Below are 65,029 nucleotides of genomic sequence, written 5' to 3'. Positions count from 1 at the left end.
CTATGAATGCCAGTTGCTATGGTCAATAGCAAATCTCTAGAAACTAAAATATTATGGATATGAACACAGTGTTTGTTACACATTTCTGCTGCGCATTTATGGTGTCACATTTACATGGGTTACACAGCAGATACTGCACCATGAAGCCTCAGAACATCCATAGGGTGAAATGAAGAGAAACTTAATGCAAAAATGGAGGTAAGAAGGCACTGGTGGCTGCAGCAAGATGAGTCTAGTTTCTATCATGGTACTTTGCCAGTTCACAGGAAAGAGATCCATCCCCAATTCTGTGCATTCTTCACAACATTCAGTAAACAGAGGCTTTCTCGTGTTCCTTCTAAGCTTCCACTGCCTTTTCCACCATTTGTGTTGATGTTGGCAGATATTTGTGATGCCCTTGAGCTCAGCCGTCACTTCCATCAGTCTCAGAATGAATCATAGAATCATGGTTAGGGTTGGAAAGGACCTTAAGATCATCCAGTTCCAGCCCCCTGCCATGGGCAGGGACACCTCACATTAAACCATGTCACCCAAGGCTCTGTTCAACCTGGCCTTGAACACTGCCAGGGATGGAGCATTCACAACCTCCTTGGGCAACACATTCCAGTGCCTCAGCACCTTCACAGTAAAGAACTTCTTCCTTATATCTAAGCCAAACTTCCCTGTTTAAGTTCGGATCCATCAGCCCTTGTCCTATCATTACAGTCCCTGAAAACCTTACTGGATGCTTTCTTCCCAGGACTTTTCATCAGTGTTGACAAAAATCCTTTGTTCACTTAAGTTTCTGCTCCCAAATACCTCCTGTCTTCATGTTCACCTCCATACCTCAGGATCCATTGCGGGAACAGGCAATGCAGGCAGAGCTGTCTAAAGAACCTGGGAGCCTCTGAGCCAGCAGGACATTTAAATTAAATAATGTTTCTAGGCTACTTTTATGATCAATATTTTATTCCAAATCAAAAAGCACATTTTCTAGTTGATGTTTCAGCCAGTCATCCTACATACTGTGTTGCAAGAAGAGCAATGAAGATGGGGAAGGGTCTGAAAAGCAAGTCTCTGAGGAGTGGCTGAGAGAACTGGGGCTGTTTAGCCTGCAGAGGAGGCTCAGGAGGGGACCTTATTGCTGTCTAAAAGTACCTGACAGAAGGATGGAGAGAGGAGGTGTCCGGTTTTCCTCCTAAGTAGCAAGTGGTAGGATAAGAGGCAATGGCCCCAAGTAGTGCCAGGGGAGTGTTAGATTGGCTATTAGGAAAAATTCCTTCACCAAAAGGGTTGTCAAGCATTGGAAGCGCTACACCCAGGGAAGTGCTGAAATCAGCATCCCTGGAGGTATTTATGACCTGTAGATGCGGTGCTTAGGGACATGGTTCAGTGGTGGACTTTGCAGTGTTAGCTTAACAGGTGGACTTCATAATCTTAAAGGTCTTCTCCAACCTAAATAATTCCATGATTATAGCAGCATAGCTTGTTAATTGCCAGACTTAGGAAGAGAGCTCCCTAGGTTTTTGAGCAAGGAAATCACCAATCTGAAAACTATGTTTAGAAGAATGTCCAATCCGACTCCCCTCAGAGATCGAGACTGCAGCCTTCTGTTTGACACAGCATTTGCTTCCCTATATTGTTCTGTCATCACTGACAAAAAGGAGAACACCATAGAGCAAATTCACAGCTACTGCAATGAGAAATACAGTTTTGAATAACGGCTGGATCTAAACATTGCCTTTTCTTTCCATCAGTTTCACTGATGGTGTCTTTGAAATACTTAGCTACTTGTCAATTCCTGTTTCTATTCCCTTATTGCAGGATTAAAACCAGTGGATTCAGTTTCTGAATCTTCTGTCTCATGTATATGACTCTTTAGCAGTTTTATGAACAGGTAATAACAGTTTTCTGGACCTCATCTTCTTCTTATGAGGTCTTGAGAGAAATAAGAATTTAATTCTGAAGCTGAACCAAAATACATTCTAACCTATTGATTTCCCTTCTGGAGACATGAAGCTTTACCTTGCATCTCTTGTCCAAAGAGTCAGAGCTGCTATAATCAATCAAAACCCCCAGGGACAGTCTTGATCACATGGTGATGAGCCAGCACAAGTTGTAGGCGCAGGCAGAATAAGCACGTAATTAGGGCAACAAATTGCTGGGACAGCAGAAAAAGGCAGCCCTTTGTCTGTTCTGCTGTGGCCAAGCTTTTGAAAGCCAGACTGCAGCAGGAGAGGGTGTGGGCCAGCCCTGTTACACTGCTGGAAGAGAGGAGCTTCCCAGGAATAACAGTGACTCTTCCATCCCTCTTGCTCCCTGCCCTTAAGCTGCAAGCCAAGCTCCAAGAGCTTTATGGCAAACTCATTCACCTCTATCCATCCCTGCAAACATGTTACGTCCTGATGTCCAGTATCTGAAGGGGGCCTATAGGGATGCTGGGGAGGGACACTTCATTAGGGACTGTAGTGATAGGACAAGGGGTAATGGGTTAAAACTTAAACAGGGGAAGTTTAGATTGGATATAAGGAGGAAATTCTTTCCTGTGAGGGTGGTGAGGCACTGGAACGGGTTGCCCAGGGAAGTTGTGAATGCTCCATCCCTGGCAGTGTTCAAGGCCAGGTTGGATGAGGCCTTGGGTAATATGGTTTAGAGCGAGGTGTCCCTGCCCACGGCAGGGGGGTTGGAACTTGATGACCTTAAGGTCCTTTCAAACCTTAACTATTCTGTGATTCTATGACATATCCATTCCATTGTTCATAAGGCTGACCACAGGAACCTGATAAAGAAACACCATTCTCTTACAAGAAATTCACTGTTGTACTCAAGGAAATGCATCATCTCTAGTGAATGGGGATAAATGCCAGAAACTATTGATCCTTTAAAGATGCCCTGTGGAAAACCATTCAATGGGGAGCAATGAGGTTGTGAATAATGTTTCACTCGGCATGGCTCAGGAGGAATTGCTGGAAACTGCAAGTTCAGGAGAAGAGATTCATCCTCTGGTTTAGCAAGAAAGTATGAAGTTGTCCTCATAGCAGCGTTTCTGTCACCTTCTTGTGGTCTTCCAGGACTGGATGAAGTTGGCTGAATTACTCTAAAAGTCTGAGATAACATCCTAGTCCTAGATAAAATAATTAAGGGTTAATAATTAAGCATTCATTTAATAATTAATTTTAATATTTAATTAATTTAATAGATAAATTTAATTTCCTAGTTGATTAATTTAATAATTATGTTAACTTATTTTTAATTAATTTAATTAATGCAATAATTGATTTGATTTTAATAAAATATTGAAATCATTTACCTAGTCCTAGTACTGGTCCTAGTCGTAGATAAAATAATTAAGAGGGTTACAGGAAGCTGCTGTTCCATGACAAATGATTTTCCTGAGAAAACCCAGTAAGTGAAACATAATCACATAAGGAAATTGGTCTTGAAATATTGCTAGCTCCAGGGTTTGGAAACTGTCAGCCCCCTGTGACCTTGTATTTAACATCTTTATTCATGATTTAGGAAAAGAAAAGGTAAAAAGCATAAAGGATAAACCAGCAGACATGAAGGGGCTTCAACTGACGCAGAAACTGTTTAGTGCATGGGGAACCCAAATGAAAAGAGATCTGATTGGAGAAGTCAAGTGGGATGGTGCAGGCTACATCAAAAACCAAGTCCAATGAGTCATTAAAGGGCAGGACAGAATGGAGGGGTGCAGAACGGGAGAGCAAGGCAGGCAGAAGCAGAGGCAAAACTGAGCTTACTGATGTGATTTAGGGCCACATGAGAAGTAGACGTGGTGCCCACACGGTGCTAAGAGGTCTGGAAGCCCTTTGGTTCCCAAACACCGCTGCACGCAAGCATCAGCCCAGATCACCAAGAGCAGCAAGCCAGGAGTGGAAGCGCAGGCGGTGCCTTCCCAACCCCTCCTGCTTGACATGGAAGCAGCTACAGAACATCACAAGGCACCTCCTAGAGCCACTGGGAACAGCAGTCAGCCTCCAGGGCAGCTCTCACAGTGGCAGGCAGGCAGGAAAGCCTCGGGTGGAACTGGGTGATTTTAAGGTCCCTTCAATCCAAACCAGTCTGTGATTCTATTATTTCATTCACAAGCAAATGCCAGGTCCCTGTTCCCTGGGACACAGAAAACTGTGCCCAGAAGATGAGCAAAACCAGGGAGGCTGCACTGTGGAAACCTCAGGCTTGAATTCCATGGCCAAAACAGAAGGGGTAACTCTCTCACTGAAAGCAACTACAAACTGTTCCGTACTGAATAACACCATAAGGTGCCGGAGGGGACATGGGCTGGAGGCAGCACCACCTCTTCCCATGTACAGCAGAATGAGGAGATGGTGAAAGCGGCCACAGCCTTCTCAGGCAGCAACTTCCCATCCACAGCTCCCTTCCGAAGCAGAAACACTGCCGGCAAAGCTGAAACTTAGCCCCGGGCTGAGTGGTACCCACGGGTTTCCAGCGTCGGGAGCTTCCCAGTGTCCCCCTGTGGGAATACCCAGGGATGGACAAAACCTCTCCGCTTTTCCTGCGATCTCTGCCCGTCCCTGCAGCCTCCCCGTATTCCCCGTGGAGCGAGAGTGGCACCTGGTGGTCACATCCCCCCGCACCAGCCGCAACCTGGTTTTAGGGCTGCTGGTTTGAACGCTGCGGGCAGTGGCAATGACGGGGGAGCCCTTTGGGTACCGCAGTCCTGGTTAACCAGGCCCGTGAGAGCTGCTCCCTGCAGTGAGCCCTGAACCTCACTGCTCTTGGTGCCCCTGGGCGAGCAGGCAGCTCCAGTTCACAGTCTGTGCTCACAGCACGAACGCTGCCCTTGCCTTGATGTCAGAACTAGAGGGTGGATGCATACACCCAGGCATTGGAAACAGTTAAATGTGGTTTTCTTACAGCTTTTCATTGCTCACTAACCAAGCGGTGGAAGCGAGAGCCCTGTCAGAGAAGACGGAACATGAAGCCTTGTAGAAAGAACGAGTAAGATCTGATGTGCTCCTTAAAACAGCACATGGAGCTGCTGAGGGGGCTGAGCTCTGCATTTCCCAGCTGACTCTGCTTGAGGACAGCTGCGGTGGAAGACAAGAGCATTAGGCAGGAGCCTACAGAGGTATCGCACACTGCACACCTCTAATGGATCTGTTCTCCTTGACACAAAGACATCATAGCTCTGGAATATCCCCATTGCTTCACTTGGGGAAGGTGCAACATAAGCCTGGGGGCTGAGTATGGACAGACTTGGACTGGGGCAAGAGCTATGTGCAAGGCAAAGTGCTCCCAGCTGCAGCCACCCCCTTGTGTAGGAGCTCAGCACCACAGCAGGGCAGCTTGTCCCGGGGCTGAGGTGTGCAACAGCAGAGAGCTGCCCTCTAAACTGCTTAAGTTCACTTGACCTTCTGCAGGAAGAAGTTCATCCAGCAGGCCTGAGAGGCCAGTGGGCTCCAGATAGCCGAACACGTGCTGGGACCATCGCTTCTTCCATAAAGAGCGGCTGTACCTGTAACCAGAGCCTCATTGGCACAGTGCCTTCCACCATATGCAAAGCTCTGCTGGACCATCCAGTCCATCCATCCCCACAATTGTGGGGCTTGTGTTGCCAGGACTGTGCACCAACACAAGGAAGACAGTCTTGGCAGGCACTCCACCAGCTGCAGGAATGGCTTTATAGGCAGTGCTGAGGGTTCTGGACACACCACAGGGCATGTAATTGGCATGCTCCTACTCAGCACTCGTGCCCTGGGAAGTGCCAATAATACAGTAAGTTAAAGCACTTGCTCTTCCACGGGCTGGAAGACATTCTTCAATCCACAGAGGCTCGTGACAAAAGGTAATGACTGACAGTGTTCCTTCAACGAAGTCAGGGTGAGAACATGTCAAAGCAGCAATTAAAAGTGCAGTGTTTAAAGAAAAGAGACAAATGAATTGAACAGAACCACCAATTTTCATTTCAGCATCATTACATGCCTCTTAATTAGAACAGATGTCTCCCTAATCTGTGCAAACATAGAATAGGGCCTGGCAGGGCTGAAATAACAGCTCACCCACAAATATTACCACCAGTTCCCATCTTCTGACAGCAAGTCCACCGCCTCAGACTGCACTAAACCAAATCACCTGGCAGTTCTGGGTCCTGTCCTGCAAAGCAGGGTTTACTCCGCAATACCCAAAGCTCAGATGAAATAGTGCTTGCGCTTGCAAACACCATGCACCAAGTGTCCAGGAAATGCAGTCTTCTCATTCCCTTTGCCACACGTATTGTAGTTACTCTTTAACCTCCGTTTGGTTGACCTTGCTCACAAAGAAAAGACTCCATCAATCATCAGAGTTTGGTAAGCTCTTTAATGGCAAGCTCATGGTGGAACAACACCGCTGGATTTGATGCCTTGGTGATAGGAGAGGAAGGAAGATCAGAGGAAAGGTAGGGCTCCACTGAAGGCTTATGCCTTTTAAAGCATTGAACAAAATGACATCTTTTGGTGTTTTACAGCTTTGTAGTCCCAACGACAGGTCAGTCTTTCAGCCAGGAGAAATGGTGGAAGCACACCAAAACCAGCCTTTGCACAGCGTGCCACAGCGTGATTTCTGCTCAGTATGCCGAGGGCTCACTGGTCCCTGTGTTAGCAAAGGAAAACTTGACAACAAAGAAAATATGCATTGACCAAAAACCAGAGCTGATGTTTCCACCACTGCTCCCAAAGGAGACATCCTTTACACGCAGCGTTGCCTACATGAGCAACAGCATGTTGGTGCAGAAAGGGAGTTTCAGTGTATTTTACATGAAACCAGTGACCTTTTCTGTAGCCAGCAGTAATTAGTTCAAGGAGTTCTTTTCTTCAGACACACAAACACCCTTTTTGTTAGTCTCTGTATTTCTGACCAAGTTCATACTGACTGAGCAGCGCTCTGTAGCTCTGTGGAAACTGGGGTTTGCAATAGCACAATTACCCTATCACAGGTAAGGACCAAAGTTAAGGAATCCATTCTAGTACCTGCCTTGGAAGTGATGTCCCTGAGCCATCAGCTCCATGGTGACCCTGCAGGGACCACCTCAAGGGTCCCAGAGGTGCTGCCCTGGATCACTCCTGCCTAGCTGTCACACCACAGCTTCAGAGACAGGCTGCTAAGGAGGAGCTGCCGGAACTAAACAGCTAAAACAAAGCATTTCCCACCTCTCAGTGATTTACAGGATGGGGCATGCAGCTCGAGGCCCTGAAGGGATCCATCCCAGCTCCCCACATCCCATGGCCAGACCAAAACCAGCCAGTGCTGAGAAAGCAAACTGCAGGCTGGGCCAGGCTCCCCAGCGACCTGCAGCCAGAGAGGTCTTGTTTTCTGGATGCCCATCCTGGAAAGCCTCTATGGGTCATGATTTTCAGAGACTGGAGTATTTAGCCAGGCATCACTCCTTGCGGAAACATCTTGGGTTTGGCACCTAAAATCACTGCTCTCTTCCGCATAACCCTGTCTGGCATGGACAGCTCATGGGTCTCAAAGGATAACACCTCTCCCATGTCCCCTCATGCAGAAAGGATGGTGTGGCTCACTGTGCTAAACTGGAGCTCTCACTGATGTACCTGGCTGCAAATTGTGCCAGGTAAGAGGGTGTTCTCTTCCTGTTTCTTTGCTTTGACTCTTCTGGGAAGGGGAATTTCTGAGAAGAACAGAGTGGTAAGCATGGACAGAGGGTAAGGATGGACATGAGGTAATGGTTGACGAAGTAATCTCACCTCCTGCTACACCTAAAGCTGACTATGAGTAAAATAGCTATGGCCTTCAGCCCTGGTCCCAGTGAAAGATCAGTAAAGATGCTTGAATAGGCTGGGAATCTGTTCTGTACGGCAGCTTTCCAAAGCAACATCTGTAATGCTACTGCCACCACTTTTACTGTCACAGTCTCACATCCCACTTGCAGAGGGGGAAAGGGCAGCTACCTACTCAGCAATGCTGTAGCAGCAGCTCCTCCCCATTGCCTCCAGTCAACAACTCACACAGGGGATACAGTGTCGAGACACAGCAGCTAGTGTGCAGGTCACTGCTGCAGGAAAACTCTGCCCATTCCCTTTGGCAGCAGCATTCTGACAAACATGCGATGTTCAAAAGCACAGCGCTATGGGAACTGCCTGGAAAACAGCCCAGAGCAGGGCAGGAGGTGGAGCTGAAGCCCAGAGGGGTGCAGGTCACCATGCTCAGGGGTGTGCTATTCACTGGCTGGCAAGCCCTCATGAGCAAGTCCTTTACAAGATGCTGCTGTGCACCTAATGAAGCAGCTTCCTGCGCCCTGACTGCTGCTCCTGCCTACTCACACTGTATCCCAAATAACAGCGTTGGGGAAGGCCTTTTAGTTTGCCTTTTCTCCATCCCTTCCTCTCAACCACCTCAGTAACACATTCATCAGGCAGGACACTAACAGGAAAACAGAACCAAGCTCAGGGCCCCAGTAAAGTGCAGAGGTTTTTTACACGCTGCTGAAGTTCCATAAGCAGATACTTGTAAGTAGATGTAAGTAGTTCAATAAGCAGATACACATGCATTGTAAGGCAGGATGGTTTGGGCTGTCTCAGAAATCCCAGCATCTCTCTAAAAGGAGCCTTCCTCCCTCTTGCCCCTGCTACCCAAACCAGTTGTTGCATTTCTGACATCTGCTCTTTCCTCTGGCATCCCTTGCATTTCTCATCGCCCAAGCAGCACTCTGCTCACTGCATTCAAGCAACTCATATTCCAAGGCACCAGTTGCCCTGGTATATTTATATTTAGCTAGAGAAGGAAATGCCTTTGAGAGAGAAGTGAGGGAAAATGGAGATCCTTCTGTGTCCTTTCACTAATGGTTTACTTTGAGGATAGGCAATGATTATGCACACCTCTTTTCACCCACAGATCTAAAAGTGGGCAAATAACACTAATGGCCCCTTTTACAAAAGGCTTAAAGTGGCACTTCCAAAGGAGTTACCCTGCTCCCACTGAATTCCATGAAGGTCTGGATGCATAACTGGAGGCCTGCCTTGAATTCCCAGCCACTGACATCCACCTGAAGCTCAGTATAAGTCAGTGGCAGAGCTCTGAACTCCCATCTTCTCACCGAGCCCCCAGGCTTGCAAGTATTTATGCATGTGTTCTCAAACCCCAGTCTCAGTCTGGTTAACTACTGAATAGCTACTAACCTTAGTACGTGGTGGGAGTGAGGGGAAAATAACATACAAATACCTTGTAATAGAACTGTTCTGCATCTCTTGCATTGTTTGGCAAATACGGAGCAAGTAACAGGCAATGCAGGAATGTATTTAGTCAAAGTAAGCAATCCATATCTTTTGTTAAAATACATTCTATATTAATGCTCATTCACCTTTAATACACATGAAAATCCAATTTTCTATGTAGAAAATTCTTTATTCTCATTGCTGCCTGCTCACGCTTTGGTTCAGCAGCAGGGCTCCACACATTCAGTTCCCAGCAAAGCGAGAGGGACAAGAAGGCTCAGCTTCCTGCAGGACCAAGCCTCATGCATCCCCTGGTGCATCTGATCCCACAGATCCCATTTGAACACAATCCCGCTGGCTTCAGTGGGAATTTTGCAGGGGTGAGCGCTGCAGAAGGGCCCCCCGGCTGCCCAGCACTTGCAGTCTGGTGTGGAAGTCACCCCCATGACATATGGCATTCCAACACAATAGGTGAGTTAGGGAATACAGAAAATAATAGATCTACATAAATCACAGTATTGTGTTTTTGCAACCATATTAACGCTGAACTCCTCACGAACAATCCAACTGAGATGCACAGAAAGGCAGCAGAGTGCAGCGAATAGTTCAACATCCTTTACGCAATTGCAAGCACTGGATCTTTGTCTTTCCTCATTTCAGGACTTCCTGCCTATCCTGCTGCCACCCAGAGCCCAATTCTCCACCGGGCCATCTGAAGTCAATCCTCAGCACTTCGGCTGGTTCAGGTCACATCTGCACCTCTGCCATGGGCCCCTCACACCATGCAAGGGGTGCAAGAAGGCACCTTCAGCTGCAGGTCCTCCCTCAACTCCCATTCATGTCCACCTCTGTCCCCTCCCCTCTGTTGTGCCAGCACTCATCTGTGAAGCCACTCAATAACCATAGGGGACCTGCAGCTGGAAAACCACCTGTCCATAGGAATGCATGGGGTTATTTCCCAACCAGACCAACCCCACAGCACAGCTCACGATACAGCCGTGCCCAGCGCTGGTGTCGGTGTGTGTGCATGCAACGGGTGCAAGCAGCCAGCAAACCTGAACAGCAGGACTTTGCCTCCAGCTTGCACTACTGTAAACTATGTCTTGCATCACATTAGAGCAGAGGAAAGTCAGCCCTTACTTGAATGAGCCACAACCAAAGGGCTGGATGCTGTGAAGGGAAAGGTTCTCCAGAACCTCCAGAACCTAAGAAAAACTTAGGGACTTAAAGCATGGATGGAAACCACTGGTCTTTCTCACACTTTATTTTAGTAAGCAAAAAGCCTATTGCTGCTGTACAGTGTTATACAATGAACTGCTATAGTCCTCATGTCACTAGTCCATAGAAAATGTGCTGTGACTACCGTGTTTATGCCTGCATGCCAAAAGAATGTACAAAGTTGAACTAAGCTCTGTTTCTCTTCCACTTCTTTTTGATAGTCTTAAACTCGTGACTTTTACAGTGTTGCAGACACTTCTGTGCACACTTCCATACCACCCTGGTTACGGAAGGTCTTTGCCCCAGATTGAAAGACTCAGGTGCTGTGCATCTCTCAAGCCACCATCAGAAATGTAAACCACCAAGAAAACCGGCTCTCTTCAGTAATCTTAAAAAGAAAAGTCTTTAACAAACCTACTGAAAAGGAGACATTGCCAACAATAAGGTTTTCAGAACGCTCCAAGTTGTTTCTACAAGTTGTCCAAGGATTTTCTCTTTGCTCACGTGTTGCTTTATAAAGCTAATACTGTATAAAAGGGCTCTTTGAAACACGTGACCTTCATTTCCTTAGTTTTTAAAAGTCAGAAAAAGGAGTAAATTTAGAAACATTTTGCTCAATTGTGGAAAACGTCTGTATTACAACAGGATCTCCTCCGCTTCTCGTATGCGCAGTACAAAAGGCAAGGAAATAAAGAGACCCTGCATCTTCACAGTCTGGTACTCATCCAAGTCACTAAAATCTATGCAAAGTAGGTACAAAATACAAGAGGTCTTCTTCTCCTGTAGACCAAGACCCCACCAAACCCCTCTGAGGAAAAAGGTCCCAGCTAAATAAAACCTCACTAAGTTTTAAATCAGCCAAGGTAGTAGCAGTGTTTTAGCTCCCCTCCAATGAGATGTAAATGCCTGGACCAGCTCAAAGGCCCAGGGAGAAGAACAGGTCTGGCATCTTAAGAGCCAGGTGCTGGTTTATACCCTTATGGCTTCCAAGTTAAGTTGCACTTCAGTTCATGATGCCACGAGGTTGGAGATATAATTTAGCAGTGCATTAAAAAAGCGCAAAGCTTGAAGTTGGTTGTCATGCAGAGGTGGGATAGGCGATGGCTGGTTTTAGATTGATTTGCATGAAAGCAGCATTTGGCTTTGGATCATATGGACCAGGATTGGTTACAAGTGCTGATGTTTATTACTCCCAGTCAGTAATTCAGCACTTGCAAACTCAGGTGTCAGTAAACCAACATCCCTATGTCTGACACCAATACTCCCCTGGGTTTCCCGCTTCCCACTGGTTTTGTTAAGCCTTCATGTGCACTTCTGCAGTGCCGGCCATTAAACTAGCGTTTTTCAGGAGAAATCTCTCCAAGTTTGGTTACTTTGCCAAAAACCCTGTTTAACTAAAAAGAAAAGCGCAGGTGGTGTTTGCTTCGCTGCGCTGGTGCCTCCAAAAGGTCACTGGTGAGGACTCAGCCCTCTCACCACATGCTTCCTCCATCCTCGGTACTCTACATTCATGTCAGTGAACGCTACTCTCGGACACAAATCGAAGAGACAAGTCAGCGACAAAACTACTTCTAGGCTGATAACGGCAGGATGCTACCAAGACAACTCCATAGAAAACCCACTGAAGCAGGAGCAAAATTCAGGTCACTTCTTAGCAGAGCTCATCACAGATTATTATTATGATTATTATTATTAAATTCTTTTAAACCATTTAGTAAAACCTTTATCCTGGGAGCCAGATATCTCCATGTGATGTGCTAGTTCGAACACGCTAACGTGGGACCACCTGACCCCACCTGGTACCAAAGGCTTCTGAATGTTCTTTAGCTTCTTAGACAATCACTGCTGACTGACACCCATCTGTTGGTGATCGGCTTCTGGTTCCTCTTCTTCCACATCTGCGTTATACTCTTCAAATGCATCATCGTCAACATCTGGAAGCCCAAGTAGCTACAAAGAAGAGAAAACACTGTGTAACAGTGAATGACACACTCATGCAGCTTCACTGGGAATCTTCATACAACACCTAGGTGCCACTTCTTGAAAGCCTCAAACCCCAGAATGTTCACATTGTATAACTGTGACTCAAATCTTTCTTTCCCTCCTGTGGTATAGAAAGATTGGAAAATGCATCCTCACACCAAATTAAGTGCTCAGAGACTGGAAGATAAATAAAACTAAAGCAAAGCACTTGCAAAAAGCTCTGCCTTCTTCCCTGAGGTCATATCACCAGTTGTTGAGTGTTTAGACTTGGCAGTGGTTTCACTTCAGAGAGAACCATGGTAATACTGTAGCAGTAATTACCTTGGTTTAAGATTGTGCTTGGCAACCATATAGAAGTCAAAGAAGAAAGCATCCTCATGCAGAGCTTGCTAGCATGGAGTAGGCAGTGTGTCTAAAATCCAAGATCCCACCATGTTAAGCGCATCTCTTAAACCCTTCATTCCATCACACCAAAGCCCAGCATGATGGGTGAAGCCCTCACAGTGAAAAATACTGTCATTTGTACCCAAAATTGTCCCTGTCCCTTCAGATTTCTGCAAATCAGATTTGGGCTTGGGAAGAGCTGCCAGCCTATCTTCCTCAGATAATGTTTGGACGCATCCACCTGATGGACCTGATCACTGCAATGGCACTTGTTCGCTAATAGGAAAAAGAGCAAATAGTGGTATGGGAACTTCTCACCCTCCTCTAAAGGGCTGCCAAGCCAAAAGAAGTCAGAAAGATAGATAAACTAAATAGCAGTCAAAATAACCCACCTGTTGTGTAAATCTCATGTTAGAATCCTACACTAGCAGCTACTAACAGCCACAAAGCAAAAGCATGTGCCAGGCATTACTGGGAATACCGTGCATTTAGCTTGCCAGGGCTGGAAGAGCATCACATGCATGCAGCTCCCTGTCTGGAGAGTGACACCTCTGTTAGCCCTCAAAAGAGGCAAAGCCCAGGAAAGAGTGATACTTGCAAGGTTGGTAGCATGAAAATGAGCAGGCTGTGGAAGGCAGGTATTTAGGGACCTTAACTAATTTAGTCTGTGATCAGCATCCAGAATTATTTAGTGGACACAAACAGAATTAGCCTCTGGGTCCAATGAAGCCTGTATTCTTCATTGTCACCGTGAGAAAAGCAGGCTGTTTTAGTTGCAGGGTTTCTTTGGCAGGGAAATGGAAGGAGAATTTGCTGACTAAACCCCCTCCTTCCCAGTTTAAAAATACCCATGGAGAGACCCCAAGCTGAAACCGTTCCTGTTTTCTGAGCAGAACAAAGAGTAAATACTCCTATGCATGCATATTCTTCAAATCAGCTGCTTAACTGAACGTGAAACTCCTTGGTTCATTTTCAGCATGCGGGGGTTTTGCTTCATGCTGAAGCTAAAATTACTCTGCTTTCAAAAAGCAAAAGCAAGGCCCCTAGGCTTTCTTATCCCCCAGTATTAGTTTTGCTAAACTGACTCAGTGTATTCTAATTCAATGTGAGTGTTGGACTGCTCTGGTTTTATCACCTGGCAGAAAGAGATTTGATCACATTTGGTTTTGCCCAGCCTTGGTTGTAATTCCTCCTTGATTTCCAAGGAAACGAGCCACGGGGTCTTCATTTTATGGAATACCATAAGCCTTTCCCATGCAAAATTAGTACAGAAACCACAAAATACACAAGAACCATCAAGAAGACGCACGAGATCCCAAAGGCAGGAGAGCACATCCTGCTTTTCACATACCCCATCGCCCTTTGCCCTCATGAAACACAGCTCTCCTCTCCCTAGCACAGCATAAATCAGAGTGATGCTGCAGACATCAGTGGTTTTATGGAGCATAGAAAGCATGGAAATGGGATGGGATGAAATGGGATGGGATGCTCCTCAGAGGGAGGTGCAGTTTTGTTCTCTCACAGACACTTTAGGACCTTCCAAGCCACCAAGGACCTCAACCATGCAGGTCACATCTCATCACTTCCCACACCATTGCAGACCCCTTACTGCTCTCTGGACTGCAGTGATAGATCAGTCCACACCTTGACCCCAAGAAGGGAGGATCAGATCAAGGTCCAAAGTACAGGGAGCTCTACAAACACTGGGCCAAAGCAGAAGGGTATCTAAAAGATGAGGACAAATAAGATTATTAAGGTGGCTTGAGTTGATCCTAAACCAACTCCCACCTTGTCTTCCTTCAAACACAGGTTTCTGCTTCTAGCCCATATCTACTTCATCTATAAAGCCCACAACTAGTTCATCTATTGAAGTATCAGCTGTGTGGCAGACTTGAAAGGACTTAAATGGAGAGCGAAAACAAGGAAGAAAGAGGTAAATCAGAAAAGGGATGTAGAAGAAGAGAGCTGATCCATCAGCCAAAGGGAACAAAACTGCCAGGTGGGGACGCATGGGAGGAGGAGGACAAGAGGGTGGTGAGGAGGTAGAAAGGACAACCACCAGTGGCAGCACCACCAGAACTACGTGTATTTATTCCTGTTGGCCACACTGCCCATCTGAAGGTAAATGAGAGATCACTGGGATGTGTATGAACTGTATGAGGGCCACAAGGATGATCAGGAGCACCTCCCGTATGAAGGTAAGTTGGGGCTGTTCATCAGCTTTCAGTGTCTGAAGGGGGGTTATGGGGATGATGGAGACGGACTCTTCATTGGGGACTGTAGTGATAGAACAAGGGGTAACGGGTTCAAACTTAAACAGGAGAAGTTTAGATTGGATATAAGGAAGAAGTTCTTTCCTGTTAGGGTGGTGAGGTACTGGAATGGGTTGCCCAAGGAAGCTGTGAATGCTCCATCCCTGGCGGTGTTTGCTCAAGGCCAGGTTGGACAGAGCCTTGGGTGCCATGATTTAGTGTGAGGTGTCCCTGCCCATAGCAGGAGGTTGGAACTGGATGATCTTAGGGTCCCTTCCAACCTTAACTATTCTATGATTCTATGAATTCAGTGCATATGCCATAAACAGCTTTTACACTGCAGATCCCCCAGTTCAGACGTAGGCTTTTGAGACTGAAGGTGAGTTCAATGCCCTTGCAATTTGCTGCTGAATTGCACAACTCCTGTTGTGGTTCTCTGCGAGCTCTGCCGGTTGGTGTGACGTCCCTCAGGCATTTGTCATTTCTGGTTTGTCTTTCTTGCTTAACTCTTTCAAAGTGCCCTCACTTTACCAAATAACCCAGGAGGTTTTAAGCCGTGAAGGCAGCGATGCTGCCTCCCACCAAAAGCTGATGCACAAGCACACTGAAAATTAAACCAAGTACAAGAGTGAGCTTTAACGGTCTACATGATGCTACACTAAATATAGCGTGGTTCTGCTGAATCCTGATGTGAAGGGCTTAGTCTCCAGGCAGATGTGCTTACAAGCACCAGCATGGGCACCTCTGGCACCAGAGAGACAAGAGGTCAGAGAAGCTGGGATGCTCTGAGGCAAGTAATGATATTTGAGCCCACTGCTATTGATAACACATGCACGTACCTGTGTGGTATCTGGTACTTTTGGATGCTCCCAGAGTAAATAGAGTTTTGTAGAAATCAACCCAGGAAGGCAGTAATGGGTAAAGAAAACATACCCCCCCATCAGTAAAGAAACAGCTTGACCCTGTCTACAGCAGGATTTAGAAGCTGTTGCAGGTTAACCAACCTTTTTAAAGGCATCGTCCAAATAAATATCCTGCCCTGGCACTGTGTTTATACCCATAAAACATAAGGGAGAGATGTCTGAGAGCAGTGAGGGCTGATAAGCAGCCCCCAGACCACCCTCTGCCTCCTGCAAGCAGGGAACAGCAGGGAGCAGAGGGAAATCTCTGTCTCTCACTGAGAGGGATGCCAATTGCTGGGCATCCCTGATCTCACCTTCTCCAAAACACTGGGGCCAGCAGCATGAGCAGCCAATCCTTTCCCACACTGTAGCCCCGGAAGAGATGGGTCTCGCCTTCAGCTGCAGTTTTACCTAAACTATCATTTTTCAACCTGCAATTTGCCAGACTGGTCTCTGACAGCAGACTTGGTTGTGGCAGCGGAGAAGAAATGCCCTGCAATTGCTCTGTTACCTCCATGCTGACAATAAGGTGGTTTCATTAGCCCAGCAGAGAAAGGATGGGGGACAACACAAAGTAATGCTAAGGAAATCATTTTCCAGCACTGAAGAAAAGTGGGTTTGTTATGGCAAAGGCCCAAGTGTGCAAAATAACTGGTTTTATACCTCCATTGGAACATCCTTCACTTTAAAAATGTCACTACATTCCTTACTAGGCTTGCCTGCACACACCCATTCCTCAAATGACCTGGCTCTGTTATGCTGATGCAAACCTCTCAATACTGGGTCAAAGGAGAACCTGAGAAACTTCATCTCTTGTGCTGTATCCAAGAAAAAGCAAAGAGAAGTACTCAGCTACAGACTGAAAGAGGACTCTGACACTTGAGGATGCAGGTTTTGAGCAGACAAAAGCATAATGAAATGCAACAGCCTGGAAGCAAAAACCAAAAGATGCAGCTTCTAAATGAAGGGGTTTTTCACAGAAGAATAACTAATGATGAGGAGAAAATGTGCCCAGTGGTGCTGTATCCTTTAAAGTCACCTGAAGACTTTACATCAAGACCGAGTGTCTGGAAAAGACACAATACAGCTCAACTAAAATCTATGCGCTTGGCTGTGGGAATCGTGATGGATTAACGAAGGGCCCAGACTATATTGAGCATATTGGTTCCCCTTCCTTTGAACCTTTTTATTCCGAGGAGTAGCTTAACTTGGTTTGACTGAAGCAAATTTCTCAGGAACTTGAGCTACGCCAAAATAACCGTGGTTCAAATGAAATAAGTGATCTGCACTGATTTAATTAAGTCTTTTTGAAGTCCTCTTTAGTTAAACCAATGGAAGTTTCTCCTCAAAGACACAGCGTTTCTGAGCAGGAGAAAACAGCTCTGAAGATCCAAGAGCCGAATACTGTTCTGGGAAACATATTTATACTTTTGTATGTTTTCACAATTAAAAGCAGCTGTCCTGACAGATCAGATTTCCAGTCCCTTCTAAGAAAAGTGTGCATCTGTTCCATTTATTTCCAGTCTCTCAAAGGATTCTTTAAAACGATGCTTTTTTATGTTAACCAGCTGCGGTGGTCTGTGGCAAGGCAAGGCAAGGGATTAACACAGGGAGGGCCAGTGTTTTCATATCGGAGCTCCAGGCCCTCCCTTTTGCTCTGAATACTTGGGAGTATAAATACGTCCCTCGGTCAGCCTTCCTATGGACATCGTGGGAGCATGGTTCTGGCAACAAACCTCCACGCTGCTTTGCACCAGCCCCAGGCCCTCAAAAGGGGAGGCTGTGCAAACACGAAGGACAACAGCCAGCCAAATTCACCTCCTGAGAAAACGCAGGCTTTGACCCAAATCTTGGTGTTAAACGAGGACACAGAAAGCTGAATAGCAGCGAACCAGACAAATACAAGCCCACTCCCCACAAAACCCAGCTTCTGCTCTAAATTCCTCTCAAGCAGTGACCACACTGGTGTTTGTGAATACCAAGTGGTAACCATCCCAACAGCAAAATCTGGACCACCTGGGAGAAGCCCTAAAACGAAAGAAACTGCTGAGGAGGGACCATACTTCCAGCTTCCCAGGGGTTTACTCTCGCTACTCAGATCCTTGCAGAACTGAGCAATTCCAGTGCCAGGAAACAACTGCCACAAAGTCCCAGGGCTCTGAGTCGCATCCTGCTCCTCAGAGTCAGCACTGCACCAGCAGGATGTGACTGCCACCAGCTGCCACACCAGTTGGCCTCCCACCCCATGCGGGAATCTCAGCCTCAGAAACATGGAGATGGAAATAAAAGGGCACCTGGCTTCCAAGAAACAACTTCCAATTGCCTCGTAGTAGCTTATATGCTAACACCCCTGCACCCTGACAGCCGACTGGAGATGTGGACGACAGGGTGACCATGAGCCGAGAAGGCCAATGGCATCCTGGGGTGTATTAGAAGGGGGGTGGTTAGTAGGTCGAGAGAGGGCTTCCTTCCCCTCTACTCTGCCCTGGTGAGACCTCATCTGGAATATTGTGTCCAGTTCTGGGCCCCTCAGTTTAAGAAGGACAGGGACCTGCTGGAGAGAGCCCAGCGCAGGGCAACTAAGATGATTAAGGGAGTGGAGCATCTCCCTTATGAGGAAAGACTGAGGGAGCTGGGTCTCTATAGCTTGGAGAAGAGGAGATTGAGGGGTGACCTTATTAGTGTATATAAATATATAAAAGGGGAGCGTCACGAGGATGGAGCCAGGCTCTTCTCAGTGGCAAACAATGAAAGGACAAGGGGTAATGGGTATAAACTGGAACACAAGAGGTTCCACTTAAACCTGAGAAGAAACTTCTTCTCAGTGAGGGTGACGGAACACTGGAACAGGCTGCCCAGGGAGGTTGTGGATCTCCTTCTTTGGAGACATTCAAAACCCGCCTGGACACGTTCCTGTGTAACCTTATCTAGGTGTTCCTGCTCCGGCAGGGGGATTGGACTAGATGATCTTTTGAGGTCCCTTCCAATCTCTAACATACTGTGTGATACTGTGATACTGTGATGTAAGCCCTGCAGAATAAAACCACCTTGCTCCAACTAGTGCTACCCTATTAAACATCACAGGTACATGTCAGTGTTTAGAAGTAAAAAAGAAGCACTTACAGGCCTGAAGGATTTGAAGACCTTTTCCAGTATTTCATGGAGCGTCTTCTTCCCACAGGAAGAGATGTAATCCTGGGCGAGCTGCAGGAAAGGTAAGCAGTCCTCACTTTCGCTCCACACGTGCTGAAAGCCAACAGCAACACAAGAAAGAAAAGGCATTAACAGGAATCCCACATGATTTTATAAGGTGATATGTTGTGAACATCTGCCACAGCACACTGGGCCTCCCCGCAGTTCAGACCTGTGCTGGGGACCGGACCTGCAGGCTGCTTCAGAAGCTGTGCTTCTAAAAAGGAACCTTGATTTTATTAACATGGAAACATCAGAAAGCAGGGAAATTGATCCAGAAGAGAAAAAGGTCTTATGACTGCACCAGTAATGGAGGGTACAGACACCTTGTGCACATGCATTTTATTAGTAAAGGTGTTCTTGTTTCACATCAGCCCTACTCAGACGTGGAAGTCACTTTGGGTTTTCTCTTCTTCTGCATCATCATCTACAATAAAGCCCTCTGGAAGAGCTAAAGCATCTCTTTGTCTTCATGGAATTAGTGGAACTGTGATGTGACCCTGGAGGTGCAGCTCAATGTGTAACTCTCTCGATGATGCAGGAGAAAACATGCAAAATATACCCACAGGTTACACACAGAGCTGAGGAAGAGATGTTCGGGCACGCACAACATCCAACACCTCATGCCTTCCTCCCTGTTTTGAAGTTTACTTCTCCTAGGCTTGAATCTTCTGTTCCTGGGCAAGCACATTTAAACTCACTTAGGATATTCCTCTCATCTTGCTCTTGCTTTGGAGATGCTGGTTCCCCAGTGCGGCTCTGCAGAGCCTCTACCAAAATTGATGCTTATTCTCCTGCTATGAGGTTGTTTGAAACACAGCTGGTGAGCCATGGTGGGAGCCACAGGCAACAATGCTTCTTGCACAGAAGGGCAGCACACAGCTCAGGCTAATGCATACTTTTAAAGACCTTCCTTTTGAAGGCTTCATGCACAGGACTGTCTTAGCCTGCTACACAGAGAAAGCATAATACTGCAAATTCCATTTGAGACTCATACCTCTGTTTCTGCACAGCACCTCTTTTCCCAAAAGTGATGTGCTGCTTTTTAGGGTCCTATAAACAGTAGATTACGCTTAAACAAGGAATGAGCAGGGTCTCTCTGAAGCTTAACTAACATTCAGGGGAAGAGACAGAATGACAGATGTTTCAACCCCTAACACAAGGCTTACGTGTCACCTTCCTGTTCAGCAGTGAATACCTGCCTGGGATGCAGCTTTACACTTCTCGAAGGGAAACACTACTTAACATCACCTAAGCTCCATCTTTAAGCCGAAAACTGCAACTGCTCTGCTATGAGCCTCACCTGACCTACATTTTCTGTGCTGTTTGTTGCATTTTACAAGCATAAACATAGTGAAATGTTTGGTTATGAATAGAGCCCTCTGCCTTACTGAGTAGGTTCTGCTCTTTCCATACAAGCAGAGTCATCTCTTAACCCGTCTGGAAATAAAAAGAAGTTCTTTACAGTCTTGCCAACTCTCAAAGGCACATACCACAAGTCTCATGATACTTCATGCCATCTTAGAGTCATGGGCCTTGGACTCCTATAAATACACAACCAAATCTCAGCTTCTGTTCAAACAAACAAACAAACAAAGTCTGCACTTTGAGACGTCTATGGCCTAAAAAGGCAGGCAGTCCACGACGTGAACTCAAACGAACCCTCTTTAAAACATCAAATGAACTCTTTCAAACAACAACATTTTAAGAGCAGCCTGAAGATTCTGGCGGTCTGACCCATGATTCCTTAATGCTTGTGTCAGCAATAACCATTTAGCTACTTCTGATCTTTGAGTCCAACAAGAGCTGGATGCTGCAGCTCCGCTATACCTGTTGCAATTGTTTGTATGTGTAAAATGATTATGACTGCTAAGATCCTGATTCTTCTTTAAATTAGGGCTTCTTTTGACTACCGGAGCCATACACAGCATCTTCCACACAAATGAAAATCAAGCCATGCCCTTTTATAAATAACAGCTAATTCCTTCCCCAAGGAAAGTTAACTCCATGTTGTCCTACTCATGTTTTTAGTCTCTCAAGCTGCACCATGATTTAGACTCCGGTGTGAATTTCTCAGCAGTAGTGCAGAACAATGTGATCTAGCACAAGTGGAAAACCTAAGGGAGTAACTTGATCATTGAGCCTCTGAAGAGAGTTTGGTTTTGCATAGCAAGTCAGCAGCAAGTAAGGCTTCCAACAACTTCCACATCTGCAGAAGGTTTAGGACTTCGTCTGTAGCAATGAATGCACTATGAAGGGTCTCTCATGCCGTAAGTGCATGCACCTCATTCTGAAATCTGGAATTCCATCTTCTTCCCAAGAAAACCTGTTAATATCATGAATCATAGAATCAATCATAGAATCACAGAATGGTTTGGGTTGGAAAGGACCTTATGATCATCCAGTTCGAACCCCTTGCCATGGGCAGGGACACCTCACACTAAACCATGGCACCCAAGGCTCTGTCCAACCTGGCCTTGAACACTGCCAGGGAAGCAGCGTTCACCACTCCTCTGGGCAACCCATTCCAGTGCCTCACCACCCTCACATAAAAGACTCTTCCTTTATATCTAACCTGAACTTCCCGTTTCAGTTTTATCCCGTCATCCCTTGTCCTATCATGGTTGATCAGCACCTACACACAGCACATAGCTGAGGCAACTCATGGGGTTACATCTGGAGGGGTTTGCTTTCCCTCACGCCTTTAGATGATTCAGTGCTGCTGAATGACAAAGTTGCTTGCTAGACCACCTCTTTCTAACCAGCCCACCTATAGAGCATAGCAGGATTTCTTTGTGGGGATAATTTGACTTGCCAGAAATAGTCAGACTTGCTGACTCTGTTCTAAAAAGCAAGGAAATCTTGCATTGAGGTGGCACCATATATTTATTTGCTTTATCGGTTACTTGGAACACCAGCAATAACACGGTGGCAAAACAAATTGCAGCCTACATCACTGAAGCCCTCACCCCTATTGATTACAGCTATACAAGTCCAATTAATTGCTTAACACCACCATGAGCTTCAGCAGCTAAATTATACATAGTTCAGCTATCTAAAACGCTGATTCAGGGCATTTTAGAGTCCAGGTGGTACTGAAAATGCCAGCAGGCATCTAGAAGGGTCTTCAGCATCCTTGGCATGTTAAAAACCTAGCCCGTTTAATTCAGGAAATTAAAATTCTAGGATTGCTGTGATCTGGAATCTCTGTTTTTATACAAAATTCAGAGTTATTCTCCATGGCAACTTTCCCATGTGTTTCTCCTTCTCCCTTTTCAGTTCATCGTGCTTATCATTTCCTACTTACAACTGGGTTATCATAGACTCCTCAGGCACCTCCTACGTAGCTTTTGAAGTCGCATTGTTATGAAATGAAGACATAAAGAAAGAGAAGAAGAATATTGGGCACTAGATGCTTATTCAATGTGAGGCTCCTTTATGAGAGTCACAGGGTGCAAAAAGGCTCTGAAGTGTGTCACTGTGAATTCAGTTTACAGTTAATCACTTTCCCATTCAACTATGTTACTGGAGCCATGCAACAAGGCCCAAGTGCAAACAGGAATCAGTCCCCTGGCTTGTATTAAGTCTTCTTAAAACGAACATTGGCCTATAATAGCTCATAGAAAGGCATCTTACCTTCTGGAACATTAAAAAAACCCAAGCAAAACAATAAATGGCTGCAAAAAAACCTCCAAGATAGCCAAGTTGGGAGCAGAAATTAATTACCACAGTGCACTAGGAGCAGCAAACAGGATGCTGGTGAATCATCTCATTGGCGGTCCTTAATCGCACTGAAGAGATACCATCAATGGGAAAAGGATTGAGGATTACATCTATCTGCCTGTCTTTAAAGTATTGTTATCACAAAAGGTGATTAAAGTAATATTGGGAAACAAAAAATACAGAAGAAAACCCTGCTTCTGGTTTTCCACAGTGTCTGTTTCACACTTGACAGGAGCTGGTCCTTCTGCTCAGTTTTACTCTTGGTGACTCCGGGTGAGGGGTCCTCCCCAAGGTCAGTTCTATGCCTGGTGACTCTGAGTCCTACCCACAGCAACCCTGGAATGAAAAGATTTGCCAGAAAAAGAAAAGAAGGGGAAATGTGGTTGCAAACCCATAGAAATTGCCAAGTGTTGGAAGCACGGGAATAGGATCTGAAACTGCTTCAGATTTAAGTTGGCTAGATTTTGTTTTGAAAGAGTTTGCTCAATTACTGAGCAGCATATAAAGACACATTGCATCTTCTGATATTATTAGCACCCAAGCAGATTTAGCCTACTCCTGCATTGGATTCATGTGTATCCCTGCTTAAGAGTCCATGGCCTTTCCTGGGCACAGGCATCATTAAGAGGACACGAGTGCCAGGGTTTGATAGGCTCATGGGTGCTGGGAAGAGGAGTGTGCTGTGCTAGTCCCACCATGGACCAGGATAATCCACACTCAGAGATGCTCCATTGCCATGGCTGGGACTGCACCTGAAGGTCCCATGTACCCCTGGACAGATGCATAACTAAACTCCAGACAACTTCTTCCATAATTCAGCACATCAGTCTGCCCGACGCGACAAATAACTGTCCTGCTTGCTGGGATTTGTGGTCCTGGAAAGTCACTTCACTGCTCTTTGTTTCCATGACCCCATCTGTCGAATGGGTCCATACAGCACTTACCTATTGGAAAGCGAATTAATGAACATTTGCCAAGCAGATGGAGGGATGAAAGTTGGGAAGGGAAGAAGCTACAGCATCCCTACCATAACGCTCTGTGCTAGGAGCTATTTGCTCTTTAAACAATGAAACGAACTCCTTCGGTCGCAGTTAACCGGAGCATCGCAGGTTACAGACCCCGCGGCGTGGTGCTGCACTTGTGCTCACCACCGGGAGGCTCTGGGGGAGGGGAACACATCCCAAACCCCATCCCAAAGCCACGGGTTTCTTTTACCGGTGCCTTTTCAGCACGAACTTGACGCTGAACTCGGCGACGGGCAGGGAAAGGGGCACGGAGGCGCTGGGCCGGCACCTGCCCGGGTCCCCAAACTGCGGAGGACCCGGGTTGGGGGGGGAGAGACGGGAATGAGGAGGGAGGGGGCGCGGCCCTCCTGTCATCCTGACTCCATTTTATTCCTGCCCATTCTCCATTTGCCATGACAGCCCTGCCAGTCCGCCCGCCCCTGGCCCCGGGAGGATGGATGGATGGATGGATGGATGGATGGATGGATGGATGGATGGATGGATGGGGATGCGGGGGAGCATCAGCTGCAGCCCCCGCAGGGAGCAGGGGAAGCGGGGGGGGTGTTCGCACCCACTCCCCTCACCCGGAGCCCGCAGCGTCCTCGGGCCGGGTGATGGGGATGGCGAGGGGGGGCCCTGCCCGCAGCCCTGCCCGCGGGGCCGCCCCCCACCTGCAGCGGACTCCATTTTACAGCCGCTGGTGCGCGCTAGGGAAGATCCCCCCTGCACACACGACGGGAGCCCCCCCCGCAGCCGCGGCACCCCCCGCCCTCTAACCCCGCATCCCTCCGCCCCCCGGGAACACGCATGGACCGAGGGGAGGGGGGCGCGTCCCAAAGCGGTGCCGTGGCCGCGCACACGCACGGATACCCGCACACACGCGTGACCGGCTCCCCCCCCCACCGCCCCTTCGGTCCCCTTTATGGGGCACTCACGAAATTGTCGCTGCAGGCGGCCTCCGGGCACAGCACGTAGAAGGAGACGCCGGGCTCGGCGTAGAAGTCCATGCGGCGCTCGGTCTCCTCGGCGGCGATGAGCTGGAAGGGCGTGCGGGCGCACCAGCGCTCCGCCGCCTCCGCCAGCGCCTCGAAAGCCATCCCCGGCCCCGGCCCCGGCCCCGCCGCCGCGCTCCTTCGCGCCCAGCCGCCCGTGCAACCGGAGAGGCGGAGCAGGGGGCGGGATTTGCTGCAGGCGATGGGATCGACGCCTTTTGGCAACTTGGGAGGCGGGGGGGGGGACGGGCACACCGGGAGCGCGCTGCCGGCAGGGCCCGCCCCGGTCCCGGCCCCGCTGCATCCCGGCTGCTCTGCAGAGCCCGTGCCCCCGGGAGCGACCCAAAGGCGAGGCGCTGCCCCAGCGCGGGGGGACTCGCCCCGTTGGGAAGCCGTAGGGTTCGTGCCGGTGACACTGGGGACCAAGGGGGCTGTGGTTCGGTTCGCATTACTCCTCCCGGCATATACAAGTGATTCTCTATGTAGGCACATGGGGTACAAGAGCTGACCAGCGTTTAGAACCGGCCTTAGATTTGCATCGGTGTCTATTGTGCCGCAAAGGAAAACAAACCCCCACGGACCTGGGTGGGTCTGTGGAGCCTGGAAGCCCAGGATCTCATAGAGATGGGCAGGTAGCACAGAGCACGTACATGGCAGTGGGTAGAAGACTTTACATGGACAAAGGCACCACTGGTCTTTAAATAATGCCCAGATGCTGTTGCTTGTCTCCAGAGTGGAGACCTTCGAGCAGCTTCCAGTACCTAAAGGGAGCCTGCAAGAAACCTGGAGAGGGGCTTGGGACAAGGGCCTGTAGGGACGGGACAAGGGGAATGGCTTGAACCTGCCCGAGGGGAGACTGAGCTGAGCTCTTAGGCAGAAGCTCTTCCCTGTGAGGGTGCTGAGGCGCTGGCACAGGGTGCCCAGAGAAGCTGTGGCTGCCCCATCCCTGGCAGTGCTCAAGGCCAGGTTGGACACAGGGGCTTGGAGCAAGCTGCTCCAGTGTCCCTGCCTGTGGCAGGGGCTGGAACTGATGAGCTTTAAGGTCCCTTCCAACCTCACCATAATCGTCAGCTCAGTGCTAATGACACCACAGAGAAAACCCTCGGCTGGCACTGGAGCAGATCACTGAAATACCAGAGAATACCAGTGATGTGAGTACTTGTGCAAGCATAACTCAGCCCCTTTGTGCAAGTGGGTTGTGATTGCCTGCTGGTTTTGTCACCAAAGGGTGTTTCATTTATTCCATATAGATATTCTGGATATTGCCCTCATTTTTGGGGTGCTATTTGAGCAGCAGTGCTGCGCACCCCTTGCTGCACTTGGAGATGTGCTCTGACTGCGCAAAGCGTGGCAAGAACAGCAAACCTCCTGGTCCAGATGTCTCACATCCCAGAATCTGGGGGTGCTCTTGCAGGTACTTACCCTGGTCCCCTCGCACCACCTTTTGCCAGGGGAAAATGAGGCAACACTGAACAGCTAGGAAGGAAATCCTGAACCACTTGCCATTTCCCAAAGGAGGCAGGGGTCCTGCAGAAACCCAGATGTGACCACAGGCTGTTGGGGCCCTAGGAGCTGGTGAGGCTGTGAGTCCTGTGCAGGGACTCCCAGCAGCTTCATCACTCAGTGTTGGGTGCTTGGTGGTGGGGTTTTGTCCCAAAGGTATTTACATGATTAGCTTGAAAATAGGATATGGGGGGATCCAGCCCTGTCTCCTAAAATGTGACATCACCACCTTGCCTGTAACCAGTGGGCAGGGAGCCACTGCCTGGGCAGGTACCTCCCCTGTCACAGCGCTCTGCTGCAAGGTCAACCCCAACCCCATCAACTGTGCTTCCCCAAGGCTTGGCCTTTTCCATCCTCCCCATGTCCTGGCTGCAGCACCCTGGCCCGTAGCAGCAGGGGGAGGTCAAGGCAGCGCTGCAAGCAGACACAGTTTCACATCAGCGAGGTGTGAGTGTTGACACTTGCAATTTATGTGCATTTTCAAAGCCCTACATGAGCGTCTTTTTAGTCCTTAAAACGTCACTTTGAAGTATGTGCTGTTCATTACCTCCCTTCTGTGGAGCAGGGAAGGTGACAGGTTTTGAATGAGATTTTAAATACCTATTTGCAGCATGTGCTGCACACTCCTTTGTCATGTCTGACAGTGTAGCCATTCAAACCAGACAGCCGTGCTTATTTATTTACATGTGATGGGTCTCTTTGCCTTCCACCTGTACCTGAAAAGCAGATTATGGAAACAACCCAGTAAAGGACAGTGATTTTGGCAATGCTAGAAAGCAACCTGAGGAAGTGATGCTTCCAGAGCAAGCCGTGCTTGGCAGCCCTGGCCATCATGGCAAAGCCAGGGGCTGAGGGATGGCAGTGTGGACCCCAGGTGGATGCCCTGCCTGTGACACCCTTCAGCCAGTTGAAAGCAGAAGCACTCACTGCTTGTTTAAGTACAGCAGTGCTGAACTATGCCTTAGCTTTCCCAAAATACTGCATAAATCACATGTGTGGTTTTGCTTACGACTTGCTCCAAATACCCATGAGCATCCATGCCCCAAAGGATGGCCACATAAGAGGAGAAGCTGTCTTCCTGGGAGAGGAGAAGAGGGGAGCTCGAGAAGCTGTCTGTTGTGTCAAGGATGGCTTGCAGAAGGGAAACTGCACCGGAGGGAAGGTATTTCCCTCTACCCTGTGGGGAGGCACTCACATTTCCATCTCCCTCCACGACACAGCGGTTCTGGTGTTTTCCATCACCCAAATCCAGGCCATCACGAGGTCAGGAAAGCGTTGCTACCTCATTTCACAGGGATACCACTACCCAGTAACTATCACCTAGTCAACGCAGAGCTTTCAGTGGTGCTTGCACCATCACAGCTCCACACGTGTTTTCACAGCATTAAACACCCTGCTGCAGTAGTAGGTTCTTCCAGGGACTCAAGATGAGCGACTCTTGCCCAGCAAACCAGTTTTTAACTGCTGAGCATCTTCATTAAGGTTAATAAAGTGAAAAATCCCTGGATGCTGCAATAATTCCAACCTACCCATCAGGTGCTGCATCCTCCCTGAGTGTACAACCCCTTCCTCTGAGGCTGGAGTCCAGGAGCCAGCACACTGGTATCTTGGTTCCCCACCTATGCTCTGGAGGATGCTCAGCTTTCCAGAGCATCTAGACAAGAATTTGGGTCTGGCTTATCTTTAATGAGGAACATCGCTCTGGCTGTCATCTTTGCTTTGCGCTGCTCTTCTGTTTTAAACCCATCGCCATGGTAAACGGAGTTGAGAAAAGAGACAGAAAACCATGAAGAAAGATCCAAGCCAAGAAGATGCTGTAGAGGTGGGTTAGAAATGCTTCTCAGTTAGGTGTTAAACTACCAACAAATGCTAGTTAAAGCTCTGTACCGAATGAAGATCCCGCTGCTCCCGCAAATCCTGACATCCTCCTTTTGAAGTCAGCGGTTGAGCATCCTATTGCTGTGGCAGTAAGAAACCAAGCAAGTGATGAAAATCTGGGCTATGCAAAATCCATGTGCTAATTAGGAGCTTTCCCTGGTGGTGCTCCAAAATATCAAACAACCCCCAAATCTGTCCTCCTCCAAGTCCCTGCTTTTTAGGAATAGGAAGATCATGTGCTAAATGTGAGGGAGAATATACTGATGCTCTGCCATCTTCCTGGTCCTGCAGGTGGATAGTTCTGAAGTCCCTATTGCTCTTGTAGACCCAGACCAGCAGTACTGCAGCACATTGCTGGGTGCTGTGCACTAATAGCAGGGTGTCTCCAGGCTCAGTAGTGGTGTGCATTCACTACAGCAACGGCTCATTACATTTGTGAGCAGTGTACCAAACTAGCACGGAGATATTTGATGGCTCAGCAAACGTAATACATGAGGCCAGATCACTGCACCTGAAGCCCCACTGGTGTTTTCATCCATCCTCTCTTTATTCCCACCCTCAAAGCCTTCATGTAGGTAAAAACAACACCAGCTGCTTTTGAAAGAAGCTGATTTTCCTTGAAACTCCCTGAAGCACAGGTTGTGTATACATGTAATATCCAGTGCCCATCTGGAAATGGTGTGACTCATCTCAAATACAGACACCACAGTAGGAGGGAAGAGCTGTGAGCTTTGTTCAGAGCCAGCCAGCTGAGGGTCAGCAAGTAGCCAGCCAGATGTGGTGCGAGATGAGGCTTGATGAGCCCAGGCTGAATGAAAGGATGGGAGAAAACGGGAGGAGAGCACAGGACAGCTTCTGCCCTGGCATCTTTTTTGACACAGAGCTCCTGATACATCAGAGTTCCTGCCTTTATCACCAGGAAGTATGTGCCAACACTTGGTTCCTGTTGGATCTGTGTAGCCATGAGCAGACCGTGCCAGGCAAGCCAAGTGGAAGGTATATTATGAACTGGTTTATTAAGAGCTGAAAGGGGATTTTGCAAAGACCTGAATGTCAAAAGGCACCATAACCTCTCCAGGCAAGCAGGATTTTGTTGTCAATTTGCTGTCCTTTATGATATTGAAAGGGCACAGGCCTGCAGACTGGCCTTGATTTTCAGATGAATCACTCCACTAGTATAAAAGATATTCCCGTAATAGCCCCAAATTAGTTGATTGCTTGAAGTGCCAGAATCCTTAATGCTCTGCTATTTTAAACATATGGAAATTGATTCAACACTTATCATCTATTTAGAGATGTAAATTTATTGATGCCACTTCTTCCTCAGCTTCAGGCAAGCTCTGATACTTAGCTTTCTGGGCACAAGCAGGTTTTTATGGGAACTTGTGATCTGGATTACAGTGATTTATTTTCCTTCTAAAGGCTGGGAGAAGCAGAGGAAAATTGAGCATATTGTCTACTGAGAGGAAAAAGATACTGGTACAAGCATTGGTATGGCAGATACTGCCATACGAAGACATGGCAGTATCTGGCCCATTGTAGCCTGAGGGTCCTTTTAGAAGCACAGACATTGGCCCAGATCTTGTTGTAGCTTCTGTTGCAATTGCTCTGTCAGTAGGTCCACACTGATGTTGGAAGCATCACTCATTTCTGTTCCTTGTTTTAGGGGAAGAGCAATGAAAAACCAAGTGGAGGCAGTGACAGAAATGACATTGGCCAGGTCAACACCCTATGGCAAAGGAAGCTCGCCCCTTCCCAAATTCAGCCTATGCTTCTGAAAGCAAAAAGCATTGATCATTCATCTGCAATTGAAAGGCCTGGTTCCAAACGTCAGTCTGCTGGGATATTCCTGCACAGGCAAGCTTTGAGTTGTTGTGGGCATGAGGATGCTATTAGGAGTAGATGAGAAAACCTGCAGCCTGGCCCTAGCTCTGCTGCTGACAGCCTGCTTTTTGATGAGGTGTAGTCACTTAGCACCTTGTAAGATGGAGATTTGTCTTCATTACCCGGGAATGCTGTTTGTGCCTTGAAGCTGGTGCAAATGCAAGTTTCTCCTGTGGAAAAGTTATTTAAAAACAAAGCAGAAAGGTTAAATCTCAGCCTTTCGATCATGTGTTATGATTCAGCATGATTCACGTGTTAATACCACACTGAGAATGCCTCGATAAAACCTAACATTATGCTTCTGGGATTAAGCAATATTTCCTACTGTGTTTCTTATCCCAGGGTTTTCGCAGAGAAGCTGCTGGAACAGGGCCAGTTCACGCAAGGCGCCTACACATTAGCTCAGGTCAGGAGAGCACTTACACAATGAATGCTCCAGTCATCCCCACTCACCCTGCTGCAGTCAGCATCGCGGAGAGGGAATGAAGTGGATTCCCCTTGGGTGAAAGGTGGGCACTGCGACCTCAGCACTGTTTCTGCATCACGGACCTGCTCCTGGGCTGGCTGACTTGCTAGCATAAACACAGCTGCAGCGTATTTACCGTACCTTAAAATCTCTGGCTGGCATTTGGGAAGCCAGTTCAGTGGCTGGATTAGCTAAGCACCAAACCTGGTATCTTAACTGGCTAACGTTAAACAGGGACTTCAGCTTCTTGTTTACACCACTCTGTTTATGATGCTGAGTCCAGCCTCAGCAGCATGGATGAAAAATCTGGCTCGGCTCCTGAGGAACATGTCAGCCTTTGCATAAGCCTGAAGGAATGAATCTGAGGTAGGACGGGGTTACCTCAGAGCTGGGTTTTGGAAGTGTTTGGTCACTTCGGGGATCAGATTCAATCAGTATCTGTTCTCCCAGGGGGAACTGGTGACCTCCCTAGTCTTGAGGTCCACTAGCTCTCCTTTGAAAAGAGCAGGGAACCACCAGAGCCTGCTGCTGCAGAGTGGGCCCCATCCCTACCCTTCCATTTTCACTCTCCACTATCCAGACCCAAGCAACCAGCTCTCTCCCCTAATTAACCGGTGACCGTGCACTTAAATACACTCCTTACATCATGAAGGAGAGGATGACAACCACCAGCATCTCTCCAGGCATTCAAAGCCTCTCTTCCCCATGCCAGTAACCTCTCATGTTGGTTGTGCTGGGCTATGGAATCATAGAATCATAGAATAGTTAGGGTTGGAAAGGACCTTAAGATCATCAATGGTGTGGCTACCGTGTGCTTACCAAGTTCTGGCCACCTTTGTTAGATGCAATGAGCATCTAGGTCTTCTATCACAGGCTCTATGTGCCCTTCAGAGTGCCACGTTCCCAGAACCTACTTGTAGCACTGGAGTAAAACCCATGCTGCTCACTGATGCCTGTTTTCCTGAGCAGATGCTTGTTAATCTTTGTTAGTGATTATAATGTCTGGCAGTAGGAAAACAGTGAGGAAGCATCAGAGCTACGTAGGAAAAAGACAACTCCCAGGTTACAAATGGGTGATGACAGAACTTATGGGCTGGCTGGGGTTGCAAAGAAGTGAACAATTACATCTTGCAACACACAGGGAATGTTCCCTTCCGAGCAGGCCCTGTACAAGCATGCCTCATGGGTTTTCACACAGGCTCCTACAACAATAGCTGCTCTGGGAAGAAACACAGGTCAGCATTGTCATGTAACACCTTGAGCATGATATTGAGTGCTCTTTTACTCTCTGCCCTTCAGAAAGCCCTGCTTTTACAAATGTTCAGGGAAATTAAAACCACAGGTCTGTGAGAACCTATGGATTCTGTGGGGTTTCACGTCAAATTCATGTGATTCCTTCCAAGTTATCCCACCAATCGCTTCATTTGTCAGTGCCATTTTTAGACCACACGGTTCAACTAAATCCAGCAGCACATAGAAGAAAACTGTGTCAGCCTGGCTCTAGCCCCTGCTTCTGCCAGCATCTGCCCCATAAGTAGAGAGATGTGGGTATGCCCACCACGTGTAGCACACTGGCAAAGCTAAATGAAACTTAGCAGGGCCAAATGTCTTACCAGAACTCTTGCACTAATCCCTTTAGCAAGGTATTTTGAGCTCAGTTTTTTATCCAACCTCCACTCCTTTCTCCTCCCAGCCACAGGGCATGGGTAGCAGTGAACTGTGTGTTTTATTTACAGTGGTGCAATGATCTTAAGGTCCTTTCCAACCCAAACCTTTCTATGATTCTGTGAAATAAATGGACTTTGAAGGAGGACAAAACCTATAAAGCTTTGCAAGTAAACTGTTTCTATACGTAGCTATAAAGAGGCATATAGCTAGTCTATAATAAAGCTAACTGCAAATCAACATAGGCACAGTATCTTCAAATTAGATGCACTGCCCACACTTCAGCTTTGAGCTATTCCAAGCAATGCTTAAGAAAACAAATATTTTCCTATCAGTCTGCCTTCTCCATAAAATCATAGAATCATAGAACCACAGAAGGGTTTGGGCTGGAAAGGACCTTAAGATCATCCAGTTCCAACCCCTGCCATGGGCAGGGACACCTTCCACTAGAGCAGCTTGCTCCAAGCCCCTGTGTCCAACGTGGCCTTGAACACTGCCAGGGATGGGGCAGCCACAGCTTCTCTGGGCACCCTGTGCCAGCGCCTCAGCACCCTCACAGGGAAGAGCTTCTGCTTTAGATCTAACCTGAACTTCCCCTGTTTCAGTTTGAACCCATCACGCCTTGTCCTGTCACTACAGTCCCTGATGAAGAGTCCCTCTCCAGCATCCTTGTAGCCCCCTTCAGACACTGGAAGCTGCTCTGAGGTCTCCATGCAGCTTCCCTTCTCCAGGCTGAACACCCCCAGTGTTCTCATCCTGCCAAATCAGTTCATCCAAGACATGTGAGGGGAGGGCAATGCTGTGCTGGAGCAGGGAAGGGCAGTGCCGTGTGCTCCTGCAACGGGACTGGGACACCTTGTGCCTCAGGTTTGTGTTGGAACTGCTGCTCAGCCCAACAGCGTGGAAGAAGGGCAGAGGTGGACGGAAGCTTTTCCACATAGGGCTGAAAACTGACACACGAGCTTGAGCATTGCTGCCATCATATTTTCAGGTGTCCAACGCAGACAAGCAGGGATTGAGTCTGTCCTTTTGGCAACCAAGCCTTTTCATTAAAAAAATATATGTTATTGTATTTGAAAAGACAACTATCTAATCCCACTAATTTAACTCATTATTGATTCCTAAAGCGATTCTAGTTATGGGAAGAGTCATAAGCAGGCCATGTTTGCTGGTGTAGCTATAAAGTCAAACCAATGAAACGGATGAAGTCACTGAGCAGAAGAAACCATCAGAAACCAAAGCTGTCCTGAATGGCTGAGCTCGCCACAGCAGGCAGCTCACCCAGGGATGCAGAGAATTATTTACTTGGTTTCAGTTCATTCAGTAATTGCATTCCATATGCACTGGTAATTCACATTTTAGTCTAATTGACATATAAAAATTTGCCTACTCTATGTGGAAAAATTAGCATCAAGTGGTAAGGTCTGCTAGTGCCAAAATCCTGCAGGATTAGAGCCTACCGTGAATAAGCAGGAATACTTTGCTTCATTAACATGCTTTAGTTCAGTTTATTTCCCCAGTATGTGACATACTGCCAGCTGATGAAAAGAATTCTAAATAACTGGTTTTCTGCAAGCAACCCCACTTGCAGCACTGTGTGCAGCTCTGGTGTCCTCAGCGCCAGAAGGACATGGAGCTGTTGGAGCAAGTCCAGAGGAGGCCACAAGGATGCTCAGGGGCTGGAGCACCTCCTGTATGAAGACAGGCTGAGAACATTGGGGATGTTCAGCCTGGAGAAGCTGAGTGGAGAGCTCAGAGCAGTTTCCAGTGTCTGAAGGGGCTACAAGGAAGCTGGAAAGGGACTCTTCATCAGGGACTGTAGTGTTAGGACAAGGGGCAATGGGTTCAAACTGAAACAGGGGAAGTTCAGGTTGGATATAAGCAAGAAGCTCTTTACTGTGAGGGTGCTGAGGTGCTGGCACAGGGTGCCCAGAGAAGAGGTAAATGCTCCATCCCTGGTAGTGTTCAAGGCCAGACTGGACGGGCCTTTGAGCAAGCTGCTCTAGTGGAAGGTGTCCCTGCCCATGGCAGGGGGTTGGAACTGGATGATCTTAAGGTCCTTTCCAACACAAACCAGTCTGGGATTCCATGATTTGGACTCCAGTTTCCATCTGAATAAAACTTGCTGCAAATTGTGAACAAATGCACAACCATTCAATAGGAACGGGTAGGCAATGCTTACTGTTCCTTAACATGGTTCACCTTCACCAAACAAGTTCTGTGTACCTAGGAGAGCTTTGGGAATGGTGGCTATTCCAGAGATCTTCTTTGGCAGGATACGCCAAGGGCTGCTCAGGACGAAGTGGCAGGGAAGGGATGGGTTGCTCATGCATGTGCTGATACCCATGAGTGGGCTGCAGGACACTGTGTTAACTCACCAGCCAGATGCTGTAGTCTGCATGTGAGATGCTCAAATCAACAGCTCACAAACAACAGGGTGTTCACCGTTGGTATGAGGTATCTCCAAAGGATGCCAAGGATGCCCAAATGTGGTTTAAAAGTGGTGGAGCTGTGTGAAAAATACGTTGATTTGGTTGCCAACAAACAGGGAGGAGAAGAAATCCTTTAGGGAGGGCTAGCAGGGAAACACGACCTAGAGTACAAATACAAAGCAGGGCAGAAATTGATTATCTGAATGAAGCTTTCCCCTCTTGCTGATCTAAACCATAATTAAATTGGCTATTCAAATCAATGGAGCCTGGTGTTGTCTTCTCCTCTTAAGTGCCACAGATTTTATTCACACATAAATAGCAAACTTCCTATGACATGTCCTGGATTTTAGAGTTTATGAGCAGCCAGTGAGTGAGAAGCAATGAAAACGCTGCATTGCTGCTTTTCCATTTAAGTGCAAATAATGTCAACAGACCTCAGGAATAAGCTCCAGTAACGGCGAAACGGCATCAGAGAAATGTCTCCCTGCATATTCAGATCTTAAGCTGGGGAAAAGTCAGAAGCAGCATTAGCATTAATTAGACTTCCAACAACCTGCACAAAATCCCAAGTTGGTACCACCTTGTTAAACCAGAGCACTTTTATTGTCAGAGCAGGACCAACAAAAAAACCCAGGAAAGCAATTATGGCTTTACATCAAGTCTAATTAATTGTCTGTTAAAACATGTGCCCACGTCACAAAACACTTTAAAAAACCCCAGGTATTTTAAAATGTATGTACAATAATGCAAAAATATGCCTAAATATGTATCTAATGCAAAAAAATAAACCATTTAATAACATCTCCTTTCAAATGTCCCCTTGCTCTTCAACACCTTAAAAACAAAACCAAAAAAGCAAAGAGCTTAGTAAACAAACCAGAGTTAAACACAAATGAACAGACAAAAGCAGTGCAAAGACACGGAAGAACGGAGAGGCATCCAATTCAGCTTCCCATTCCCCTGGATCACACCACAACTGCGGTGCCGCTTGTCCTATGCCAGTTTAGTTTTAGTTACAAAAAGTCAGCCTGGTGTTCAAGCTCTAAGAGGCTGCTTGTGGCACTCATTTTCCATATGAGCAAAACCAAGTTAATGATAATCCAACTGAGCACCTTTTAAACCCCCTTAAACAGGGGTGAATTTCATCCTAGGTAAATATTTAATGTCCTGTGTTCTCCTGCCAAGCACAGAGATCCTGTCCAACAAACAAGACAGACTAAAGTCTGCCTGGACAACTGTGGTTGGAGAGAGCCTTCCGCTGTTTCACAGTTAAGTGTGTAGTCATCTCTTCTTTCTGCGTTCCCCAGGAACTGCAAAGGCGGCTCTGGTCTTACAATTTCAGTAAGTCCAACATCTTGTATGTGTAACACTGCAATTTCACAGGTAATTGGGCTCCTAAGTTATTTCGGAAGACTAGGTCTGAATGTCAGAGTTAAATGAGACACTTGAGTTGCAAGAGAAAATGCTGATCCAGTTCTGATTTGGAAGCGTTCAGGTGATGGATGTGTATCCTTTATCTTGCTAGAGTTAACTGCCCTCAGAGTACGGCTGGCTGTATGTGCAGTACGGCTCTTGTTTGCAAAAGCAATCTGAGGAAGTTTCAGTATTGCTTCCTATAGGAAAGGTGGCAGGAATCAAAGTGCTATTACGAAAAACTGCTTATAAGGCACTGGTGCAGCAAGGTTTGTGACGACCATGGTTTTATGATTCCTATTTTCCAGCTGTTTCAAAGTAAGTCTCTTAAATCAACCATAAATAGCAATAATAATAACAACAATAATAATTAAAAAAACAACATTAGAAAAGTTCCAAACCAATCAACTTGGTATTGAAACTTAATTTATGACAGTCCCGTTTCAGTGCACACATTAGCTCCTGCATGTTTTTTTAAGCTCATTGTTGGCTCATGCTCATCCTATGTACAAAAGTCCCCCCCCCAAAATAGTGATGGGCTGAATATCTTCTACAAACAAGATATTTTTGGAGGACATAATATAATTACACATTAAACTGACAGATGATGGACAGGAATACAGGAACATATATTTGCTTGCTCACTGTATATATCTATTTAAAGCTTCAAAATAATAAGAGTCTACATAAAATATATATTTAATTCATAAAGTAAACCAGCCCTTGACATCTGCTATTTTGCAGGGCTATGCATTTCTTCTATTAAAATTCCACACATCTCTGGAACTATATCTGTGTCAGCTCTTCTTCATAGGCAAACGTCAATTCAAGGTAAATTAGTTCTTCATGTATATGTAACAGAAGCAGCAGAAGCTCAGCCTCTAGTCATCACTGTCGCTCCCGGACTCACTCAACTGCAAGTCATTTCCTATGGAAAACAAACCCCAACAGAACACAACAAGTTAATAGGTGTTAATTCACATTTCATGGCAATCAAACCAAAGAACGCTCACATTTACACGGGAAGACTGAAATAATATGATACATGAACACAAACATCATCTGTCATTTAATGGAACCCCATGCCCAAGAACATTAAGAGCTTCGTGGGGCTAATACAGGGTGGGATCCAGGCCAGATGGAGTGTCCTTAGCTCCACAGCCACCAAAGCTGCTCTCTGGTAGAACAGTACTCCCCATGCTATTCCATATGCATTCCACAACCTCCACCAGACAAACTCCTGTATATGGAATTGCTGGGACAAGGCATTGGGGAATTCCCTGGCTTTCTCAGCCCTTTTAAAACAGATATTTGTTTTAAGACCATTTAGGTAGCCAAGGCAAGGCGCCCCCATGTCAATAAACCAAAAGGAATGTTAAAGCGGTGATGGGGAGGGCCCCCCTCCAAAGTGCAAGCAGAGCTCAGACAAAAGGCAGCCAGGATATGGACCAAACCTACAGCCTCAGACCTTGTTTTGCAGAACGCTTGTGATTTGATGAGGCAGAGGGGATAAAAGGAGGCAGAATCATGCTTGCGTTCTGGTAACTACACCTAGCTCTTCCAGCATTCTCTCATCGCCCTGCCCCAAACAGCTGCTAAGCAGCTATGCAATGGTTATGCCCTGTATTTCTTCATCTCCTCCTCTCTTTTATTAAACACAAACTTCGGTTCCATCTACGCATGTAGATGGTGGTCACCAGTGATTTGAATGCTCAAGGACATATTACTCCTTGGCAAAAGGATCTGAAATCTAAAGACAAGTATCATTGCCTGAAAAAAAGGAGCAAAACCCTTGTTTTGTCCAGCTCCCAAACTCTCCTGGAGTCAGAGGCTTCCTGACATTCAATAACCTCTGCAGTATTGTTGTCATGGCCCAGGAGAAGCAGGGAAGAGGCAGCTCACAATCAGAAGCAGAGAAATGGGAGTGTCTTTATGACTTTGTTGAACTTTGGATTTCACTTAGATATTCATTACTGACAGGAAGACCAACAGGCCTCTCCAGTTTTCCAGAAGGCCTCTGCAGTATTGTCTGTATAATATACTTGTCTTCTTGAAGCTGGAAACCCTACATTTATCCGTACTTAAGCTCCACCAGTTTCTTATGTATGGGTGCCAAGAGACGTATGCAAATATGCCTCAGGAGGAATTCAGAGCTATTTATGATAGTTAAGTTCTCGTTCCTTGTAAATACAGTATTTTAACTCCACTACATTAAAATCTACCTGATCCAGCATAAGGAAAGAGCAATAGAGAGGCACACCACCTCCCCTGAGAGAGTCTCAGGGAACAAAACTGTGTCTTAAAAATGTTTTTTACACGTTTTAAAGGGTGGAGGTGAGTTTGTAGTGATTCAATGCTTGCAAACAGCACAGATGTAATATTTTAACCAAACACATGTCACTTGAAATTTCCCTTCAAAGGTGGTATGAAAATATGTCAGCTCGACACAGGCAGAATAAAGTAACCACTCGGGCAAAGCAATGCAGCTAATAATGAAGACCACAGAGACTGTGCCACAGGACAGCCTTGTGTCATTCATGATTCTTTACAGACCTGTAACTGACATTTGTGCCAACTGCACTATTTATGTCTAATCTGTGGTTTCACATTAAAGTAATTCCCATTCTCTGGTGTGCCAGATCCTCCCACTCATTCCTCCTGGATGCCTGAATCAAGGCTCAGCGTGGTCAATGGGGGCCATTGCACTGACGCCCACAGACTTGAGACCAAACTGAAGCCATCTCCACACCTTCAGACAGGTCTTGCCTCTCCATCCAGTAAAGCTGCCCGCATATTTCAGCCAGCACAACTCCCTGGGATTCCTATTTGGCAAACTGCACTTTATGGAGTTAGCCTAACGTGCTAAGAAAATGAGTGCTCTCAAGCAGCTTCCCACAGTAATAAGACACAAGCCTTTACTTACTGAGTGTGTTCATGAGCTGATTGTTTCCTTGTGACCTGCTGGTGCCATTAGCAATAGCATTCCTGTTGTTATATTGCTGGTGTGGTGGCTGGGAAGGGGAAACACGTGTTGGCTCTTCCCCCTCACTGCTGGAGCTTTCATCTTCACTCCCAGATGAGCTTTCTGAATCCGATGAGCTGCTTCCACTGCTGCTGCTCATCTGCTCAATAATTTCAACTTCTGCCCTCAGCTCTGAAATAAAGCAACATTCATCTGGTTGAAACCATAAACAGGGCCCCACAGAATTCTGGCAAATGTAATAGTTTTGTCAAGTGTAATCTATCCCATCAAAATACCTCACATGAACAGGAGGAAGGAAAAACGGAATTCCCCAAAACTCTTTTACTTAGTTGTAGCTGAATTTAAAGAAGCAACAGCACAGGTCAGGATCAAAAAACCTTCACTTCCACTGTTATTATTTATATACTTTACATTCCTGAAAGCACCTCCTGCTTAAATTTTTTTTTTGATGGATTATATGCTCTACATACATAGTAAGTACTTTTTTTGATTGAGTTTTACAGGCCAACAGCCAGCCCGTTTTTAAAAAGCATTTAAAAGTGGAATAATCTAATTGTTAGCTATCAGTGACACTCAAGCTTTTGGAAAACACAAAGATCTGGTAAGGATGGACACAGGCACATGATCACAACACTTTCCTGACTTCAGAGATGCATGAAACTGCTCCAGCACAAAGTCACACGGCTCATTTTAAACAAACTTCAGAAGCAGATGGATGACATCAGATAACTTTGCAGTGGGGCAGATGAGAATATTCCCATGTTAGGGAGTGGCAATAATACCTTAACCTGCTAGAGAGCTTACAAGTAGTCAGGGAAATACAGAGACTACTCTGAAACTGGGAAGGCAGTCAAGTCAGACACACCCCACTTCACAGTTTCCAGTGCAAAGAAACACTGGAATACCATGACATTACTGTGACAGCTGCATCAGAAATAGCCAGTTTTGGCTGAACATCCGCTTACTAAACAGCTATTAAGGTAAGTCACCCCAAATCACACTGTATTGTTAAATTCTGTAATAATTTTAAGTGGCCTAAACACTTGTGTGCCCACCTGAAGTCAAGCATCTAATGACTCAGTTCACCTAGGTAGGTTTCCATTAGAGAACACGTATGTTAAGCATAGGATGTGAAACCCTCAAAATATAGGCTTTTGTTGTGCTAGTAGTTCTACACCCACAGAGTTAAAATTCAGCACTTGTCTTGGAGAAGTCACAGGCTCAAGGGACAAGAATGAAAGAAGAGAAAGATGAGATATTATCATCTCTACCTGACAAATGCCAGCAGTAATTCACTTTAGGTCAGATGTGTCTCAAAGCAAGATGAACCCCAGCTTCTCTGGGACATCTTTCTTGTGTATGACATAGCCAGATCCCATAAAATGAGTCTTTCTTTTATGTAAAAATGGCACAGTTTTAATGCTTCTTATCTCCTGCCCCTGTAGGAATAAGTTTGAGCAAGTAGAACTCTTTCCTTTTTTAATAAGGCACATTTTCCTTGAGCTGCTTAACACTATAGAGTAACAGCTAAGTTTTCAGCCTCCACATTATCTGCTGCAGAGATTTTCTCTAGCTCAGCAAGCATTGGTTTGAGAAATTAAGTTTCCTTTTGCCAGTTTTAAACCCACTATTTTTCAGTTTCAAAGTTCAGAGCTCAGTTTCAAATGCTGCAGTTATACTGAAGCAGAGGCAAGGAAGGCATATTGAAAGGGAACAACCATATGACTAGCTCCAGCTGGGTATTAAGGATAGTGGGGTTGCTCCTCCAAATTTCTTCCTAAATCTAGATCCCTGGCTAGACTGTCTGTACTCTCTGTACTTTACTAGTATGCCATGTTAAACTTATTCTTTCATTGTGAAGATATAGTTAAGAGACCACTGGAAGAGGAAGGAAGGATATATGATTAGGCCAGCAGAAGATATTACTTTGAACTGTCATGTCTTTTTCCCTTATTCCCTCCCAACATTGCACTGCAGGCTTTAAAAATCCATTTCATGCCTTGACTCCTTGAGAGGCAAATGAGCACTTGTAAGTCACTGTTCTCAGCCTACCCATATCGAGGACTTCAAATTCAAATGTTCCCAGTGTTCAAGGCTAAGAAATTCACAGGGGAAAGCTAAAAAGGTAAACTGGAATAAGGGTTCTTTCACTTCAAAATGTGCAGATTTAAAATTATTTTTCCTAGCTTAATGACATAAAATTTCCACGTTTCTAGTGATGGAGTTGTTAGCTGTAAGTTACAATGATGTTAATAATACATTATTATAAATATCCTGGATTATAGCAAGTACTATTACATATAGACCACAGCTCCTATTGCAGAAAGATTCGGTAATCAAGTCTAATAAAGGACAAATGTGTGAGAAGTAATGCTTATAGAGTCAGTCTATGGCTGAAATGGAGGGGCTTTGGCACATGGGCTGAGAACATAGCAGCCCAGAAAGCAGCATATAAAATAGTGTGAAGAAGGTGAAGCAATCTAAGAGCCATTGGTGGTGAAAGTGAACAGATGGAACAAGAAATGCACTCCAGAGAACTAGGGAAAAAAATCTAAACAAGGAGTTCGAACTCGATACAGTAGGCAAAAAGATAACTGAAGGAAGAAAGTGATGGTCTGATGAATGCGAAAGGAAGATTAGCCTGGCTAATTTTAAACAGAGCTAGAGACTACTGTCAGATTGAAAAGTGAGGGTTTTCTGCAGAAAACTAAGAGCCCATGAAAGAGGTTTGGTTATGAGGAGAGAAAGGGAGAGTGCTTTGGAAGAAGTGGTAAGGTTCACTATGCTGAATACAGGCAGGAATAGCAAAACAGCACCAGTGTCACAAACTTCAAGGACTGGGAAGGTGGAAACTTGGTCCAAGACCATCTTCAAGACAGCTTTTGCCTTACAGGCTGTCAGCTTCCCCTCAGGTCTCTCTTGTCTCTTAATTCCTTGAGCCCAGAATACCAAGTATGTTGTCCTTGTAGATGAGAAAAAGTCATGATTTTCACCAATGTTATGGTGACTGCTGCATCGCTAAATATCTGCTAGGCAGAACTCCAGCAGGATCACTAAGGAAGTCTGTTCAAAACCCTCTTGTGTCACTCTTAAAGATGGTGGGTACGCCAATGACGACACCAAAGCTCTACAGAAGAACTACATCTGTTTTAAAACTGACTGATTTTGCTTTCTCCTATTTGCCTGTTATACTTAGAGCAGTTATAGGTAACTGAAGCCCTGGCTAAGCATTTCCTTGCAGTGCCTCCAATTAAAACAGTTGTGTGTTTGTATGTGTATGTATGTGCTAAGCTGAACAACAAGAGTCAGGCTTTTCCTAGATCTTTCTTAGACTGACACTGTTAGGGGAACCTTAGTTTTTGCACATTTCATGTTACAACTGCAGGCTTTCTTTGAAGGAAACAAAAGGGCTTACTGTTTTATACTGGCACTCAATGAGGTTTTTAGAGTAAAATCTTCAAGGTCAGAAATCATTACACAAACAGAACAGCCTTTCTCAACAGGAATGTCTTCTGTATATATCCAGTATCAAATGCCCTAATTTATTTCCATAATCATTTCTAAGTGTTCTTACTACTTAAGAACCAATAATAGGTTCTCTATTCCGACAGGCTCTGCCAAATTTTTAACTACAGCTCTAACCTTGGGCTGCAAGAACACCAAGGACTTTTGGAAATAAAGTCATTCAGCTTTAGGGAGGATAAGGTTGGATGCCTGTAGCAGAAAGCTTACTGTTAATAATGGTATGCAAAGTGGAGAGAAATCAGCTTAATCCTGGCACTTTGTGCACGTGGAGATGGCAGCTAGAACATGCAGTATTTTACACTGAGGTGCAAAAAGTTTGATTGAGATGTCCTTGAGAGACAAACACAGTGCTAGGGCATAATCCCTACCAACTACAGCTGCATTTAGGTAAACAAGATCTGTTCAGGCTTTTAAGCACTGAATTTACAGTCCCCCAAACCAGAAATGTTTCTGTGGGGTTTATTTCCCCCCCTTTTTTTTTCCCTTCAGACCACTAGAAAATGGTCATTGTAGAACAGATGTGACACCAGACAAATGTGTTATCTTCCTCCTTACCTATTGCACAGAAAATAAAAATGGCAATGCAACTAAGGGAACTGTAGCTAACACTCTCAGATGTTGATTCTGTCTGCTGACCAGCGTCCAGGTATTGATAATACTACTGCTGTGAAAGACTGAGATCAGTCAGCACTTATGCAGACACACAGATAGCTTAGAGTAAAAATGTCACATAGTGATTACCATGAATTGAAAAAAATACCCTGTTAAGTAATTAACACAGTCTGGGCAATTAACATAGGCTAAGTCTAGAGCAAAAAAATAGCTATATGGGACAGAGGGAAAAAGAGAAAGAAAGAGAGACCCAGAAAAAACCCATCAAACCAAGAACCAAATACAAATTGAAATTTAACCTCTCCCTCATTCTGACTGTGTAATTCACAGCAAAATCAAGTATCACACCAGTATGAAAGGAAGGACATGGACAAAGAAAGTGGGCCTGGCTCACAGCAAAACACTGAGACAAAGTGTTGCTGGGGCATGAGACCGAGTTGAGCCAGTCATCTCTTCAAGGTACCTTAGCAGAAGTAGAACAACTATATGGCAGATGTGATCAAAGCTGCAGAGGAGTGAGGGGCTGTGGTAAACGAGAAGCTGCAGGGTTCTTCACTCTCTCATCCCTCCCCTATTAGCATTACTTGGCATGCCACAAGCTGCAGGTCTTGTGATGGGAACACAGCTACCCAGCTCTTCCATCCCACTGACAAATGGCTCCAAACTTACTCAGTGTAGGAATAACTTTCATCCATGTTACTTGAATGCATAGCTAGGTCTTGGGCTTTAGTTGTTGTTGTTGCCTAAGACACCCATTCAACTTGTCTAGCACTTAGCTACATGTTTCTGAATTTAGGCTTATATTGTCTTCTTTTAAGAAGAGAGGAATAGCCCAGAAGAGAGAAAATTATCCAGAAAGAGGAAGTTCTCTCATGCCAGAGAAGACTGCAGTATAAATATCTGTGCTGGCAGAATAGTACAAATAATTCACTAAGATGCCTTAAAATGAGATATAAAGATGACAAACCAGCTGTCAAATAACATCTTCTAATTCCTGAACGTTCTAATGTTTTTATAAATTGCACAGTTACAGTTTTTATTATAAAGAAGAAAAACAAAACCAACCAAAACTCAGGAAACTACAAACCCTCCTCTACCTCTCTTAATGTCATCCAGCTGAGGCTCAGGTGAGGGATTATCTTTCAAAGGAGAAGTTTTAGGTCCAACTGCTGGCTTGGCCAGGGCTCTGAACTGTGAAGGAAGCTGAGATGCTCGGGCAGATTGTTGCTCTATTCGGGCTTGGATCTTGCTGCTACCTTCCACTCTGAAAAAACAACCGGAGACATTCAATGGTACTGTGTGACTATATTCGGCTTTTTCAGTATCCTTGAATTAATTCACAAATCTGTTTTGCAAAAATAAACAGTGAATTACAGCTTTCTGTATGCAACACTTGCTTTCAGTGACAAATAAGCATATACAGCTACACTGCAGCTCTTACAGAATGAATTTTCAAATCCAGATGTGGTTCAGCAGTGCCAAATTTGCTGCTCTAAGAACAATGAAGACTTTAATTTCACAGGCTCATAGAATGGTTGGAGTTGGAAGGGACCTTAAAGATGATCTAGTAAATTAGTATTTTTGTTTTATCTAGTAATCTTTATCTAGTAATTTAGCTATTAGTATTTGTATTTCTTAAAAAAGAATAAATAATCATAGTAATTTAAAGTAAGTACATCATGAAATAGATCCACTCATAGCAAAATCCCTGCTTAAAATCGCAGCAAAAGAAACAATTTTCTTACTTGCAATTAAATCATCTCAGACTGAACTCTCTTAGAGGTCAATCTGACTAGAACGCTCGCTCTTACTGCTAAATACAGCATGTAAGCATTTAATTCCTGGTTTTCATTCATTTGCTATTATCACTTAAAAATAGTTTAAGCTGTTCCTTAGTGGGAAATAGTCTCCACAATAACACTATGCCTAGCTGTTCATTTCAAATCAAGTGTCTCTTCCTCCTACTGAATCAGTGATGTGATTGATACTGTTGGACAGCCAATATCCTTGGCAGAAAACCAGCACAGAACAGAACAAAACCTACTTATTCAGATCCTTCTATAGTAAACCATATTGAGATTAAGGCGTGTGGTGTAGTTTATCACATAACACCAAAGGCTTTTGGGGCATGGCTTTATGTAGTGTAGTACAGAAGCAGCTTATGTGGATATTAAAACTTAGTTTTGGTTCTAGGAGGGTTCCAGCTCAGCAGTGTGCCACTTTTGTGCCTTTACACTAATCCTACTGAGAAACAAGTTGAACTAGGCCACGTGGAACTTCTGGGATTTCACCTAAACTGCTTCTGGTATCTGAACTAGCACATTTAGCACTATCTCAGGTATCTCTGTGCTTCATTGAATTGTAGATGAAACCTCAAAATTAAGCAAAGAAGCACTTTTTCATTCATCACCGAAATGCAGCTATTAGATACCACATTTACAATAAAAGTGAGGATTTGGGATTACACTCATTGCATCGAATGAAAGGTAAAAGAAAAAGATTGTTTCCGGTATTAATTATGCTCTTGGAACTACAAAAGCTTTTATGTAGAAGAAGTGCAATTACTCCCCCATTAATGTCATCAGGATGTTGACACTAAAAACTCTGCTCCCACAGAGTGTCACCAGGTCGTTAAAGATCAAAGTAGCCGTGACAAAAAAGACACTTCTGATCTGAGAAGTGAATGACTTTGCAAAGAACTCCTCCTCAAGACAGGGATCCCCAATTATTCACCAACTTGCCTCTCCTTGAGAAAAGTGGAAATATTTTCACCTCACCAGAGCCAAAACTCAGGGGATCCAAACACTCCACTGAGCCTCAGCCCTCCTGCACTTCTCTGCACCATTCTGACTTAAGCTTCACCTGGACAAAGTCCAGCAGAACTTAAACTGGGAATTCGCATCTCATCGATGATGTGCTCATATCCACTGGACAAGACGAATGCCACATGGATCAGTTTTCACATCACTGATTCAGGAGTGCTGCAGTCCATTTACCTCGAAATCAAGGTGCTCTTGGCTAACTTTCAGCCAATTGCTAATGAGCTTCAACTTGCATTTCTAGTAGTTTTAGCAGCTAAAGGTTTTACACTGCAATAAAGACGAGGGCTTTTTAAAATGCAAAACTTGTAGAATTATTTGAGAGCTTTTCTTCATGAGACAATTGAATAATTGCTTTCCCTTTACATTTCAGTAGCCTGTGGTCCAGTGACACTGAAAGAACATCATCCAGAGACTTCAGGTACTTGCCGAGCAGCAAGACTAGGAAAAATGTTTCAACTACACACTTCATAGTGTTTGCACAGAGAAGAAAGAACATTGGGCCAGAGCAGATTTCTGGCCTTAGCAATTCTTGTAGGCAAAATCTCATTAGTATTATTTCTACAGGAGCTATCCCCTCCCCTCCATCTTCTTTCCCCCTCTCCAGTTGGAGGCTTTAGATTGTGTTCACATTATATCACTGATCCAAAACAGAGATGAGTGTTTCATCTTCCCTAAGAGTGTATTATTGAAAATCATGGCTCCCACAGGAAGCTGTAGGGAACAAACCTGGAAAGTTCAGCAATCTGTCTGACAGCCTAATATTTCTATTGTCTTTTCCAGCTAACTAGAGATTCCCGAAACACATCCCATCCTTCAGCCAGCTTCCAAAGCTTCAAATCATGGGAAGTGTTTGATTGCAAGCTATAATCATGTCCTTTCAGCACTGGAGAATTTACAGATTCTTTACTCATGAATTTACACTCCTATTCACATTTTTAGGCAAGATAAATTGACATGTAAAGCCTGTAAGGTTTAGTAATTAAATTTCACTACAAAACAAAAGAAAATGGAGTTCTGCTGCAAAAGACAGTCTGAAAAAGAAACTTCAGCAAAAATTAATCTTATCAAGAGCCCTGTCCCTGGGTTTACCTTGTTTTCTTGACTTGAATGCTGCTATTAAGCTTTTCCAGCACGTATTCCCCAGAGTCGTGGTTGATAATAAGCACACAGTCCTTCTGATATGGCCTTTTATTTCCTCTAAACACAGTCATCGGTGGAGTTGAACTCTGGTATCAAAGAAAGAGCACACATTTGTTTGGTTATATTCCTCTACCCAAAAGTTTATATTCATTTATCTTAGTGATTATATGTGTTGTTCTGACCAAGAGGTTAAGCACTTAGTTCCTACAGAAAATGCTCATTCATGAAATGGGAAAAATAGTTATATGCAGTAGATGAGATGTTTCCTTATAGCAAAAGGATGCCTTTCATCATTTTAAGTGTCTCTGCAGTGACACAACATGTTCTTCATGGTTGCCATTATTTACAGTTATCATTCCCAAAATGATCACCGAATTTGCATAGCTGGCCCTGAGAAGTGTCATAAATAATCTTGACATTTCTGCTCTGGAAATCTTGGGTTTGGGTAAGAAATAAAGCTTTAATTATTCGTGTAGCAGAACTGCTTCCTAAAGAAATATATGTGGTCAATTGAAAACGAATTTAAACTGCTTTGTGTTTTAAAAAAAGGCAGTGTTATCATAGTGGATTACAAGCAACTGTCACTATGTAAAAACAGCTGCCTTCTTCAAAGTCAGATTACCATGTAGATGCCATGCAGTTATGCTGAAATGTCTTCTCAAAACCAAATGGGGTATTTTCACACCTTCCAGAAAGTTCCCAAGTCCACACAATGCTGCACAGAGCCATAAAAGTCTAATGGCTTAGACTGAGAAGCAATAAACTCATGGTGGTGGACACTGGTTAACTGATACTGCTGAGATGATGCTCAGCTGTACTGCATCCATGCACAGGCTGGCTCATACAACTGGTTCCAGGGTTACAGGCATAGAATCCATGGTCTATCTGCGCACAGCAGCATGGACACACATATTACTGTGTCAGAAAAGGACATATATTACTCAAAGGGGATATAGAGAAATATGTTCTCTGTTGTGAAACTTGCCCAGACTTCTCTGTAATGTATAGCTACTGTAGAAAAGGAATTTAGAAAAAAAATGTTTCTTCATGTGCACATTTGCATATGCTGTAGGAAAGCAACCAAAATTGAGGAGAAAAGTTAAAAACGTACTCTTTCACGGATTTTTTCTGAGTAGCAAAAATGACTAATCATATTTTAACCACTCAGAATGCAATTCCTTTTCTTCATGCTGCTAAAAATAGCATTATGTTTGAATTTAAAATGGGTTTAGAACCGTAAGAGTGAAAAAAATCTGAATTCCCAACACAGATACAGTAAGAGATAGAGATATGATTCAGAAAATATGTCTCAAGAAAGTCATGTCTTCAAAGTCACGTTACATTTTTGGCATTCCTGCATTTAAGAGAAGAAAGCAACATTTCTGAGAATAAAAAAGCAAACTGAAAGTCAAATCCTGCTTGCTGTTGACAACTGAATCAGGAGATGTATAATGCACAAATTTAAGGAAAATTGATCAAAATCTGCTGCTATCATTCTGCTACCCAAAAGCCTCCTACCTCAGCAAAGAATGATTCTGCCTAAAGAAATAAGCAGAAACGAAACCCTGCTTAAGCAAATTAAGTTTCATCCTTCAACATAAAATTAAATGCTTAGGTTTTATGTTAGCAGCTAAATAACACTGGCTTACAGATTCTGCTGATTACAGGAGAGAATAAGGTGGTAGGTGAAACAGGTGACATTTAATCAATTTGTTTTCATGCTTGAAGCTTAGGGTTTTTTAAATAAACAGGAATCCTTCACTTCCCCAACCAAAACTGTTTATCAAACACTAAAGCCATTAAATCCACATGTATTTCAATTTATCCAAGCAAAAAGGGACACCAAAATACCTCCACTGAACAAATTCTTGGGGATATCCTCAGGGACCAGGCAATGTAAAAAAACAACTTAGAATCTGAATGCTATCCAGTTGTTGGACAACTGAGAACCAAAAGCAGAATCCAAGAAATTCAGTAAATCTTGTCAAGATTAAATGATCTCAAAATGATTCTCACTCTTTTCCAGTATGCTTAGTATTTTCCAGCTTTCTGTCCAGAACACAGGCATCACTTTCCTTGGAACAATACACAGAGTGACTGCATTCACTGCAGTTAGCTGCCTAAGCCTCCAAAGCATTCAATAAGCTGCTCATACTCATGGGAAGACAATGAAATTAAACTCAAAAGTACAGAGATTCTGAAAGGGACATTACAAGCGATGTTGTTCAACACAAAAAATGAATGAACACCACTGTTCCAAATCAGTCCAAGGTGAATGCCTCTGCTATTTATCGTATTGTTACCTGCTCTCAAATAGCACTGCCATGCTCATCATTTTTATAGACAAAAACCAGTCTGTGACTTCCTGCAGCACTCAGAAATGATCAAAAACATATAAAAACAGGAGTGGTGGAAAGCAGGCTGAAGCCTCATTCAGTGAGAGCTGTCACGGTACAATCACCTACCAAATAAACCCACCAACATGCTAGACTAAACAATACCAAAAGGATCTAACACACAGCTTCCAAACTGACTGGTGCCCCCCTGCTAGCAGCAGACCCATCAATGTCTGCGGGTTCTGGTTTATTGGCTTGACACAGAGCATTAACTCCAGCTAACAAAAAAATCCAGTTCAAGCATGCAAGCACTTTGTTTTGGTAAGGAAACCACTGAACCTTCAATACAAAACAGCTGCACCTATAAACAGTTTAATCACTTGTTTTATTGCCATTTGACAATCCTCCTCGCACAGCAGATCTTTATGGCGTAATTTCAGGAGGAAGTGGATGGGAAACCACTTCATGGCCACTTACCAGAACTGACCTCCCCTTGCTTCCACTCATAAAGCTAAAGGCATGGAACTTTTTGTGCTATTTGTATGTTCGAAAAGCCAGCCGAATACTGGGCTGCTTCAAAAGCAGTGTGACCAGCAGGTCAAAGGAAGGGATCCTGCCTCCCTGCTCTGTGCTGGTGAGACCTCACTTGCAGCACTGTGTGCAGCTCTGGTGTCCTCAACATAAGAAGGACATGGAGCTGTTGGAGCAAGTCCAGAAGAGGCCACAAGAGTGATGAGGGGCTGGAACACCTCCCACATGAAGACAGGCTGAGAACACTGGGGCTGTTCAGCTGTGTGGAGACCTCAGAGCAGCTTCCAGTGTCTGAAGGGGGCTACAAGGATGCTGGAGAGGGACTCTTCATGAGGGACTGTAGTGATAGGACAAGGGGTGATGGGTTCAAACTGAAACACAGGAAGTGCAGTTTGGATGTGAGGAAGGAGTTCTTTACTGTGAGGGTGGTAAGACACTGGCACAGGTTGTCCAAAGAAGTGGTAAATGCTCCATCCCTGGCAGTGTTCAAGGCCAGACTGGACAGGGGGCTTTGAGCAACCTGGTCTAATGGAAGGTGTCCCTGCCACTGCAGGAGGTTGGAAGTGGATGTTCTTAAGGTCCTTTCCAACACAAACCATTCTATGATTCTGTGGTTTAGTAATGGGAAAAATATGGTTACAGGCATACCTGTGACTTCTGAACATCAAACCTTGATGTCCAAATTACTCTACCTTTATTCACTAAGCCATTGCACCAAAAATGGTTAGAAACTAGGCACAGAACTTCAGCTAACAATAAAAGTCTTACAGTCACTCAAGGAAGAGTAAGAAGGAAGAAATTAAACGTAAAGAATAGACTACAACCTTACAAATATAACCCTTTACGATTCAATTGTACATTCCTTTCCTAGGGTAACACAGTACAAGTCTGGCTGCTCAATTACTGAACCCATTTCTATTAACAAAAATGAAAGTGAAAGTAGCATTTATATTAGACTATAGGTACAATGCAAATTTGTTGGAGAGTAAGCAAAGACATATAACACACTTACTGGAATATGCGGCAGAGTGATTGTTACATCATCTCCTTTGCCCACTTGGAGGTCCCCCTCACAAGACGTATCAATCGATGCTGGCTTAAAATCATCTGAAGAGGAAAACAATTGCAATTACATTTCTTAGAGTCTTCAGAAGTGTCATCCTGCCCTGCAAGGAGTTACTGCACATTACTGGGATTATAGGGAATGATAAAATACATGCTAGCGTTTACAGCAGGGGTGGAATAACACACCAGTACAATGTGTGTGGCTCTGTGCCCCAGTCATATGGCAATACCAGACTCTGAACTCTTTAAAATGGAAATAAGGTTCTAGACCTTGTGTTAGAAGCCCAAAAGCAGACTTCTCCAAGCCCCAGGCTTTGAGTGACACAATTTTGCAGGCGAGTGTAAAACTGTACCACCTATCTCAAGAGTATCAGCTTCACGACTGAGGGCTCTGCATGGCTCTTGCCAATTCCAAGCCTGAGGACTAACTTAGTCATACCAACTAATTAAGTCTTCTTGATATTTCTGTCTATTTAACAGCTATCTTGCCTCCACACTACCTCCTCAAGGCTAGAGGAGACCTCATTTCTCACTTATGAGGGGAAAAAAAAAGGTGCTGATCTCACTTCAGCAGGCTCCATGCTAGTCCAAAGCCACTACAGACAGAAAGCATGACTAAGGTGAGACACTACTGGCTTTACACAAACCCTGGTTTTAACTATTTTTGTTGCATTTTAAATGCAAAATGCTTTGTTTCCCAAACAAGGCACTCTGTTTAGTGTGTTTATTTGAACTAAGAACATTTTAACCTAAAAGCATTTTCTGCTCGCTACTCTGTTGTGCTGATGAGCCATAAAAAAACCCCTCCAAACCCCCTATCAGAACCTGTAATACTCTGAGACGGTTTAGACAAAGTAAAATAAGATCAGACAGATATAAGCTGGCTTGCTTTGTTTGTTTTTAAAATCAGTTTCCATCCAATTCTAGCATCTCTGGATAGGGATATAAGGAGATGCAATTATATTCACAATCAAGGCTTTTAATTACTGCATTAGTTAAGGAATTAATGTCTCAGAACAAATGTAAAAAATAATTCCACTATGAAAAGCACATTTGCAGAAAAAAAAACCCAAACAAAAAGGAAACTAAAACCAATCAACAAACCTAAAAACCTCAACCCAAAACCAACCACCAAACCCCATCCTGCAATAAATTCTCATTAGGAGGATGTTAACATCTAATTGCGTTTTAGTTTGACAGCACTACAAACAGAATCAGGCACACTTGACTTAACCCTCATGCCTTGACTGCCAGACCAAATCATACTTCACTTAATTTCCATCTAAGCCATCTATTTCTAGCTATTGTTTCCCACCTACTTTATGTGCAAGCTTGCCAAATAAAACAAACCAGCTGCACAAGATCTAGCCTCTTTACCATAAAGAGATCAAGAGTTTCAACAACGCAATCAGCAACTTAAGAAAGAAGTCTGATAGTGATATCAGCAAAATATAGTTAAATAAACACTTAACAAACCATTTTTTTTTGGTTAGCACACTAGATGTATGCTCTTGGCTCATCTTCCTGGATCCAGTGTCCCTCCAAACGTACCCACAGCTCTTCTTCCCGAAGTCAAATGTTTTTAAGATGTGTTTTACAGGGATAATCCAGTTTTTCAGCATTTCATAAACATTAGGGACTGAAGTGTTTTAAGAAAGCCAAAACAAATTTAGCCTAAGAAAATCCTCTTACTGTAGTTTGCGTGGAAAAGATTACGGGAACAATATAATGCTCAAATCCCAGATCAATCAGTTCAGATTAACTGCTGGAAAAAACAAACTTATAACCAGGAAATGAAGAGATCTCACTTGAAAGTCATGGAGTGAAAACACAGCACACAGAAAGGTCTTATGAAATGAAACCGCATTCTTCCAGTTGTAGTCAGAAGAGCGTTGGCTTTGCAACCCCTTAAGAAACTAATTATCGAAGCACTTTCCATTCTAGAAATCCAGTGTATTTCCATCTAGATATGTCTTGGGTTCTATTCATAAACTATCAGACAACTTCATTCATTGCATAGTTTGGTTAAGATTTATAAACGGAGATGTGCTAGCATGTTAGCGCTGGATAATACTGTTCAGTGTTATGTACAAACAGTTCCATGTACCAAACACTGGTATGGTATTCTTCAGCATTGTGGAGTTATGTATAATCAGAGGGGTGAAACACACAAAATTTAAGTGCTAACCCACGAGAATTAATTTACTATTGAACAAAATAGCTCTGCCTCAATCACTGCCCATCTGCTTGAGTAACAGCTCAATCTAGAAAGCTGCTCTTTCAAGTCGCTTTCAGGTGACTAACATCACCCAAATCCTTAGTTGTAGTATATGAACATGGGCCATGAGACTGGGCCTAGGATTACGCATCATAAAGCAAAATATCCTACTGTTAACTGTATAAATTCCCCACCTTAATACAAGCTACTGCAATACAAGTTCACTTACTGTTGGCGATTTACCACTCATTTTAAATCCTGGATTCATTTGGAGGAAGAAAAAGCAATTTCTTCCCAAAGAATTCAAGGACAGAGAGTGAGCTGCTCTTCCGAATTATTTTCTATTGAGAAATTAAACCCACCCAGTGCTAAATAGAACACGGAATAATATCCCGTATCCTTAAAAAACCCCACATATTCATCCAATTATTCAGAAACTTCATAATTGCTCAAGACTCCACCTCAGGATTTATCTGACACTTATTGGGCAGTGCTGTATGTGTCTGAGGGACTTCTGCTTGCTTTCCTCATTGCAGCTGCTGGAGCTGGGGCAGCCAGGGACAGGGCTGCTGGGATACATGTTGCCTCATCACCAAACAGCCAGCTAAAAATCAGACCGTGGGTGTTTTAGCTGCTGTCCATTTGTCCTGCAGCTACCATTTAAAATAATCATAAAGAAAATGGCAAGCCATTTCCCTTCATATTCCCTCACCGAGGAACTCGCTTTATGCTCCCAAGCGATTCACATACCCCTCAGAACAACTTGGGGAGCTGTCCGCCGGCCCTGGCCTGCCTCGCTCCCGCCCCCCGACATCCACCTTCCCCATCTCCGCTCAGGCTGCGGAGCTCGGGGCTCGGACACCGCTGCAGGGACACAGCCGCGGGGAGGGAAGGGGGAAGGCGGCCGCTGAGTGGGGACCAAGCCCTGTGGTGGCAGCGCTCGGGAAGCGACCCTCTTCGTTGCGGAGGAGCGGAGGCCCACGCAGGCTGGCGGGGAGGGGACGGCCCTTAACCAGTAAGCAGCAGCGGCAGGACGGTGGGGGGAAAACCTTGGAGAGGATGGCGGGGCGCCGGGCAGGTGCTGCGGGGCCGCCCGGTGGGAAGGGGTGCGAGGAGCGGGCGTTTACCGGCAGGAGGGACCGCGCGGCGGGGCACGGGGGAGGCAGCAGAGGGACGGGTGGCGGGGAGCGGGAGGAGGGAGGCAGACGGGGTGGTGCTCACAGCGGATGGTGTGGAAGAAGGCCTTGGGCCGCCGCTGGAAGCTCTCGCCCAGAAGCAGAGGGTGCTCCTCTTTGTCCAGCAGCGAGTTCGCCGAGCCGTTCATGGCCCCAGTTCCGTCCCCTTCTTGCCCAGCCGGTCCCTTCCTCTTCTCCGTGCGCTGCCGCCCGGTGCCCTTCCGGGAGCCGAGTGCAGCCGGGAAACTGCTCCGGGGCTGGCGGCGGCGGCGGATACAGCGAGGTGAGGCGAGGCGGGACGCTGGGCCGACGGGGTCCCTTGGGCCGAGAAGAGCCGCTGTCCCCGCGGAGGGGACGCAGGCCCTGCAGGGGTGTTCCTGAGAGGAGAGGTGGGAGCCCGGGGCTCCACGCCCTCGGGAGGGAGGGTAGGATAGGGTAGGGTAGCGCAGCGCTGTGTTGGGGGTCCTTCCCTGACGGGGTGTTCCTCCGGAATGAGGGTTCGGACGCGGTACCGTTGTTTCCTAGGTGTTGCCTGGAAACCGGCGGCCTTCCCCGGCAGCGGGGCTATTGTTCGTTTGCGTTCTCCGGGCTGCGTTAAACACCTTGAGAACGCCCTTTAGCCTAAGCATAGGCTGTTGAAAATGTGTTTATCATCCTGCTAACTTCCTACCTCAGCGTTTTCTGAGCTTGAAAAGAGCTTGGATTGTTTTTCTCTCCAAGCTTGTCCTATGGAGAGATACAAACATTGACCATGCCAGACCTATAGCGGACGTTTTGCTGATTAAAGTGTTATTTGGGAGATATGCCCTTCTTGAGGAGGCTTTCTTTCAGGGGAACCTTTTCTCTGCAACCTTTTCCTGTTGTTTTTGAAGGAAAATGAGGGTGCCCACTCCAGTGAAGCTGCACCAAATGTTGACAGTTCTTTATTTCCTTTGCACACTTTTATGTTTGTATCATGTAAGATTTTATTTATTTATTGCATTATAGGGTATTGGGTTTTTTTTCTCATTTCCATTTTGGCAAAATGACACCAGTGCCCGGTCCTGGGCACTGACATAGGCGAGTAGCAAGTGTTGGCTGCTTGGGTTCCTTGGGAGTTACTGGGCAATGCAGTATTCAATTCACATGTACCAATCCAGGACCCTCATGTTTGTGGCAAGGCAGGGGTCAGCACTAGTTTAACATCAAAGATAAAATTTGGGTCCTTTCCCAGCCTATGTAGAACTCTCCATTGCTCCATTTTTGTTAACTTCTGAAAATAAACCCAGATGTGGTTGTTAAAACCAGTGTGGATCCGCAGGAGGAGGCAGTGGATTTGCTCTCTTGTTCAAGTGACGTGATTTATAAGTGATTTATAAGGCCAATGTTGTCACCAGTGTTTTCTCACAGAGGTGAGAGCAGGACAAAGAGATGCTAACATGAATACAGTTGGTTTCATAACTGTAATGGGACTTGCAGTGTTACCTGTTACTCTTTTTATGAGATGTTCTAACTGGGGTTAACAAGAAGCAAAGCCCTTGCTTTCCTTTCAAAGTCAGTTTTTGTGAAAATAAGCTTAGAGCCGCACCATCTTCCTCTTGTTAAGTAGTTTTCTAGAATGCAGAGGAAGCCCAGCAGTTTCTAAGTATCTTCCTTTGACGTTAGTGGGATGTCATCTGCAGTTCTTAGTTTGGATGGAGGATGGAGGATTTCAGAAATTAATTGAAATCTGGACACGTTACAGTCCATCAGATAGGATAGACTGTAAAATCGTAACAAGTGCACACTGTTACTACTCTCTTTTCTTCTGCTTCTAGATCCTACCAAAGTTAAGTGATGGAAACATACACTAAAGAAAGAAAATCACCCTTGGGTGTTTGACATTCCTATTTGTGTGAAAGAGTCTAGGATGTTCCAAGAAAACACATCAGACAATTGCTTAAATATAATAACATCTACTGAAGATGGTGCTTTCCAAAAAAGCAGCCATAGTGCAAGAATCCTTAGCCCAGAAGAAGCTGAGAAATTGGCGAAAGATCAGGTTTTAGTGTCCGAGTTCAAGCAACTAAAACTGGAGAAAGAGGCACAGAAGAACTGGGATTTATTTTACAAAAGAAACAGCACCAACTTCTTCAAAGACAGACATTGGACAACAAGAGAGTTTGAAGAGTTAAAAGCCTGTCGGGAGGTGAGAGCTATACACTTCCTCCTTAAAGATGGGATTGATTGTTTCCAAATGATTTAATAATACTTAGAACAAAGCCATTAGGGTAAGGCCTGTCACATGTTAAGTTTGCAGTGCCCTGTGTGCTTTCTCTTAATATCAAAGATACCTTCTCAGAATCAGATGCATCAGTTTGGTTTCAGTTTATCATTGACCCATGCTGGGTACTAAGAACAAAATCTGGAATGTTGTGTGCTGAATAGACAACTTGTCTCTCTCTGATGTGACATCACAGATGCAAGTTGGCGCACTTCAGAACACTACAGGCATCCAGAATTACAAGCTAGCTACAAAGCACAGTTAAGGGGATAGCTGATGTTCATTATAGCTCAATGAAATGCAAGACAGAAATGATACAACAATCTGTTCGTTGCTTAAAGGCTAGATGACTATAGAAAAACGTTTAATACATTCTAAAAAGATCTGTAATTTTGCTGAAATCAAGATTTCTGTTTTGCAATGTCAGATTATCAAATGGGTGCCTACTTTGGTTTCTGAATCAATGGTAATTAAAATTGATTATTGCTTGTAAAATGCTGATTGAGCATTGTCTCTGCCCTTATAATAAGGAAAACAAAAATGATGTGCTTTCCTTTGGATTTATTTCTCCCCAGTTTGCAGATCAGAAACTGACCATTCTGGAAGCAGGCTGTGGGGTTGGGAACTGCTTATTTCCACTCTTAGAAGAAGATCTGAATATTTTTGCCTATGCCTGTGATTTCTCCCCTAGAGCTGTTGAGTATGTGAAGGTTGGTGTGTATTTGCAACTCCCTTTAGAGTGTCTTTATAAGCTTCTGGAATTGCACATACCTGGAATGACAGACTTCTCTTGCCTTCCTTTTTGTAAAAAGGGTAGAATAACTTGTACAAAAAAATGAAGACTGATCCATTTCAGTGGATCTCAGATGCAAGAAGCTGAATCTTTGCTCAAGACCTGTTTTTTTAGCAGCAAATTGCAGCATTATAGTAATGCATGTGTATTGCTTGAAGGATTTGCAAAGACTATGGTTTTTGGGAAAACTACTATGTCTTTGCTGACTGTGCAGTACAAGCAAAATTTGATTGTGGTGGAAGCTTGCCCTTGGTATTGTGGTGCTATGAAAGTCACTGTTAAGGAAATTTGAAGGCTGATGAGAAATAGGTATGTTTCTACTTATTCATAGGTAGGTAGTAGTCCAGTCCAAAGTTAAGTTTCCCAGCAAGACTGGTGGGGACTTTGACCTTTAAAAGTCCTTTGGTTTATTAAGTTTGTAATCACAGGTAAATTTCAATGTATCTGTTACTTGAAATCATTCTCTTGTGGTACATTTGTGACTAAGAACCACAAGACATATACTGCATGTCTCATGGGAAGGATGGGAAGAAATACGCATAGCAAACAGGAGAGGAGAGCAGCTTCCTGAGCTGCCACAGCTGCACTGCAAAATTGGGTTGGGCTGAGTATATATACCTTGGGCTTTGGATGACTTAGTGGTATCTGCTCTGCAACTCTTGCTGAAGTTCTTTCTTGTCAAGACCAGATTTCCTTTTAACCAGCAAAATCATGGGTTAGAGCAGCCCAGCTGCAGGTTATGTGACATGAGCTGTTTACAGTCTACTTGTAGCTCAAGAGCTGTACTTTGATCACTTAGTATTACTAAAATTAGTTTAATAATGTTTCTGTATTGTTAAAAGAGTAGAAGCAGCAGTAAAACAGAAGTGTTACGTTTGCTGAGTTGCCTTAGCACGTGTTCCATCTCAAGTTCCTGAGAACAGACTATTCTACTAGTTGTAGTTTCACTGTTGTAGTAGGCAGCAAGGAATTTCTGATTGTGTTAGTCACATGTTGGAAGTGAATGTTCTTTTGCCACCGTGTTTTGTGTTGCTCTACTGACAAGTTTCTTCTTTTCTTGTCTACTGAGAAGTTTAGTTTTTTTGCAAGAACAAATGCTGCTCATTTGCCATGAAATTATACTCTTTTCACTTCCCTAGAAAAATGCCTTGTACAGTACTGAAAGATGTAAAGTGTTCCAGTGTGATCTTACCAAAGATGACCTCCTAAAAAATATACCAGCAGATTCTGTGGATGTTGTCACACTTATATTTGTGCTTTCTGCCGTTCATCCTGACAAAATGCATCTTGTCTTGAGGAACATTTACAAGGTAAAACCAGCAGATTTTACAGCTTTTAAAGCACTTTTCCTCTTTCTAGCTTGAAAGTACAGTTTTCTTCTGAGAAAATAACCCCTCTTGTAATGGTGATCTTTAATATTATATTCAATGGATGTATTTAGTTAGTTCACCTTGTATATGGGACTAAAATATGTTTTACAAGGGTTCTTTTTCCTCTCTGGGTATTGTGAATTTGTTTGGATTCTGGCTGGCCTAATGTGTGCCATCAACATAACAAAGATATTTTGCCTGTGTTTAGAGCAAAAAGCTTATTCAGCTGATCAGCACCTGAACAGATATCTTAAGCTATTTGTAGTCTACTGTTCATGAGGAAACGTGTTTAAGAGCGGACAATCCAGTATATATGCAACTTCTATGTTGCAGAGGGAATGAATTGAATATATATATAACTTCTTGTATTGAATGTGTTAGGATACCTTCTTAGTTTTATGTGTTTGTGTCTGTATATACAAGTATATATATATATAAAATCTTATTAAAGCACGTATGTATTATGTTACAGGTATTAAAGCCAGGCAAGTGTGTGTTGTTCAGAGACTATGGACTATACGATCATGCAATGCTCAGGTTTAAATCTGGCAGCAAGCTTGGAGACAATTTTTATGTTAGACAAGATGGGACAAGGTCTTTTTTTTTTACTGAAGGTAAGAGATGCTGTAGAGTGCTTTGTTTTCTGTGAATCTTCTGTTTAAACCCGCTTCAGGGAGTTGCCAACATGTCCTTGGCAGTTTTGTTTACCCAGATGAACTGTTAAATCGTGGTGTATTTCATTTGCCATCCTTCTGGGGAGGAAGAGGTTATCTAGACTGGCAGGACTTTTTGGAGCAGTTCCTTGCTTAACAAGCTTTTTGTGTGTGCTTTAAGGCATTAAAGCTTTGTGTATGTGCTATAATGTGCCAAGAGAAGCAGTTTCTGACTCTGCAGAATTTCAGTCGGATTTGTTACCAAAGGGAAGAAGACCAGTGTTCAGTAGCAGAACTGAACATCTTCAAGAAGCAACTAAATAATTATCTTAGCATTGGTTTTGTTGTGTGTAACATGAGATCTACTGAAGAAATCGGTGACTTCTAAAGCAGAACCATGACTACAGCACTGAGAAGCTAGTGCACAAACCCTGCTGAGATAGCACTGACTAGCTGGGGTCGCTCTGTCTTTTATTTTCTTTTGGTTTGTTGTTTGGGTTTTTTAGTGTAGATACACAAAACCATTTCCATGTGATACAGTATTTAAACAGGTTTTCTTTCAGAGCTCATAATGATTTAGAAAGGAAGGGAATTATTGCAGTTTGCTGGTGGGGAATTTGAAGCACAGAGACATGAAGGAATTTGCATAAAGTCTCACAATGAGTTGGGCTTATAGCTCGCCTTCTAACTCCCAATTCCTCATGCTAACTTCAGTGACTTCCCCCATCAATTATAGGACATTGTGTATGTAGTAAGAGCTATGTGTTTATTTCTGTGGGGCTCTTTGTTCTTCGCCTAAAGTAAAATCTAGGCACTGAATAGACCGATTTGGAGTGAAGTAAATATTCTTCATATTTTATGACACAAAGTGTTACCTAATTGCTCCTGATATATAAAACCCATTAACCTTATCCGAGCTCTCTCTATTCTCTATAGGACAATGATGAAATCCAAGATAATGCTGGCTATGCAACAGCTTCATTGAAGCATTTCTAGAACCATTAAGTGATTTTTAGTTCTGTTTAAACAGTTAGCTTTTACAAAGAGAATTGATGCTAAAGGGAATGAGACTGGCCTAGCTATGGAATTTTAAATCACATTTTGTAGTGTTAGAATTGTTTCTGAATGAGAAATTCCTTGCATGCTTGCTTTGGGGAAAGAACTGAGGTAGGGAGAAGAAAGAAGAAGGAAGGAGGAAAGAGAGAATTTCTCTTACATTGCTCATGCAATTGTTTTGCTTTGGGCTGGTCTGTGATTGTCTCGTGGACTACCCCTGCTCCCATTTTTAATCATTATGATCTCCTTCATCTCACTAATTTTCATATAAATATTGCTTAATGCTTGAGAATCCTTTTGTTACTGGAAGCATGACTCCCATCATTTCTGAACAGTTTGCAAGCCATGCTGTTTTTCATTTGTTTAGCACTGCACTGGTACGTACACCAAGTGATTGCTGCCTGGGAGGATTTGAATAATGCCTATTTATTAATGTGCCTTGTCTCAGATAACACTGAACTTCTTCCATGGAAAAAACAATTCCATTCTTCCACTCTTTGAAATATTATTATGTTTGTAGAGGAAAGCATGGTTGTAATTTTGTATTATGGAATATGTACAATTGCCTCACAATGAGATTTGAATAGATCCACAATTAAGTGCTGTTTGCATATATTTCATCGATGTGGGTCCTCCACTTTACATGAGCAACCTGTTTACAGCCAGTGCATATGGCTTCATGTGCTTTAGGTTGTTACAAACCTGCACTACCAACACTTTTGCAAGTTCTTTTGCTTGGGTTGATATTTCTAAAGGAGATCTGTACTGATTTTTACTCAGCAGTCTGCCTGCATAGACCGGCTTGAAGTCTGAAGGCCTGTCTGATTTTCATTCTGTAACACATAAGAACATATGCTTATATAAATGCTGACTCGTATGTTAAAAATAGCTTAAACATAATATTTCATATTATTTTTTTAAATCCTTTTCCAGAGTTCTTGTCTGAGCTTTTCAAGGCTGAGGGATACGAGCAAGTGGTCAATGAATACGTGCGACGAGAAACTGTCAATAGGAAAGAAGACCTGCGTGTTCCAAGAGTTTTTCTTCAAAGCAAATTTCAAAAGCCTTTCAATCAGACAAGCTCTTGCTGATAAGCAACAGCATTGCTTGTTTGAAATGGAAGCTGGCACGTAGATTTTCCTTGTGTGTGCTCATCTTTCTGGTAAACCAGAAATGACTGCATCAAATACCTCTTGGTGGTTTACATCCTCAGATATGAAATACAAATGCTATTTCTAATTCAAATATAAGATGGTTTAGTGATGCAGTATCTGTATTGCTGCTTCTGAAGTAAATCCTGTGCAGCATTGGCAGAGAATCAAGTAAAGCACGCTAAATAGGGTTAATTTTAAGCACTACTTTACATGAGTTATTATAATTGTTATTTCCATTTTTATTAAAAATATTTTTAAAATAAGTATCCTGTGTTTCCTATCACTTTACAGGGGTTTTGTGGGCTGTTACAGTATTTAATCTGCTTTCAGTACTTGTAGGACTTTATAATGTCTCAGATACAGGAAGGAATGAAACTCAGTGAGTGGTATAATGTGAGCTGCTTTGATATTTTAATAATGGTATCTTTTTAATGTGCTCAGCATTTAGATAGTAAACAAATGTTTATACCCTAAATAAGATCCTAATTTATCTGATTTCATGCTCGTTGAAAGTTGTTAGAGGATCAGGTTGTCTTTATCCCTAATTAATTCCAGACGTTTTATGTTGGATGAGCAGAAATAGTTGAAGTTTTGCAAGTCAGTTTCCCCTTTGAAACAGAAATCAGTGAATCAGAAGTACTTTCTTTTATATCAGTCATAGTTGCTTCTTTCATGAGCAAAGGTCTTAATTCTTTTGCATCACTCACGGGGAAGATGTTGGTCTTTGCTGTTCCTGTTGCAAAAAGCCACTGTATTGACACTATAGCTCATAGCCTGCCACAGACTTAACTACCTTTCCCTTCAACAGCCCTCGTGCTTTACACTGCAGAACCTCTTTGTTCTTGGGAGATGCAATCATAAAGCCATGTCTGGATCTTTAACCTGCGTTTTGAATGGCTACTCTTCAGCAGAGGAAGCTCAGAAGTATCCAGTCACTTGTGCAAGAGGCTGCACTGATCTTGTGTAATGTACACAAGTTGCAACAAGGGAAATTCCAATGAAATACTAAGGGGGTTGTTGGGGTCTTTTAATAATTTTTCCATGTGTAATGGGAGGTCAGACATTGGGACAGGGCCCAGAGAGATCATGGAACCTTTGTCTTTGGAAATACTTGGAAATAAACTGGGCATGGCCTTGAGCAATCTGTGGCTTTATTTCAGGGTGGCCCTATTCTGAGTAGGGATTTCATTGCTTGCAGTATATATTAGTATATGATTGATTGACTCAGGCTGTCATTGCACTGGACCTGTGTGTTGCTGGATGACCCAGTCATACACATCTGACGTGAACCAGAGATGAGTATTTGCCTCTGTTTAGGATAAGCTAGCCATAGGATGTGATGAATTTTTTCATCACTCCTAACGCTGGCCATGTATGCATGGAGGGAAAGAAGAACTTTTCCAGCATAAAGCCTAATGTTACAAAGTTAACCAGGTTTGTGTGTGGAGTTATTTAATTTTTATTTAATTTTAATTTATTTTTTCCACAAATTTGAGCTGCCTGAGGTCTTACTCAGTTGATACGTTTATGAATAAATCTGCAGCAGATCATTGCTTTCCATCAGGGCACCACAGTTGGCCTTTTTGGTCTGATACCATGAGCCCCAAAGCTGGGTGTATTGCGTCATCAAACTTTGGCCTCAGAGGAAAAAGCAATTAAACAGAACAATTCTCCTAATGACTCTTTGAGAAGGGTTATTATGCCTCTTTTTATGGAGAGTATTATCCTGGGTATTTATGCATTGCTGACCCCTGCCGCGCAACCCATTAGCACTTTCTGCCATGCCAGTAATAAATATCTAGTGACATTTATAGTAAATTTAGAAATGTGTTAAAGAAAGGTTATAAAATAATGATAGCATTATCCTAATTGATCCTAATCCTGTTGATTTTTAGTGGGGTTGAACCCTGAAACACCAAGTGCCTTACAGAACTGGGTGTTTGGTCCTTTGAGAGCTTACAGCACATAAATGAGACTGAAGAACTGCTTTGCGTGGCACCTTGCCACTTTGTCATGTGATTGTCAGCCTATGCAAAGGCAAGTGCACTGAACTGGACATCCCCAAATGGAAATGAAACATAGGCAAGGATTAAAAATACTAATTGGGACATGTGAGTCAACCCAATAGACGTAGTTGCAGACAGGAATTGACTTCATTTTTACACTGAACTATTGCGTCTGGCTGTAACTTCAGTGTTTCTGTGTATTTCTGCTTGAGGAACTGCTGTCACTTTTTGTTTAGCAGCACATTAAATGGAGAGCAGTATTTCTAATTAGTTCTCATACAGTCTCATTTCCAGTCAGACCTGGAAAATAAACTGGCATGCATTAGTGCCCCTGCCAGAAAGGCCTTCAGCTATAACTGTCATAAAGGAGATGCTACATTGAGATGAACAGTCAGAAAGCTTTATTAGGTCTCTGTGCCTCTTGCTTCTATGAACTCTAAATCATTGCAAGGTTTTGTAACTGTGGTAAAGTTCGAGGAAGTTGAGTCAGCTTTAAGAAATCCTTGCCTCATCATGTGAGACACGGTAACTGATGGGGTGCATGTGGCTGTGGTAGTGCTGAGTAAAGCGGACATATCCCCCCCAACCCTTCAGCTTTACCAAGCTCATGTAAGCTTACCAGAGACAGCACACACCAGGGATACCTGTACCTAGTTCACTTGAAGAACTGTCCTTAGGGGAGAAGTGATAATCAGGGTAGGAAGCCCTTGGCTCTGTCCATGCTTTTCCATAGTTTCACATAAGTTTCCATTTTTGCCTCCATGCCTATGGAGCTGGAGCCACTCCAGTCACCCTGTTATGGATGGGTGTAAGGTCCTCTCGCTTTGCTTTTACACATACAAATCTAGTTTCCTTGTTGGGCAGCCGCTGTGCAGCTCATCAGGACACGGTGCTTTCACATTCCCACTCCTGCAGGGACTGTAACAGAGCCTGGAAGCCGGGCTTTTGCTCCACTCCACTCTCTAGTCCGTGTCTCTCAGCATATGCCAAGGTTGCAGGGTTGCCTGGGGAGCTCTCACCAGGTAGATTCTGTGCATCCCAACTGCATTGACCCTCAGAGTAGCAGCTGCATTTTATCCCAAGGTTTCCTTAGTGTTACAGTAAGGGGGGCTGTGAACTTTGGGTCGCTGCCTCTCTAATATCCCCCCTTTTCCCACAGGGCACAATACAATAAATGTTCTGTTCTGCTTGTTTTATCAGCAAAGTAAATTTCACAGGAACATAAAAATACCTTGAAGCTGCAACGGTGGCATTATTCATATTTAAATACCAAACAAAACT

The 65,029-nt window shown here is 44.5% G+C and overlaps 3 protein-coding genes across 5 annotated transcripts; 1 reads left to right on the top strand and 2 right to left on the bottom strand.

The window, feature by feature from the left end:
- Window positions 1-10,422: 10,422 nt before the first annotated feature.
- Window positions 10,423-25,008, bottom strand: MTURN (maturin, neural progenitor differentiation regulator homolog). The gene is made up of 3 exons (XM_061373165.1): window positions 24,770-25,008; window positions 19,039-19,161; window positions 10,423-12,344 (listed from the first exon to the last, which is right to left on the bottom strand). Exons 1-3 carry the CDS (start codon window positions 24,929-24,931, stop codon window positions 12,234-12,236), a joined length of 396 nt encoding a protein of 131 aa, XP_061229149.1. The 5' UTR covers window positions 24,932-25,008; the 3' UTR covers window positions 10,423-12,233.
- A 10,227-nt stretch (window positions 25,009-35,235) lies between these two features.
- Window positions 35,236-54,652, bottom strand: EAF1 (ELL associated factor 1). The gene is made up of 6 exons (XM_061373164.1): window positions 54,521-54,652; window positions 51,029-51,123; window positions 47,099-47,235; window positions 44,285-44,451; window positions 38,991-39,221; window positions 35,236-36,995 (listed from the first exon to the last, which is right to left on the bottom strand). Exons 1-6 carry the CDS (start codon window positions 54,621-54,623, stop codon window positions 36,949-36,951), a joined length of 780 nt encoding a protein of 259 aa, XP_061229148.1. The 5' UTR covers window positions 54,624-54,652; the 3' UTR covers window positions 35,236-36,948.
- On the top strand, window positions 54,233-62,008 carry METTL6 (methyltransferase 6, tRNA N3-cytidine). Of its 3 annotated transcripts, none has more exons than XM_061373161.1 (6): window positions 54,233-54,314; window positions 56,271-56,641; window positions 57,292-57,426; window positions 58,649-58,819; window positions 59,352-59,493; window positions 61,522-62,008. In XM_061373161.1, the coding sequence occupies exons 2-6, from the start codon at window positions 56,363-56,365 to the stop codon at window positions 61,677-61,679; spliced, it is 885 nt and encodes a 294-aa protein (XP_061229145.1). In that variant the 5' UTR covers window positions 54,233-54,314; window positions 56,271-56,362; the 3' UTR covers window positions 61,680-62,008. The 3 variants fall into 3 exon arrangements, with proteins under 3 accessions (XP_061229145.1, XP_061229146.1, XP_061229144.1); XM_061373162.1 differs by lacking the exon at window positions 54,233-54,314 and adding an exon at window positions 54,354-54,377; XM_061373160.1 differs by lacking the exon at window positions 54,233-54,314 and adding an exon at window positions 54,643-54,757.
- Window positions 62,009-65,029: the final 3,021 nt, after the last annotated feature.

Source organism: Neopsephotus bourkii, unplaced genomic scaffold (assembly GCF_033783945.1).
Source record: "Neopsephotus bourkii isolate Nb327-2 ecotype Australia unplaced genomic scaffold, CSIRO-AGI_Nbou_v1 NB_1629, whole genome shotgun sequence".
NCBI lineage: Eukaryota > Metazoa > Chordata > Aves > Psittaciformes > Psittacidae > Neopsephotus > Neopsephotus bourkii.
The sequence above is the reverse complement of the archived record's forward strand: the minus strand, read 5'-3'. Positions and strand labels throughout refer to the sequence as shown.

What these genes read in the sequence shown, in the direction of transcription:
- MTURN (XM_061373165.1), bottom strand. Translation starts at nt 24,931, where the DNA reads ATGGCTTTCGAGGCGCTGGCGGAGGCGGCGGAGCGCTGGTGCGCCCGC. An exon ending in CCGCCTGCAGCGACAATTTC is followed by an intron (nt 19,162 to 24,769) that starts GTGAGTGCCCCA and finishes GTTGGCTTTCAG; the next exon opens with CACGTGTGGAGCGAAAGTGA. An exon ending in TCTTCAAATCCTTCAGGCCT is followed by an intron (nt 12,345 to 19,038) that starts GTAAGTGCTTCT and finishes TCTTCTTTGTAG; the next exon opens with CTACTTGGGCTTCCAGATGT.
- EAF1 (XM_061373164.1), bottom strand. Translation starts at nt 54,623, where the DNA reads ATGAACGGCTCGGCGAACTCGCTGCTGGACAAAGAGGAGCACCCTCTG. An exon ending in CTTCTTCCACACCATCCGCT is followed by an intron (nt 51,124 to 54,520) that starts GTGAGCACCACC and finishes TTTCCTCTTCAG; the next exon opens with ATGATTTTAAGCCAGCATCG. An exon ending in ATTCAAGTCAAGAAAACAAG is followed by an intron (nt 44,452 to 47,098) that starts GTAAACCCAGGG and finishes TTGTTTTTTCAG; the next exon opens with AGTGGAAGGTAGCAGCAAGA.
- METTL6 (XM_061373161.1), top strand. Translation starts at nt 56,363, where the DNA reads ATGTTCCAAGAAAACACATCAGACAATTGCTTAAATATAATAACATCT. An exon ending in AGTTAAAAGCCTGTCGGGAG is followed by an intron (nt 56,642 to 57,291) that starts GTGAGAGCTATA and finishes ATTTCTCCCCAG; the next exon opens with TTTGCAGATCAGAAACTGAC. An exon ending in GTCTTTTTTTTTTACTGAAG is followed by an intron (nt 59,494 to 61,521) that starts GTAAGAGATGCT and finishes ATCCTTTTCCAG; the next exon opens with AGTTCTTGTCTGAGCTTTTC.